This window comes from Lytechinus pictus, chromosome 7 (assembly GCF_037042905.1).
Source record: "Lytechinus pictus isolate F3 Inbred chromosome 7, Lp3.0, whole genome shotgun sequence".
NCBI lineage: Eukaryota > Metazoa > Echinodermata > Echinoidea > Temnopleuroida > Toxopneustidae > Lytechinus > Lytechinus pictus.
Window position 1 is genome coordinate 33241869 of NC_087251.1, and position 72089 is coordinate 33313957.

The 72089-nt window shown below is 35.7% G+C and overlaps 3 protein-coding genes across 4 annotated transcripts; 2 read left to right on the forward strand and 1 right to left on the reverse strand.

The window, feature by feature from the left end:
- Nucleotides 1–10090: 10090 nt before the first annotated feature.
- On the forward strand, nt 10091–40475 carry LOC129265814 (calcium permeable stress-gated cation channel 1-like). Its single transcript, XM_064101438.1, has 13 exons — nt 10091–10325; nt 10775–10857; nt 15757–15798; nt 27943–28045; nt 30360–30397; nt 31415–31606; nt 32281–32392; nt 33747–33820; nt 34329–34409; nt 35735–35846; nt 38573–38706; nt 39463–39582; nt 40400–40475. Exons 1-13 carry the CDS (start codon nt 10203–10205, stop codon nt 40473–40475), a joined length of 1290 nt encoding a protein of 429 aa, XP_063957508.1. The 5' UTR covers nt 10091–10202.
- A 7916-nt stretch (nt 40476–48391) lies between these two features.
- On the reverse strand, nt 48392–49093 carry LOC135154651 (uncharacterized). Its single transcript, XM_064101476.1, has one exon. It carries the CDS (start codon nt 49091–49093, stop codon nt 48392–48394), a length of 702 nt encoding a protein of 233 aa, XP_063957546.1.
- Nucleotides 49094–51594: 2501 nt separating this feature from the next.
- LOC129265251 (CSC1-like protein 2) lies at nt 51595–70654 on the forward strand. 2 transcript variants are annotated; one of them, XM_064101439.1, is made up of 9 exons: nt 51595–51684; nt 52576–52772; nt 52988–53047; nt 53828–53990; nt 54642–54747; nt 56231–56398; nt 61278–61444; nt 63262–63318; nt 69357–70654. In XM_064101439.1, the coding sequence occupies exons 1-9, from the start codon at nt 51634–51636 to the stop codon at nt 69417–69419; spliced, it is 1032 nt and encodes a 343-aa protein (XP_063957509.1). In that variant the 5' UTR covers nt 51595–51633; the 3' UTR covers nt 69420–70654. The 2 variants fall into 2 exon arrangements, with proteins under 2 accessions (XP_063957509.1, XP_063957510.1); XM_064101440.1 differs by lacking the exon at nt 63262–63318.
- Nucleotides 70655–72089: the final 1435 nt, after the last annotated feature.

The window sequence follows — 72089 nt, forward strand, 5'->3', positions numbered from 1 at the left end:
TCTGAAACGGCTAAATGTCTGAAAAATGTTGGAACAGTATGATGTAAAATGTGATGATTATATTACATATAGATACATTTGTCATGAATGTTTTGAAAAGGATGGAAACTAAGTTTTAATTTCTTCCATTTTGAAAATGTTATTCAAGAAACACAAAAGAAATGAAGATCTTAAATACTCCCACAACATATTGTACAGACAAAATTGAAACACCAGCAGGCACTGTATGAAAAGAAGGAAAGTGACATAGTATCTGTATGGGAGGCGCAGGGGTCCAAATTCCTAGTATTGATGTTGTAGAGTCATTCAGTCATGAGCATTAACAATTACTTGGTGTGCCACAATGAATCCTATTTTCAAATCAACAATGTAAATGTATATATCAGTAACTGCTGAACCAGGGCAGGCAAGGCTTCCCTGCTTTAGGAAAGGTCACATGTAGTTTTGAAGTGGGAAGCCCCATGTATACATGTACGTGCATAACGCTCAGTTGGATTGGATTCGTTTCATTTTCAATATTAAGTTGGAGAGGTGGAGTCGGGATTGTGATAAACCTATAGTCTTTCCGAGGGGGGGAAGTTGGTCTACATGTATGTGCCGCGCCAAAGTCGAAAATGGGGGCTCTGGAATTAAAAATTGGTCTATGGAACGGCTCTTGGATCTACGATTGCTAAATATACAATGCTTCGGAACTGACTTAATAATACGGGGGTCTCCGGAACTCATTAGATCGTAGGCGCAATTGGTAGCTGCTATGGGAAAAGACGCACGTGTGTCTTGCTAGTTTCATAAACATGTAGACTAGCGCTAGCTATTTTTGGTGCTTCGGATGCCTGGTGCTACATGTAGCTGATCGAGCTCGCCGCTCCGATCGGCTGAGTAGTTAGTTCATAATTGGCGTGCATTTGAACGAGAAATTAAAAATGTGAGGGTCTCTGGAACGGGGAAATATAGCAATTTCTATGGTTTTCTGAATTGTTGATGCTATGGAATGGAATTTTAGGCTGAAAATGGGGTCTCAGCCACGACACATAAGTATCATACATCTAAATTGAGTACCCCCCCCCCCCGGGCATTCTACCTCTTGCAGCATATGACTGTTTTCACAAAATATTGGTAAACTTTAAAATTCAATAACTTCCGTATTTGTTATCCGATTTTGATGAAATTTTCAGCATTTTGCTCTGAATTTTACTCTATTTATTTAGATATAAATATTTTCAGTCCAGACCATTTCTTCAAACAAAAAAGAACATTTGAATAAACAGAGAAAAATAAAACAAGCCTATTTGTATTGCTGAAAATGTCATCAAAAATGAGTTTTCAACGTGTCACTTGTTTTTATCACCACCACCACCACTGTCATTATCATTACCGTATCATCATGGTTATGATCATAATTATCATAACCAATGTAGCGACATGTATTGTCATAATGATCATCATCAACATCAGATTCATCATCAACCATCATTATCGTCATCATCATCTTCGTCAGCAGTTTGAATGATGAGAAAATTATTTGTAAAATTACAGTGTACAATGGATGATGCATTAGAATATTTGTCTTGATTAATTACTTAGCTACGTACTATTATGTATATATGTACCTGTGTATTTGTGAAAAATATGAATCTGAACTGGAATATAATTTACTTACAGTACATGTAGTAGGCCCATGCTGATCTTTCAGTATACATGTACATGAAATTTGTACCACACACAAACATGTATGTGGAGTAATAATGAGATTCATCTGACAAACCATTATTCCAAAATAGAACTGTTGAAGTACATGTACTGAAAGTCTGAGACCTGTCTGATCGATCTACCAGTAGGCTTAATAATTCCTGGTGTAAAATTGCAATGTATACATGTACATGTTATGTATAGTGTGCAGACAGTATATGCATACCTACAGTGTAATGCACAGTCAGTATACGAGATGTACGTCTATCCATTGTGAGAAGGGGCATGTATTACAGTATGTAAAGCTGAATGTACATACATGTACTACATGTTAAAATGTAGTGAAGAAAAAAATGATATGCATGCATACATGGGTTACACTTTGTAATTCCGAAGGTTCGTAATTCCGAAGGTTCTTTATTCCGAAGGTTTGTAATTCCGAAACACGTAAATTGCCTATACCTTGATGTTCGTTAATCCGAAAACGTAAAAGGGTTCGTTAATCCGAACATTTGTGGCGTTATTACGAAAGTTCGTTATTCCGAAGGTTCGATAATCCGAAAACGAAATAAGGTTCGATGTTCCGAAGGTTCGTTAATCCGAAAACGAAATAAGGTTCGTTGTTCCGAAGGTTCTTTATTCCGAAGGTTTGTAATTCCGAAACACGTAAATTGCCTATACCTTGATGTTCGTTAATCCGAAAATGTAAAAGGGTTCGTTAATCCGAACATTTGTGGCGTTATTCCGAAGGTTCGGAAATCCGAAGGTTCGTTAATCCGAAAATGAAATAAGGTTGGTTGTTCCGAAGGTTCGTTAGTCCGAAAACGAAATAAGGTTCGTTAATCATTTCGTTTTCGGACTAACGAACCTTCGGAATTACGAACCTCATTTCGTTTTTGGATTAACGAACCTTCGGAATTACGAACCTCACTTCGTTTTCGGACTAACGAACCTTCGGAATTACGAACCTCATTTCGTTTTCGGACTAACGAAACTTCGGAATTACGAACCTTCGGAAATACGAACCTTCGGAATAACGAACCTTCGGAATATCCGAACCTTCGGAATAACGAAGCTTCGGAATTACGAATGTATGCGCATACATGTACATGTATATTTTTACATAACATTGATTCATGTGTATGTAGTTTGCCTGTAATACATGTATCTTCAATTACATTTGCTTCATGTGATAATTTAGTTTTCATAAAGTCAAATTAAAAAAAAAATACATGTAGCCCTAATCCCTATGTGCCTCTTTATTTTAAATGAAAAAGCCTATCACAACCTAACCATACATGTACAAGAACGCTGTCACAAAACGTGCTGATCATTTCTGTGACAGATCAATGCTTATAGTTTTCAAACCATGCAATTTACACAAAAAATGAAATTATATGGTACACATCAAAACACAGAACCAAGGAACACTAAAATATCCAATAATCATGATCAAGAATAAAAAAAATAACAACTTTATACCGAAAAAATGATGACAAAGTGGCAAACTTTGTATTATAGTGCATGATTCTTATCTAATGGCAATGCTGATGTTGAATCATTGAATCATGTATTGAATACTCTTTTCTTGTATCACTGAAATTAAACAGTTGATTAAACTAGTGTTAATCTGTTCTTATCATCAGTCTCATGCCTCATCTAGACTCACATAATCCTTTATTAAATTATACAACTCACAAGAATGTTCTGTAATCTGATTGGTCCCAATCTGGTCACATGATATTCAGCGAATTGCACTATTGCATCCAAAATGCACTATCCTGCACTCTGACGTCATACCAAATACACTATCCTACAATCTGACGTCAGAGTGCAGGATAGTGCGAGTCCTGGAATTATCTAGAATTTATATCAAATATAACATTCGGGGCAACTCAGTAACGTGGGTGAGGAGGGGTTGTATAGAACAAACAATGCACGCATTCTTGTCCATAGAGGACCTAAAATGGATATACCGCACTCGGTCCTGCGGACCTCGGTGCGGTATATCCATTGGCTGTTTTCGCACACTGATCATTATTTGGCCGTGCATGCACGCGCTTACGTGCATTATTTGTGTACTGTCTGAACTGTTATATCACTGTTATAAAGGCAGTGTTCACTGGCATGCACATGATACATCTTTGTATAAAATTTGTGACTGAACTGTGAATACTTCTCTTTATTCCTGCCTGGATTTGATATGAAAACAAAACTGAGCAAGGAGCAATCACATATTTGTTTCAGAAATGTTTAAAAAAAAAATGTTTCTTCTTATCCTTAAATAGATATCACATGAATGTTTGCTCTGATGTTATTATAGATTTTACTTTTCAAATTCTTCAAAGTCTCCTGAAAAATGTTATTGTTGTTTCCCAATTTCTGTTTTGTTTTTGTTTTGTTTCTTATTTGGGGGTACAGTAGGGTGTTGTGTTGTTTTTATGAAAATTCAGATTTTTGTGCTCCAAATTCGAAACCCCCACACATTCATGTTCTTATTTACGTATTAAGCATGTCCCTTTCCTAATAAAAAAATAAAGAATGATAGGTTTTGAAAGAAAAATCATGGTAAAGCTCAAGTTTTCATGTTTTTTTTTAATTCAATTTCAGAAATTTGATTGTAGAAGATAGGCATTCTGAACAATTTTATGAGTGCTTTTATAAGAGTGTAATATATCAATGTCCTTTGTGATATTGACACGATTATTCACAGATCTATATAGAGTATAGTACACTACTGTATCCCATTCTGTGCACAGATGTTTTTTATCAATTTTTTAAGGGTTTGAGGTAAGAAGTAGAAATCTAAAGTTGTTAAACATATACTGCACTCTTATCTTGTCATTGCATAATTTTTCTATATTGAGCATTGCTTTTTCTGTTACTGTGTGTGTGTGTGTGATTATTGAATAGAATGGCTGTGTTCTCTAACTAACCTATATTTTGAGTCAAAAGTTTGTAAGGAAAGGACCTAGATTTAAAGGGATACCCCATGCTGAAGTTATTTATATTTAAATAAATAGAGTAAAATTTGCAGAGTAAAATGCTGAAAATTTCATCAAAATCGGATAACAAATAACGAACTTATTGAAATTTAAAGTTAAGCAATATTTTGTGAAATCAGTTTAATATATGTATGTCATCATGAATATTCATTAGGTGGGCGGATGATGTCACATCCCCACTTTCCTTTTTCCTATGTTATTACAGGAAATCGTAATTGTTTCATTTTTTTTCATACATTTGTAAATGATGTGTAGAACTCCATTATAATGAAATAAGTTGCAGCAATAATGCACTTTCAGTTGTCAATCCAATTGTTTTAGTTCTTGGTAGAAAAAATTTGAATAAACCTAATTTCATATAATAGAATAGAAAAGAACAAGTGGGGGTATGATATCATCAGTTTGCTCATTGAATATTCATGAAGACATGTCTAGAACTGTTTTACTGGAATAATGCATCTGCCTATCTTAAAATTCAATAACTTTGTTATTTGTTATGCGATTTTAATCTAATTTTCTGCATTTTGCTCTGTGAATTTTACTCTATTTATTTTAATCACAATAAATAGAGTAAAATTCATATGAATATATTAGGCCGGGAGCATCCCTGTAAAACAAGTCTCGGCTATTGCTATATTTTGTGGAAAATTCCTACTTCTGGTGAAATTCACCCTAGTGTTCATTATCAGGGTGAATGGGAATAGTATTTTTCTCTTGTGTGAAAGCACTTTGAATTTATTGTTTTACCCTCATCATGGCAGTTGGACAAACATGACCTTTAGAAGACCATTACTCCTGGCATCCATCCATCTCCATCTTTCCTCCCAACGTTGGGTGAATCAATTGCCAAGTGTAATTGGGCGGCTTTAATTGTTTTGTGTTTAATGAATTCAGATTATCTTTTTTGTGCCACATTCATTTACACTCAAGGAAGATAGTAAATTTGAACATGGATTTGTAATGAAGCCAAGGACTTTTTAAAGTTGTCAAGATTTTTATTTGGCGCCTATACTTTGTTTTCAGATTCTCTTTTTTGTACCATATTCATCACAAGATAATTTTTGTACATTGAAACTTGTTATCTAATGAGGCCAAAAGCTTCATGTACCTGCATCTACTATAACATTGCCTACTGGTGAAGTGTTTGTATCACAATGCTCTGTGTACCGGTACTTTATGTTTGGCAGATACTCATCTACACCGTACTGTAGTATAGGTATGTACATGTATGTGAAGTAGCCAGGTGGTTTGTAAATCATGTATTAACATGAGCATAATTACAACCTTCCATCTTTTTATCATGTGTGGAATCGAGGAAAATAGCTAATTATCATCTCAATCCTCCATCATGCTACTGTACTGTAGTAAGTAGGCAAAACTGTGTTGCTGTATCTCTATGCATATAATGTATGCACATACTATAGATCCAAAATCAATTAAAATGTAGCATCAAATTAGACCGATACAACCACTTCCAGGAAGAAATTGAAAATGTTTGAAGTGCTAGATAATTAGATTTGGTGCATGTTGATACAGTGGGCTTAAAATGGATGTATACTGCATAAGAGCAGGGAAAATTAAGTTTAGGAACAATTGCATGTGAGGGGATACATGCAGTGGATAAAATGCGTACTGGTAGTTAAAGCGCTGAATATTGGAATAAGTTAAGAGGGATCAGGTTTTTAGAGAATGCATTCATGTGCTTTAAAACCCTTTAAAAAAAAATCCAAATTCCTTCCTCTTTTTGTTTTTTCTTTTCTTGTTGCTCTTGTTTTTGTCTTAATCTAATTTCTACATTTAAAGACTTTGATAAAATGTGTTGCCCACCTGTGTGTTTTGAATTATAATTCATATTTTATATATGTATATCTATATATATTTATTTTATACAATAGACCTATCATTTTAAGGCCAATAATTTTTCATCTGTTACTTAATAGCTTTAATGGATTTTTGATATTTTAAACCTTTTATATTACTTATATATTGTGCTGTAATATGTATTAATTTCCTTCTTTAATAGTTGTTCTGTTTTACTACATGTACATGTATCCATCTATGATTTGTACTTATGTAGATTTAAAATCATTAAATGCTACTGTAACTGTTTGTTGGGGACCTCTTTGAAAATCTGTTTGCTGAAAAAATTGCTATCCACACTTTGACAAGAACTAAAGTATTACAATAAATGTAAGCAGAGGAAGGCATAGATTAGGGAAATAACTACTAAAGTAACGGATGTAGTAATCTTTAGAGGCTGTATCAGGCAGATGATCAGATCGATTACAATTTCTTGAGTTTTTTAAAAAGGAACTTCAGGTTCAAGTTCTAGGCGTGGAGGCAAACTTATACCCCCATGGTGCATTTGTGAATCATATGCATACTTCTTGATCTTTATAGCGATCATTGCTCCATAGCATAGAGTCAGTCTGCAAGTACAGACCCTGATTAAAACTTTTATCAACAATTAGGTCTTCACACAAAGACTAGCACAAATAAAACTTGCTGTTTGGCAAGTCATTGCTAGTCTGCAGGCACAGACCCTTATTGAAACTTTGATCAGCAAGTGTTTCTCCACGCAAAGACTAACACATACAAAACTTGAGCGAGAGGGCCTTCAGTACACAAGGCATGAGTAGGCTGCACATTCAGACCCTTAACTCAAGTGAAGGGTTTGCACAGCAGACAAGTACAGAGAAGTGATTAATCTCATAAACTTGTTATGACAAATCACGATTATTATTGTGCTAATTGAGGTTCAAAACACAGATTGCACTAAATAATACGATTGCCAACTCAACTGATTCTCAGTCAGAAATTTCAACAATTTCTGGCTCGTTCTGTGTCCATATATATATTAGTGTGTGTGTATGTGGGGAGAGTTATTTGAACATATTGTGGTCCACTTCTCTCATCAGATCATCCCCAAGGTCTGAGGACTTACATGTATCTAAGCCACTGTATAAATTGCTACTTTCATACATGCAAATGTAAGCGACAACAACAACAAAAATCTGCCCTCTCTACCCAAATTTTCAGTGGCCTGTTACGCCAAGTCAACAATTTTTTTGTTTTGCCAAATCTGCAACACTTAACAGAACTTTATGTAGAGTATTTAGCATTTCGTCTTGCTTTTAGACTCAATAGAATAACAGAAGGTCATTGTACACGCTTGAACAGCAAAAGATGTTTATACCTCGTTACTTAGCTGAGTGCACAATTTTAATGAAGTACATGTACATGTATAGCCTCAGACTGCATTTGATGAAGTCACATAATTGAAATGAAATGTGAGCATGTTGGTCTATTTTCCTTCTAAACAACCAACACAACAAATGTACAAATGATGGAATTGAATAACAGTGTTTTATCTATTTACTTAGATGAGATCATCTTATCCCTTTCATATGGATGCCAGCTACATGTACATGTATTTTTATCCACAAAGTAGGAATATGTTGCAGCATTTGTATGGATATAATCCTGTTCATGGAGTATATGAATTTGGGTCAGTGAATTTACTGTTAGTTTTTTCCTTATTTATTTTGCATCAGTGATATTGCTATAATAAAATACCGGTCCACCTAGAGATTGTGTGAAGTATTATTTTGCGTCACTCTGTACACTGTACATAATGCCATGATGAGATACATGAAAACAACTATTTTAAGCTTCCGGTAAGTGTGCAGAGCCTCTGAGGTAGTCATAATGCATCACATTGTCTTGAAAAACCACCGGGGGGGGGGGGGGGGGGGGCGCTCAGTATATAACGCATAGTGGGTATGTGCCGCGGAGGGGACCCCCATTTTTACACTCAAATTTCCGTTCCAAGGCATAGCATTTTTGTCTTGTGAAAAAGAACAAAGAAAGCCGCATCAAAGCTTAGCACTTTCTTCTTATCGAGAAAAAGAAGAAAGAAATCCGCTCCAAAGCTTCGCATATTTTCCGTTACGACGTTCCAGCCGTATTGATCTGCTACAATGAGCCGCAATTTTGGTGAAAAGCGGCCGCAGAGTGCTGTCTGACCATCGCATCTGCGCTAGCGCGCCCGTGCCGCCGGGCTAGCTGCATGCACGTATGCCCGTTCCATAGGGATGAATACGCAATCACACGCAGGCGACCCATTCCAAGGACCCCCGTTTTCACAAACACTTGTCGTTCCGAAGCCCGTTCCGAGGACCCTCCTTTTTACAATAAGCCCGCTCGAAGGCCCCCGTTTTTTGTCTCGCCCGCGGCACATACCCACTACTTTTTTGGTCAAGTGCCCCCCCCCCCCCCTGGGAAAAACCATTAAAAATTATTCAATTGGCTATTTTTTTTGTGTGTGTTTTGATATTTATTAAAACTAGAGTCCTTTAAATCCAAGCTGAAAAACTTTCTTTTCAACCATCTAACATCTTAATTTAATTTATCCCATCATATTTCCTTATTATCTTTATTTCATCAGTACAAGTCTTGAATTTTATATTTTACTGTCCATAGGGACTGCCTCGACAGATTATTTGCTTTGTTCTTTTGCAGCTTCCCATTTCATGTTCATTTTTATGCATGTACTGTAAATAGCCTTGTACTGGCCTTTTTAAAAATCTTACTATGTATCTGTTTCTTTATGTATTTTTGTTATTTTTTATATGCTCAATGTATTTTAATGGACTTGAATAAATCAATAAATGAAATATATTTTTTGATATTGCCCTTTTTATTATGTGTTCAGAAATGTAGTGTTAGTATTCACATTTGATTGAATAGTATATTTTAATGCATTAAGAAAAAAACATACAAAAGAAGTAAATAACAATATATTACAGAAAAAGTTCATGAACATATTTCATATTTGTATAGAGTCTATAGACTATATGTATAATTTTTATTAAATACAAGAAAAGAGTATTGTAAACAATTAAATAAAACGAACTAGTAACTTGAAATTATAAACGCAGGAGGCCGTCGTCATGAGTGGGTTAAATTGCTTGATGTTGAGGTTTCAAGTTGGTAGCCTCAGATTTCATCTTGAATTAAAAATTGAGGGAAAATTGTAACTTGCATGTATTTCATTGCTCAGTTTGATTCTATAGAATGGATGTATCATGTATTACACTTGAAATGTTTGCAAAATAACAATGATAATATTCCTCTTCTATATAGTGCTTTACAATGGACCAACATGTCTTTTAATTAGTGCTTGAAAGATATACATGTACAAGTGCAGGTACATTGTGGATACACAGTTTGCACCGTTCATTGACATTTAGATGTATTTTCGAGATATAGATTTATTCACATCCTCAGTATTGAAAACCACCGACACTAAAACGGAGGAAAAAGGGAATGTGTGGTTTATGTCAGCATATACATCGCATGCTGATGAAAGCTCTCATCTTGTTATCTTCCCCTCTAGTCCCACGCATGCTAATGTGACGTACCACTTTCCTCTGGCCACGTCTTGTAAGCAGAGTGATCGAGAGGGGAGCATTCTTAGGAGAGGAGCGGAGCTGAACGTTACCCATCATGTGGGGTGTAACCAATTCCTCTGAGAACTGCAGTCTTCTGGGCAAGAACACTACGGCCATTTCCTTTCTTAAGTATGGAGGTATACCACAGAATATCGCCTACAACTGTATCTTTTATGTGGTGAGTGTGGCAGGATTTATTTGACACTCTAAATGCGAGCACTCGGATACATTGTGTGAGTTGGAATAGGGACCTACAGACTATCATCCAAAAAGAGAGAAGGAAGTGTGATGATTATGAATAAAAAATTTCTGTACTAAATCAGTGACTGAATCTATTCATAATAAAATTAAACATGACAATTCATTTAAATGGGAAGAATTATACTGGGAGAGATGGCAGTTTGGTTATCAAACAACTTTGAAAGCTGGAAGTAAATTGATTTTATTTGAATTTGAGTATATTCACAGTTTATTTGAGCAAATTGATCCAGAAATGGCTGAAATACTACCCCCTATCGTTTCCTTGCTTGACGACGGTGTCATCCATTTGAGTTCAGTTACCAGCTAACAACATAAAAACAATTATAAATCTATAATTTTTTTAATCTTCTTTTTTTTCTATGCCAGATCTTGGTGGTTTTGTTTGCTATCTTCAGAAAAGTAGCTGGGGATTATGGTCGCATTGCTCTTGTGAACCAGGGCGAGGAAAGGTAAGAAATCAAATGTAATGCCCCCCTAAACAGGGACTTTGTGATACTCAGATACTGTTTTTAAGTCTTGGTTTTGTGCTAATTATAATACTAAAATTATATTTTGTGTCTCTGTTCATGTACATTATTTTTCATCTTTCCATTGTATAGTGGTTTAAAAATCTCTCACTTTTGGTGCAAAGAAGAAAAAAAGAGATGTTGCTCATCTTATTTTTATGAAATATACGTCAGTTGTTTGTTGATACCTGTGGTGGTAAGTAATGGACAGATCTTATAATTTGTTACCATTTTAAAGAAAAAAAAACAACATTTTCTGTACTTAACCTACTGTATTTTTCCTACTTTCTTTTTGTTCCAAATTTTCAATTGTATTAAATGCATCAATTTACCTGGGCTCAAGGTTGTTTTTTTTTACTGTAGGGGCAAATAACCCTTTCAGTCCCAGTGCTTTTTACTCATGTTTGTGCCCTTTGCTGCTTGTTAAGTGCAATTGTGTTGGACATGTAAGATTAATGCTGTAGAGTGTGAGGAGACCTTTGATAACGTAGTGCCGAAAGTCTTTGATGAAGATCTCAAAATTAATGATGGATCTTCAGCCGGAGTATACGACTGATGATGACACCACGGAATGTGAACTTAACCTCTTGGCTGGTAAACAAAAGACCACTGATGGAAATCCACTCACAGATGCATCATAATCTGTTTGCTCAAGAATAGGTCCCTGTCTTACAAGGAGTTGTGATTGATCTGCTCCATTCAACTATGGAAAGCCATCAATGTCATAATTCTCTATATATAGAAAAATAGGAAATGTACACAAAGGCCCATATTCTGAATTCAGGTTTAACTTTATAAACCATGGTCTATCTCTGTGTTAAAATTATGGAAAGCCAAAAATATCAAAATTTTGTTTCTATGTTTACTGTGCTCTTCCCCAGTACTACAATGTTCAAGACAACTACCTCATTTATCCTTCCCTGTTAGATTAAGAATGATTTGAGAGTCAAATGAGCTGATACATTGAGTCTCTACTGTGAGAGATTTATGTCACAATTGGCTGTCCATAGTTAAACCACAACTTTAGACCAGAGCTTAAATTAAACCCAACATCAGAATACGGGCCAAAATGGTTTTAGAAAAGAAAACGGGCACATTGTTTTGTCAAGACAATAATGCATGCAAGAGTGTACTGTACGTACCCCTGTACTTTTATTGATAAACATTTTGAACTGATGTATGAATTCTAGATGTTGGTGTTGGTGACTTTCCATAGTTGTGATCAATCAAATAAATCGCGAAGGTTTGTGAAACAGGACTCAGCTCCCTCTCTAGTGAGGATGTTCTCAAAGATGTGCCGATGCATCTTTGGAGTTGATGCATCGGTGAAAGGAAAGGATTCACCAACGTCATTCTTGATGGGTACTGCTAATTTCTTTAGGGACCTTTATCCCATAGGTGGAGAGAAGAAAGATCATTGGAGACTCATTAAATCTGAAAGCCCAATTACAGATTAGATGAGGAGAAGATTTATTGAGTCAAGGTATATACCCATGATGGGATAGTTTAAGAGCACGCCTCTCCTCCTTCATCTTCTTCAACCAACAACCAATTTTAATCCCCCTTCCATTTCTTTGAATCTCCTTACAGTTCTAAGAAGTCTTTGGAAAGAGAGAGAGGGGGGGGGGTTATACTTATATCTCTTAAATTAACCCCAGTAATGTAAAAACATTTGAAATTTACATTATTAATTCTCTTGATCACGGTAACCATTTGCCAAATATTGTCTAAATAATTAGAGGCACAAACTACAATTTGCTTTGTAATAATTAATGTGTATCTTTATTTATATATTTATTCAGATGAAAATGTAGATGTTACTTGGTTTATTTTATAGAGAGAGAGAGAAAAAAAAACCATATTCTATCTTTGTAGTCTGTTTTATTGTTTGTCGTTCCTAGCAACCTTGTGTCTATGTATCATTGTATGAATTAAATTACGCAGTAACAAGCAAATATCCATGGTATACACCGTTTTATGTATTTTTAAAAATGTATATAGAAGAAGAAAGAGTAATGTAATGAATTCACTTTATGAAAGAGTGGGAGAGAAAGAGAAAGGGAAAGAGAGGGAGAGATATAGAGAAAGGGAGGTGATGAGAGGGAGAATGACAATAAAAATGACCCCAAGTAAAATTAATAAAAGAATTAATAAGATAAAGTATGTGTGCTCCTAAACCATCCTATCATCAGTATACCCCTTGACTCTTGTAATCATCACAATATTATTGATATTACACTTTTGGTAAGGAGTGACTGCAAGATTCACAAAAATGCAACCTCCTGAAACTATTCATTCATCACCATTCTAAATAATAAAGAGAAAAACAAAACTTAATTACTATACACGGTTAAGGTTGCTTATCTCTCATTACCATAGCTGTCACCAGATCAATTTTGAGCAACTCCTTTAAAAAGCCCACTTGGAGATGGCTATAGAATACTGACTGCTTAAATGTCTGGGCCCTACAATAACAGAGTTCCCGTGGCCATATCATATTGATTGATTTATTGCGAAGGCAGACTTCATTTACATTTTACTATGCCGGAGTGGTGGAGTGCGGGAGGGCAATTTGAAATTCGATTTCTACATGTATAGCATGCTCTCTCTTTGGCGTTCAGTCGTTCCCCCACTCTGCCTGGTCTCGTGGGTTTATCAGTGTGTGAAGTCCCCCACTGCACCAGGGTTCATCCACACTGCAGGAGATAATGGTATAAGGAAATTATAATAGACGATATGCGGCCAATATGTATGTGTTCACACAGTACATGTATATGCCTATTATATTAATGAAATAAAATCTTGATGATACACATTGCTTTATCTGGAAAAGAACAAAATGCTTAGATAAAGGCACCTTTATTTATGAGTCATTTGAAGGCCATTGTCACAAGTTGGCACAATATCTTTCCATTCATATTTGTTGGGCCAGTGCTCTCTTTAACAAATGTTTCTTTTCAATGACCTCCTTCTCAAAGAAAAGGCATCCAGAACTTCTATTTTTCAGAATGATCATTAATTTTCCAAACCAATAATCACACTTTTTCAAAGTTTGAATATATGAGACCAATTACCCTAGTAATCTATATGTTAATCATATCATGTACATACTAGTTAGTTTTATAAAGTGCGATTGTGAAAACTCCACTGCACATCATAAAGATGGCATGGAAACATTTTCTCAGTTTTGATAGTGGTGTAAATGGTGTGTCAAACTTGGTTTGGATTCAGGCAAACAGGAAACATCTCAATGCATCAGTCTGAAAATAACTGTTCAACGAATGAAAAATAGTGAATAATTGAATGTACAACACTTGAAATAGATGGTTCAAAAGAATGTGATGAAAATATCTCGAGGCATACTTGTTTTGTTCCAATTACCTTCCTTTTTTTCAGTTTGAAACTAGTTTACATTTACTCCTTATGAGATGAAGTCATTCAGCTTTTTCATATGAAATAAACCTTTGATTCATTTTTAAAATGCTATTTACCGTATTAATTTCATTGAGACTATCCTTTTATTCTATAATATTTTTGGGGTTGCATGATTTTTTATGCCTGTTTGAGAGATTTCCAAGTCAGTGTTTTGGGTTAAAGTTTATTATATCTACTAATTAAAGTATTTGGCTTTCTGTGAGTCCATCTAGTAATAATGGCTTTATATTTATCAAGCATTATGCCCAGATGAAATGTTGATGTACATGTATGCCATATGAATTTTCATGCAATGAGGATTGAATATTTTCAAATATTGAAATCGATTTCCTGTAAATATGAAATTGCACTGACCATTGAAGTGGCTGATAGTACATGTATGTATGTCATATAGAAAATGTGTCAATAATATTGCCCACAGACTTCTGCATAATACATAATAAAAAATAGTTCTTGTCGATATGAAGTATTATAAATATCATTCCAAGTCCTTCACCTACAATACTGTCCAATAAATTGTCAGAGAAAGGATTAATGTTTAAATTGATAATTAATGTTATTATACTGCATAATACATACATGTGTCCTATGTCTTGATGCTCTAAAAAAGCTTGAGGACTTTATTTACATGTATGCATTATCCATTGAAATTTTATTGAACGAAAATGCCTTTTGCCATTTTCAGGTGAAGAGGCATAACCAGGAAAACCCTTTGAGTATTGAACTATCACAGAGGTTGATATAATAAGGCACACAAATTCCCCTGAAAGATGATTGCAAGTATTATATTGAGGGAAAGGCGAGGACCTTCCCGCTGATGGAATTTACAGCAAACTGGATTTGGCGGGCAGAAAATGAGATGACCTTTGCGGAGAGCGTGTCTTTGTATATCTCATTTCCTTGCTAAGCCAAACCGTTCGCTACTTATGGCAGGTGGTTTATCGTTAGTCCACCTCATAAATGTATTGTTCTCTGATTGCTGAAGCACATGATGTCAGATGTAAAATGTCACATTGTAATATTTGAAATAATTAGTTTCAGTCATACACTGTACATACTTGTTGTTGTTAAATGTTGTTAAATTCAATTGAACATTATATACATGTAAGACATTTGTATGAATATTTGGGTTGATATTTTAATATATTTTGTTTCGGCTGTATTCTCAACAATACACATTGATGGAAATGTAAAGTTTACCCCAAAATCATTGATTTTTGTTTCTTGTCTTGAGCAATATAGTTTTTTGGTCGATACTTAATCATTAATTATAATCTTTATATTTTTTTGGTGTCCATTCATTCTTTTATGTGAATGTACATGTATATACTTGCAATTTCTAAATGTATGTTTTCCTTGTTATTCATGTTATACCTGTATGTATATTTCCCTCTTTCTCTATGACAGGAGAGTATTTTCATCACAAAATGGAACAGCAGGCTACAACATGTATGAATAAAATTCAATTCTTATTTCTGCAACCATGCTTGAACCTCTCATCTCACACTCTTACACATTTTGGTTTGATAATCTTTGGTTCCGGTCTTTCTAATATCTTCAGAGCATTTTGCATTTTAGGTGTTGGTTCATACTAATGGATTTGATTGGTGCTAATCCTATTTTCTTTCTCACTTTCTACCTGGGCAATTCCATGAAATATTTATGTCTGAACGGTTTATTTCCAAATCGTCTAATGCCAATTCATCCAATTGCCAACTCGTCTACTATCTCATTTGGTCTACCATCAGTTCGTCCACTATCCACATGGTCTAATTGCCAATTCGTCCACTCACCATTTCATCTAATAACCAGTTGGTCCAATAGCCATGTAGTCCATATGCCATTTAGTCTAATTGCACTAATTGTTAATTGTGCAAAATGAAAGAAAAAGGAAATGGATATTAGACCACCTGGTTATGAGACGAAATGTTCATTGAAAAAATGATGATTAGACAAAGTGATGATTGGACCAAATGGTTGTTAGACGAAATGTTGATGGACAAAATGGCATTAGATGAAATGAAAGTAGACATTGTGGTAAGTGGACGAGTTGGCAGTAGACGAATTGGCAATTTACCGTCCGAACCCCTACATAGTCTGCAGGCACAGGCCCTGATTTGATCAACAAGTGGGTTTTCACACAAGACTAGCACCATGCTGATTTTCAATTTGAGGGCCTTCAGTACAGTCATTGTAGGCTGTATATTCAGACCATTTAAGTCCAGTGTAGAGTTTACACAGCAGACTACCCCCTATGTGTGGGGCCTACACCGGGGGGGGGGGGGTGTTTCATTAAAACTGTTTATGAGTTGAGAGTGACTTTGAGAACGACTGGTGAAGCTTTCTTACCCGCTAAACTATCGCCAATGAACATTTTGGTGTATACCATTTACTGCAAGGAAGGATCACCAGTCGTTCTTAAAGTCGCTCTTAACTTACGAACAGCTTTATGAAACACCCACCTGAAATGCTTTGTTTCTATTTACAAGCTCATGAAAAGATGTAATGCTCTCCAATTATCTTGGCGGAAGCAGTTCACGGAGTGAAGTAAGTATAGATTAAATTGGGGGTTGGATGAAAAGGTTTAGTATTTTATGGAATTGCCCACTCAAGCATTTTTTTTATATTGACTAATGAATACATATTTATTTTCAGGTTTGCTCACATTGATTCACGAAACAGTTCATCATTGCATTTGCATCTTGAATTTGATTCTTACTATCCATTGCAAAATTCTAGTCCATGTCTTCTTTCATTTTCAAGTCAATCAAAGTTTGATTTCAAATAAAGCATAGCCAGACTTTTACACACTTGATAAATCATAATCGAAAATGATTGCATAACTTTTTGTAATCCATAAGATCTGTGATGATTTGGAAGTTAACAAGTCCTGAATTTTATGGGAAACCTTCCTATTTTTCTTGCACAATGAGTAATTAACTTACAATGGTTTTTTATGTATGCTCTATTATTTGATGGATATGAAATGATCTTTCAATTGTGACCAGCCAAAAATTTAATTTGTTTTTAGTGCTAGAAATCCTCGATTCTAAAATTATCAATTAATCTTTATTTCAAATCTATCAGTGATTCTTCTTATTACATCATGCTCACCTTTTTCTTTTTTTAAATCTTAATCAATGTCACATTATTCTATTTTGTTCGTTTGGGGCTCTCTCTTTAAATATACATTCATACATTTTCTTTTATTTTAATCAGGTGTCAATTTATGGATTATGAATAAGGCTTCATTTAGTGCATCTTGCTTGAATATGTTTAAATCTATTTCATATGTTCATCCCCGTTTTGAGCATAGAAGTTTAATGGTAAGGAAGATATGTGCCATTATTTCACATTAATTTTCATTCTTTTATATGTCTTTTCTAATTGCCTAATTTTCCATCCACTCTCATGTTTTATTTGAAATCAATAATTGATATCGGATCCACTAAAACTCATGCAAAAATGTTTCAGTTAAAAAATTCTTGTCTCACTTTTTTTAAAAAAGAATATTATTGAGTGATATCATTCAAACTTTGACTCTACTCTCTTATTGGAAACTAATCATCTAATAAATCCATTGCATCGTGCATGATGCTACATCACAGTTATTACAAATATCATCATCATAATTTCATAATCAATGTTTTCATTTTCAGCATCAATGTTCAGAATGCATTATTAACCAGTTGTAAACATGTGTAAGGCAATTATTGCGAAGAGGAGTTTAGGACCTCAAAATCTATTGCCAAATGCCATGGACCTTTCCCCCCCTATTTTTGTTTGCTCACCAAGAAAGAAGTTTAAGTTCATAAAAAGTGAAGAAAAAATGGCCCTAAACCTTAATCAGAAATAAAGCTACATGTATATTTTTGATAATATTCAGGTATTTTTTTCTCCTCTAATATCACATTGACTTTGTACACAAAATATTGTTGAGCAATGTCACTGTATAACTGAAGGAACCTTTAATGTTATCTTCTACAACCATTATCAATATCTGCGTGTTTACATAGCTCAAGTGGATGATAAGCTATATTATGCATGTGTAATGAGTAGAAATACTTGTATGAGATTAAATTTTCATATACATTAGTTCCTCTTTTATATAAAGATATACTTGAAATGAGTACTTGTTCTTGCAATAATTTTTTTTTTTATCCATTCCTGTCATCTGTCTATGGATGTTGAACATGAAATAGAGATAGGTACCTTCTTTTTCTTATTTTGAATTCTGCTTTGTTTGCAAATTTTATATATTGTTTAATTTGAAGTGGCAATAGATATATATAGTGAACAAGCACAGCAGGAATTTGGTGGAAATATAATTTCAAAAGTTTTTTATTCTCAATTTTGAATAAATGACAGAGTGCCACACCCCTTTATGACCTCTCCCCATTTCGCCTTCTTTGTCTTTCAGTTTATTTTATTTCTTTATAGTGGTAGGCTATCTTTCCATATTACAGCACAGATGGATATACAAAAATTTAAAGGGTACAATGAATCTCAAAGACCAATGACCTTCTAATTCAAGGGTCATGGATTAATTTAAGCCAAGTGTCATCTCTATATCCATCTTCATTCTTCTGCAGGAGGCACCTACCAATTCTTCCCCTATCCCCTCTTGAACATTTCGAGCCTGATCCTTTTGTCTTAATTTTGTAGGCCACTGGGCCTAGTTATGAACGTTATTATAGACCTCTTCTATGCAGGATGCATGCCCAGTGGGTTATCTAGGGGAATAGACACTGAGCAAAAGCTATGAAAATTGCGACCCTTCCAGTGTTGCCCTGGGGCAATGCTGAAAATCGTGTCTCCTTTAAAACTGTTGTGGCCACTGGCTCCTTTGCTTGTTCTTAAATATTAAACTTTCTAATTTGCTTCATTTTTTTTAAATTTCTGTTATTCTTTTTATTTTGCTTTACTCTTGATTTTCCCAATTTGATTTTCCCTTACACCACTATTAAAGTGCAGTGGTATGTATGCGACAGGACTTTAACCTTGGTAACAATTTAGTCTGCAGGCACAGAGCGTGATTGAAAATTTGATCAACAAGTGGGTTCTCACACAAGACTAGCATGTATAAAACTTGTTGAGTGAGTGGGCCTACTGTACATAAGTCGTAGGCTACACATTCAGACCATTTGAATCAAGCGATGGGTTTGCCCAGCAGACTAGTACCAATCATTGGGGCTCTATGAAAGCTTTGTATGATGAACGACCAACGTAGCAACTGGTATTGCCTTTGAGATGCAAGATTTAAAAGCTTGCCACGTACTGCTTAAAAATTGGAATTGGCCGTAATTTTAGCTCTTGCTGTCAGCGTAATATTTTTCCAAATGAAACTTTGCGGTTTATTCTTGTTTTGATCCTTCCCTGCCATGTATTATAAAGTGTGCTCTCAATTCTCTCACAATTTTGCCTTTATATGTTTCTTTGAATTGATCCACCATATCTCTGCTTGCATAATTTGTTGATGGTATTACTTTTCCATATTTCTCTCTCGACAATCTACCTGTAGATCTGTAGCTTGCAATTCTATTCTATGTCAGCGAACCCTTGATAGCATTTGCATGTGCATTTGGTCTGCTTGTATCGGGGATCATCAGTATGCAAGGGGCATGCATGAAGATACATATAACCTTACAGGGTTAGCACTTTAATAAGCAAGAAGCAAGGCACAGCATGACAATCTGCTAAGCTTAATTTTTTTTCAAATGATGTTTAAGATTGCTGGCTAAAGAATAACTTACAATGCAAAAAATGTAAAAAGGTAATGTATCTACTGCAGGCATAGTGATTTACATGTTGTAGGTTTTTATCACATGCTTAATATATACATGTAGTATTTTACTCTAAAACAATCATTTTATGTAAGTATTCCATCGGCCATGTAAAACTTACGTAATGGCTAAGCATTTTCTGTTTGAAATAAGCAATAATGGAATTGAATTCCAATTTCATATCTACTGTAGAAAGCAAAACGTGAGAAAAGATGGAAGACACAGGAAAATATACATAACAAGACCCTCTTCATGTGACATTTTGTCATTTTCCCCCTTCCGTTGTCTTATTAAATGTATTATTGTTTCAGATTTGTCAAATCCAGTGCTATCAAAATTGTTATGGATCAGTATCTATCCTAGGATAAAGCTCTCAAGGAGTGGCATATACTATAATTAAAAATTGGATTTGGTGCCCCGAGAGGACCACACACACCAAGATGTTAAATCTACACCCCAAAGATTGAACATAACACCAAATAGTGCAAAAGTAGCAACCAGAGGTGTGGTAATAGCACCCATTGGTGTCGAACTAACACTGTAATTTTAGCACTGGAGTAAAATGACTAATGTGGTCCTCTGTGTACACAAATCAATACAGAACACTTTTTGCTGTACACCTTAAAGATTGAATACAATAACACCAAAAAGTATAGATGTAACCACCAAAGGTGTTATAATAACACTCATGGGTGTTGAACTAACACTGTAAATTTAACACTGGAATAAGATGACTGGTGTGGTCCTTATATAAATCAACACCACAGTTTTTTGCTGTACTCTTATTATTGATTCCAGAAATCGGCCTGCTCTTTACTTGATTTACATATGTACACTTTATAGATAGCAGATTATGCAATCTTTAGCTTACGGTATACCATAGTTGACGTTGATATATACAGTATTGATCACAGCTTTTGTAATACATTGTCCTGGTGAGCATAATATGTGTAACACAAAGATTAGCAATCATATGCGCATTTAATTCAAAATACTGACCAGGTAACCAATCAGCAGTGTCTGTATTTGATATTCATTGCTAAGGTTTGTGTTACGGGTCCCTGATCTTAAAATGGTGTACAAATAGCAAATAGGCATGAGTGTGATGGTGCGACATTTCGCATGAGGTGAAAGAAAGAAAGATGCTCTATAATGAGGTGTTAGCTGAGTCGAATAGAGTATCTTTCACCGAATGTGAAATGTCGCACTATTGCACAAATAAGAATATTTGCTATTTGTGTTGTAAAATGCCTCGGAAGGGAAAAATATGAACAATAATGAAAATAAGAGAATTTTTTTTTTTAAAGTCCCTCAAACGTGCATTGGATCTGCAATGACTATGCGCATATAGCCAGTAAACCCTGTGCATCTGCATTTACTATAAAAAGCGCATGCAATGCGTCGAATCCTATTTTTTATAGTGACATCACCCTTTCTTGACCCGTGCAAAGGTACATTATGGACGGTACATTTTGGATGGTACGTGTTCAATGGTGCAAATGTTTAACATTCAGCCTCCCATTTGCTTGCGTACAACAAGCTAAGTAAGCGTTGTACATACAATACATAATAAATCAGCGAGATAGCCTCACTGCTATAACCTTGTTTACAAATTGTTTATGTTCATCAAATCATGGAGGCATATGAAAGTTGATAGGATTACTAGTTATCAGAGACATGGTGAGGGAGATGTAGGATTTCCGAACTAAGCTATTCATTCAAAATTGCATTTTTGTTGGCCATACATGTAGGTAATAACTCTATGAAGCCATATGTGGCACTGTTCTTCTGATTGTAAAGCCTTTGGTAAATACATTTATCTGAGTAAACATGCAAGCGTAACTAAGTATATTTGTTTTGATTTATATATTGATACTACAGTTTTATTGATATGATAGTGTAGTTTAATGATATAAGCAGAAACTATGATTTTAGTGATATAATTGATAGGTCTCATTGTTTATCTTTGTTGTAAAAAGTTTATTACAATAAAATTCATATGGAACCTAATTAGGGTATTTCAAGAATTTGAACCATGCAAAACGAAAAAATGGGTCGTAAATTTCAATGCTTTCAAGAGCCAAGATTATGTTGAATTGTCTATTTTTTCACAAATTTTCACCATCATGCATGTTCACATGTAATTGTATTGTGTTTAATAAAAGGGTCGGCTCTTTTATAATTAAAGAAAATGACATGGGTTATCAAACCACTCTTCAGTATATACATACGCAAAAGACGCAAAAGACATTGAAAGCCATATGTTTATCATGTACATCTTTTCCAGCAGCAACATTCTATCGCACCCTGTTCCGGTGAATCTAGAAAAGAAACCCTAGATTATGCCTGTGCGTGGGCCGATCGACCACTCTGAATTCACACACCTTAAGATATGATTCTATTGCTTGTAAGGTCGGTTAGAAACCAGTATATGGGGTAGGGCTGTTTTGCAGCCATTGCAGGGAAGGTACTTCACCCTGCGGGGGTTCGCTGGGACATGTAGACCAATTGGTGTGATCGATCGTTTGCTTAATTCCCCGGGTGTGGAATTAATATCCGTTTTTGTGTGCTCATCGGGTGATGCAGAAAGCAAGATACTTTAATCACCCCGCCGAGTCATCCTGGATCTGATTTCTGTTAAATATATATATTTTTTGTAAAGAATGGAGAAAGCAACAAATTTTAATCACCCCGGCGAGCCATACTGGCTCTGATGTCAGTAAAATGCATATATTTTTATAAAATGGAGAGAGTTAGATGTAATGCGTAAGATGGGGATAAGTGTCACTCTGGGATGTAATATTAATTATCGATCTGCATGTGTGGAGAAATTAATTGTGGATATTTTATGCACTTGCATCCGTCCATGTTATAAAGTGTATCATTTGTGCAAACATAGGCCTACTTTTGCTCAGCTGGTCAAATAAGTGGAGGTGGCTTTGTAGATTTCATTGAAAAAAATAGATTACATCAGAAATTATTTCATACACTGCATTTCAACAGGCTGTCAGTATTCTGTAAAATGATGATTTATAGTCACAACAATAATTTCAGAAGGATATTATATAGATGAATTAGGATGAGCTGTTTATATTGGTTTGTAATGTATCCTTTTATGGTCTTATATTTGCATGTTCGAGGTCAAATTCACCTACAGGTATGAATGAGAGTAGTTTGATGATATCATGGCCCGTATTCTGAAGTCGGGTTTAACTTACACTCAGGTTTAAAGTTGTGGTTTAAGTATGGATAGCCAATTGTTACATAAATCACTAATGGTAGAGATATCATATTTCAGCTCATTTGGCTCTCAAATCATTCATAATTGTCTAGGAAGTATAAATAGATGATTGTCTTCACCACCCATGAATCAGGAAAGAGCAAAGTAAACAAAAGAAACATACAACTTAATAAAAATTTTGACACATTTGGCTTCCCATAATTTTAGCACAGAGTTAGACCATGGTCTAAGTTAAACCTGACTTCAGAATACGGGCCATGACATGTGCACAGTACACATGCTTGCATACATAGATGCAACTCTCTATACTCCACACACAGTGAAAATATATTCATCATATTTTATTGATCTGTTGGTAATTATCACCGCTACAATCACTCTGTTGTGGGATTATTGAATGGCTTTACCAAGTGCAGGTGGATTTGAAAAGATGGTACACGTAACTGGAAAATACAACCTGGGTCTTTATTTTTCATGCAGTTAATGGTATTACTAGAAATCTGAATCACAAGATAGTAAATTAAGCCTTTTGAATTGAGTCGATATATATCTTTTTCATTGTCTTAGATTGATTAACCCAATTACACATGATTAGACTCACCAAAAAATCTTTGTTAGCATATAAATTATTAATCATATTCAAATATAATTACATTGATTACCTGTATATGTGGAAATTATGAAAGATGTTTGGGAATTCCATTGACAGGCAAGAAAGATAAATATCAAAATTGGCAGCTACTGTACCCTGTGCATGTTCATTTTGAAATTTGTTACTTGATGATTTGCTACTGAAATTATTTTTAAAACAAAAATAGAGATCTTTAGATGATATGAACTGAGCAACTATTCAATTAGGTGTGCTTATGTTCATGTGATCTAATGTGAAGAAATTAAACATTCTGCTGTATGCGGTTTACTGTATAGTGAGTAATTTTTCTGGCACTCAAACAAAAGGTTAATGGTTTTAATCTTATCTTGGCCCAAAGGTCTGTCATTAATGAGTCGAATTATGAAAGGTAAACAAAACATCTGACAACATTTTGTAGATTTACTTTACGTGGAAGATTTGGAAATTGATGATCTGGGAAGAATTTCACAAAGAGTTTTGCCAGTGGTTTTCATTCACTAATGTGCTCTCGACCAATCAGATGCAAGGATTTCCAATAGCTTATAACGTCTGTCAGTGGAAATCAATAAAAAAAAATCATGAAATGCTCCCCTGTACTCTAGCTACTTGCCTTGACTGTTCCATGCAGAAAGGTATTGGCATATATGTAATTTTGCATTCAAGCTGTCATAATGAGAATTCATAATACAACCACTCGACCATTTCAAACAGAATCAATTTTGTAGTTTATTTTCAATAATGAAGCAGCCATATACTAGTGATTACATGCTCATTGTGTTGTAGCCAGCGCTGGTTTCCTGTCAAATTTATCAATTCTGTCTCTCCCTTTTCACAGCTTGTTCAGCAGTATTAATTAGATGAATTCACCTGCGATAGTGTGCACGTCACTACAGTTTACATGTTGTAATGAGGTGAAGTTACAATGGAGTCCAATACATGTACAGTACATGGTAGAGCTGTGTAGGAGTGGTCCATATGACTGAGATTTTAATTTCAAAGTGCTGTGATTTTTAGATCATTTTAATATTTTCCATGAAGGAGGTAATAGTAATTGAAAATTTTGCAAATGTTATGCTACGGTCGCAAATACTGTACCCTTACCCACACCGTACTAATGATTTTTATACATGTATAGCAATATGGTTTGTACTGTGTTCGTTAAGATATATGTGACCGTAGCATTAGACAGAGAGTGAATTAATGTCCAGCTATTGGGAATTTACTAAACTGTACAAAAGACAAAAGTATGCAAACAGTTATAGTTAATGATTTTTTTTTTTTTTATTTGTCCAACTCTTTGGTAAATAAATGATACAACCTGTACATGAAAAAGTGCTGAAGAATTGCAGAATTTCACATTTCAAGTAATGCTTTGTAGATGATTTGACTCTCCTAATCATTTTTTTGAAATTACATCAGAGGTGCAAAACATGGACTTGAAATGTTTAACTATCCAGTATTATATACTGTCAAATGAAAATAGCATGAGATACATAGACATGGAGCCGCAGTTAAAAAAAACCAAATGTACACAAATGTCTATTTCTACATGTATGCGAGTAGTAAACCTAGCCGGGAGCCATTAACAGATGCGTGAGAAGAGGGTTCTAATTTGCTCTGAAGCCTTAATTGGATCAATGGGTTGTTGAGGGTGTATGGCCTTAGCGCCTTCCATTAGCTATGTATTCTGTTGCATATAGGATGCGGCAATGGATCATGGCTGCGAATAGGGGTTTTTATGGCGGCACCTGCTGTCTTGACGTTTAATTTGCATTTTAAATTAAAGAATTAGATCGCGATAATTCCTTGGGGTGTTAGATTACATGTAGAGTCTGGCTGCGGAAGGGTGCTTATCATGTACATGTATGTAGGCAACTACTTGTATGTTGTGAAGTGCTTGATTTTGAAAAATTATAGAAGCAATTTATATGACTGATATGTATTCTTCTGCTGAATGGCAGAGATCAAGTAAAAAAAAATGAAATGCTCAAAAGAATCCTCAGAATTCCCCATTCACTATTAAAGGGTGATAGCTTTTCCAATGTTGCATATCTATTATAGGCAATCATTGTGAAAAATAGCCCCCCCCCCCCCAATTTTTTTTTTACATTTATGCCTTCAGTTATTTGACTAATGTCTCAGGATTAGCACATAAAGTATTTGTCTCAAGAAGGTAACTTGCCTGCATGTATTATGAAACGCATGACCTCTTGATGACTAAAATTCTATGATGTAATCTTTCCCTAGATGATAATAAAAGATTATTTCATTGGTATAGAGAAAGAATGTGCGAATCATACCTAATTTTTCTATACAAATTGAATAATCTATTTTTGATTAATTAACAGATTAATATCAAAATGCAAAAAGAGCTCATGTCATAATGATTTCTTGCATCAAACATTCATTCAATGTTGGGTTTATATTTCATTTACATGTAGAAAATCATACGTTTGATTTTATACATGTTTGTCACATTTTTTTAATCTGTCAAAATAAGATACACTTTCACTTTCTAATCATTTATCCATGATTTATGGCATATATGCTTTCTCATTATGTCAACAAAGAAGTACATTCAATCTCATGTGATCTCATTGTTCATGAATCATAAACATCGTATTCTTGTCTAATTTCCTGTTAGAAGTGAACTTCAGATCCCATTAAATTTAGATACATGTTTAATAGTTATGTTACTTGCAATATTCTGAAACAGCTCACCTTTCAAATGGTACCTCATCAAAATTCAAGGAATTGATGAGACTTAATGAATAAATCATCTTCAAAATCATATATTTTCAGCCAATTTTAAGTATACTAGTGCTTTTATCATATATTTTATTTTTCACTTCTGTTTGCTTGAATATTTAATGCAATTTCATATCTTAAGTAGATGAAGAATAGATTTTGCTTGACATAAACCATACTCAACCATGTACATTATAACCAATACTACCTAATGCAATATTTAACTGTGCCCCGTCTTCTAAAGAGTCACGATTGATCTGATCAATCGCAACTATGGACAGCCAGCAATGTCAACATGTATTATACATGTTTGTTCAAAATATGTATATTCATGCATTCACTGTTTTCTTGAAAATTCATTGTGCTTCTCTTTGTTTACAAAGGACATTGTGCCAATCTCCTACAGAAAAAATTAAAGTCATGATTGATTGGATCAATCGTAACTCTTTGTATTAAAAGACGGGGCTTTGCTTTTTCACTGACCCTTGTCTGGGTTATTACATGCATAAGGCTCAGTGTGTTCAGTTGCTGTAAATTTGCATTTTAAGATTGAAATTTTACTACACTAACTTTATTTGCTCTATTTTATTTCTATAATGATAATGCTGTATGACGGAAATTAAGATTATTCTCTGTGCTTAAATACTATCAGTATGATAATCCTCATTGCATTCTCATGCCATAGACATATCAGCAAAACCAATTTCAGACTGATCAAATTCATTATTTTCATTGATGAGATCTTTAGCAATCGTGACATTGGTCGATTTGGAGACAGCTGTGTTGTTGCTGCTATTGTAATATTGGGCAGACTGAAGAATACTTAATAATTTCATATGAAATCTTGAGATGATCTTCATTGTATTAAAGTGTATCTTTGGCCTTGCTTGCAGTGACATTTAAAAAAAATGTTAATATCTGGTAATTGCATGGGGAAACTGAAAGTTAATAAAATCTACCTTGCCTTCTATGTGTACTTGTACATCTACTGTACCTGTAACTTTACTACTGCTCGTAAATTGTGAAAACTATCATCTTTCATGCCCTGTGCAATTAATCACAGTGCAAAATAACTATTTTTTCAGCTCTCAGTGAAAATTGCCTTTTTCCAGAAGAGAAACGCATAATTTTAATAACATGTATTTTCAATATATTGAAAGAGCTTTATGATCTCCTTATTTTTCATTCAGATGGACAAGCATGTTCTATGGGGATCATAGCTCCCAGGGGAAGTCTAAGAATGTCAACGCTGACGATGGGGTAGCAGACCATCCACCTCATTCTCGCGCGTCGGTGAGTAGCAAATATCAAATATATAAATTGGATGGTGCAGAATGGATTACCAAGAATACTCCAAGAGTTAGGGTATATTGCATGAATTGTTGATGAGGGGAATATTGCATGAATCATAGATGGGTGCAATATTGGCGCTAATGAGTGGAATATTTCTGGAATTCCATGAGAAAAACCATCCAATATATTGTTATAATCTTTAATGATCATTCTTCGTAAGATTGTGCAATAGAGCATATTTTATGCACAGCAAGTTTTGCACATAAGACCATGTTGAATTTGACAGTCTTTGGCGCATCATGCGAAGCGCTCAGAAATTGAAATGAAAGTGGAACACTACTGAGTCATACTTTGAAGTGATATGTTTTTTATTGTTATTTATTATTAATGGGATAATTCTGTATGAAAAAATCATGAAAGTTGGGTTTCTTTTTTATTGAGATAAAGAAAGATAGGATGCTGATAAACAAATTAATTCTTTGAGAAAGGGGGCAATGTAAAAACCATCAATTTGCTAGTCAATTTAGCTCCGAATCTCAAGATTGCTCATGCAATTACATCAATGCGCAAATGAAATTTACAATAGGTTCTGATAATTATCTTCGAATACACCCCAAGATTTTAAACACGAGTCTGACTTTTGTAAAAATATCTTCTATTCGCTATTTTTCATTCCCCTATTAGTTGATATTTACTATATCCGGAATCTATGTTAAAAGTTGTAAGCAATATGGTATGAGGCCAAATTTAACTCAATGGGAGACTGAGCCCACATAAATCTGTGCGGGCTGGAGTTAATGGAAAACTTACTATAGCAAAATCATTAATGAACTACCTTGGGTCTGCATCACATTGTATGCAACCTATATGTCTGAATATGGGTCTTGGTCTGCATCACAGTGTATACATGCATATGTACAAATCCTATGGGTTTTGGTTTGCGGCAGTTCTTTGCTCAACTGAACGTAAAGCCCTTCCCTCCACATGAAACATGAACAGACATTATTTACATTTCCTGACACACTTTCATTTCCGTCGAGCAAAGATACTTCAAGGGAAAGATCAGACACTTCGGCAAGTTTTTGAAACGCTCGCATAATGCTCATGGGGTAGGGCGCCCACTAGCATTGAGTAAGTAAGCATTCGCACATTGGTACGCTGCTGTGTATAAAACACGGGGAAAATGAGAGAGGGGATTTTGGAGAGGGCTCAAGGGCAGTGTACGGGAATAATTCCACCTTTTATTACCCAGAAAACTCAGAAATATATCCATCTTTAATTCAAGAAAAGAAAATTGAATAAAAAAAATTATAAAAAACCATTTCTCTCATGTTTTGTACACGACCAGATTGCAATACGCAAAGGTCAGAAAAGGTTGTTACTTACTCAACGCTGTAGGGCGCTCTTCCCGAGCATTTCATTGCGCGCTCTATGTAGTGTCCGATCTTCCTCTTGTAGTATCTTTGCTTCAAAGAGCTGGGACCCTGTAACATAAACCTTGGCGATTGATCGTTTGACTGATTTTTACAATTTATTCCATTGGTTATGGTGTATGATTAGTCGTGAAAACGAGCCCCTCAATTAATTGCTAAGGCTTATGTCACTGGGACCAGACCGCCATTGCTCTTGTATACCCCAAGTCCATGTGCTATCTCATTCATACAGGCACGGTGTAATCTAGTCAAATGATGGCCTCCCGAATTTCCACACCTCGCATCTACATCCTCTCCAATCTATTACCCCTGGGCATGGACATGGCATCCTGGGAATGAAAACCGTAAAAGTAACATCAGAGAATGACCGAAATACTAAATGTCATTTTCATCCATCTTCCAAGAAGCTTGCATGAATTAACACCCACAAGTGGATTAAAGATGCATATACTGTCTTTAATTCTGTAGCCATGATGCGAAATCTGTCTTTATTGAGTGGGGAGGGGGCCGTTAGAAATACATGTGGGTCAATGATGTTAACTGAGCTGCCAACTGTTGCGTTTTTGCCCAGAATTATTATGCTTTTTTCAACAAATTTTGCATTATTATTTTTAAATGTAAATTATTTCTTTAAAAAAATATGTACAAATTTTCTTGAGTGAAATAGAGCCAGTTTCCATATTTGTATACAACCATTGCTGCATGTTGGAAACAAAACCAATGTCATACTAGAATCTATCTGAATAGAGCCTAGAGGTAATAAATCTGTAAACATACATACCCCAAAAATTCTTACAATGCAGTGTAACACTGATTTGTCTTACTTATATTGAGTTTATTAATATTCCTCATACTTTCATATTTGTTTGATTTCTATACAGGGATTATGTGACTGGATCCCAGCCATATTTAGAATCAAGTAAGTGTATTTGGAACACATTTTAACCCATTCCCCCAGGTATTTTTTTCCTGATCGGGGTGGTGTGAAAGCACAAATAAACAATTTATAACTGAGAATATATTATCGGTTTGAATCATGCTGCCTTTAATATCACATATGTTGCCAAAATTCTGCTTGTTTTCTTACCCCAGTTTATAAAAGAATATCTAGAGCATTGTTTCCTGTTATTGGTTGTTTATATGAAGGTATGAAATGTGGTGGTGGGGGGGGGGGCGGGGGTTCAGGGCAATAAGGGCTGACTCTCGGGAGAAATAGGAGAGGAGGTATATAGGAGCTGAGGCATAATAATTAAGGCTCACTTTATAGAAATAGAAGTATGAAAATAAATTGTAGGGTAAATATGTAAGAATATAAATCCAGATGCTTTGAATACTTTGATCATAATGTGATGCTATCTTGTAAATCTTTTTTGGTCATACACATGTACCTTGTCTTATACTGTGTGATCATATACGTGTCCTGTATTATAAAGAGTTACAATTGATTCAATCATTTGCAACTATGGAAAGCTATTGTCCTGACAATTACTTGTATAAAGTGTGCTCCTCCTTGTCTCCATGCACATTAACTTTGTTTTTATGATGAATTTCCATAATAGTGATGATAAGATCAGTCGCAAATCTTTGTAAGACAGGGCCCTGTAGTTCTAGTGGGTTTTTCATAAAGCTGTTCATAAGTTAAGAGTGACTTTGAGAACGACTGGTGATCCTTTCTTGTGGTAAATGATGTTCACCATTATATGTTTATTGGTGTTTATTTAGCATGTAAGAAAGGATCACCAGTCGTTCTAAAGTCACTCTTAACTTGCGAACAGCTTTATGACACAGTCACCTGATTTCCAGTCTAAAACCTCCAACCAGGAAAGGATATTTCCAGAAATCACATCTCCAGGCTTCCCTTGTTCCTTGACCATTTTCTCAAGCTTTTTACCTTTTCACTTGGACATCATCCCTTGTCTTCTCACTCCCGTCTCAGGGATGCAGATATCAGGAGCAACTCCGGGACGGATGCGGTCCAGTACCTCCAGTTCCAACGCTACCTGATCATCCTGATGATCATCATCACCTTCCTCAGTCTAGTGGTCATCCTCCCTATCAACTTCAGTGGCAGCCAGGAGCTTGGAACAAACAACTTTGGTCGCACCACCATCACCAATATCCCTAACAAGTATGTCCATATACAAATAGTGCACATCACTGGGGGCATACGATTAGTAAGAATTACACACACGAGGTACCTGTGAACAGTTCTAACATGCTCAAGGCAAAGCCAAGGGCGTTGGGACTGTTGTAGAGGTAACAAGTGTGTGTAATTATCCAATAAAATCCATTACCAGTCAATGGAAGTAGTAGTCATTAGTACCAGTGATTAGCAAAAAGTATCACTTATGCATAAATTAGCACAATTTATTATTTTGTAAAAAAATAACCATACAGCCATGCATATTACATCCCACACTACCATTTTTCCAAATTTTTACAGTGCTTGCATGATCCCAAGGGGGTGATTTACCCCCCCCCCCCCCCAACCACAGAATCCGAAATAAGCCCGGCCTGGTTAGCAAGGCAAGCAGTTATTTGAGAGAACATTCATGGAGTGGAGTATGCTCTTGAAGATCTTTGCTGGAATGCCTCCAGGGTATGGAGAAAGTGCTTGGATAAAGTGCTTACAATGTGTTTGGGCATTCTATAATTCGATGACTGGGGTTATATCTGTGAATTGCTATTTACGACCAATGTATTACACCATATGTAATAGCAGATTATTATTTTTCTTGTTTGACCAAAAGTTTACATGATCTTAATATGACTCTGCTTGAAAATTCGTTCCTTGTCTTCCAGAGATAGCAAGTTATGGGCGCACACCATCTTCTGCATGCTGTATTTCTTGATAGTGATTCTCTTCATGCGTCACTTCTCCATGCATCTGCCCTACAGGTCAGAGACAGACACGGTAAGTACACATCTTGAGATCATTGACCATCCCAGAGGCTAGGCTGGAAAGGAATTTCTCAAGTGTTTTCAAGGCTCTACAGTTGTTCTTGCTAAGAGCAATATCACATAAAAATTTGGGCTTAGCCCTCGGGATTGTTTCATGAAAAATTGTATCATTGAATTTCACATGTTGGTCAACATATCCTTCATTCATTTTTTTTGTCTCCACTCTGTAGTGTGCTAGAGGCAACGTATTTAGCGTTGTTGCTTGAAAGGAATTTCTCAAGTGTTTTCAAGGCTTCACAATTGTATTTGCTAAGATATATATTATATATTAAAATATCTGCAGAATCGTAGTCTCCAGTTCCATGTTGGGTAGCATAACCTTAAATTTGTTGTTGTCTCCATCACATAGTTTGCTGTAGGCACCATATTTGTTGCTTGAAAAGAATTTCTAAAGTGCTATTAAGGATTTTAAATAGTTTTGGGTTACAACATTGCTAGCCTAAGATTTACTTTACTGTATTTTGCTTTCAATTTTTTTCTTGAAATTTTGTTTAGTGGTTTTAGAAATATGTTTCAGTGTCCTGAAGTATGCTAGAGGTTGCTGCTTGAAGTTATAGGCCTATCTGAAATGTTCTCATAGATTCACAATTGCTCTCACTGGTAGCAGTTTCATGTAAAATTATCGCTCACTGTGAATTTATATTAATATTCTGCAAAATGTTCAAATTCACTATTATGTCTCTGCCTTGAAAGATGTTAGGGACGTCATGTTTTGGGGTTATTCTGGTAAGGTCTGAAGTGTTAATTTACTTCACAATTGTTTATCATGTGAAACAGTGTTACTATAAATTGTAAACCAAAGTTTGGCAACAGTTATTTTTCTTTTTTATGCCTCCGCTCTGAATTATGTATCATGTATTTTTCTTATTTGGAGAGTACTGTCCAAAATAATCCTTTACAATTCTGTTAAACATTGTTTTTGGTGGGTTTTTTTTCTTCATATAAATCTGTCAAATCATAATAATACTTTAATAATTGGGTGTACAACTCTGGATTTGATGACATCATGTGCGATGGATATTACTTTTCAGCACTGTATAATGCAGTGTAGAGGTGTTGTGGCTCAGTGGGTAAGTCTCTTTTACTTTGAATTAAAGGTCCGTGGTTCAAGCACTCACGTTGGCAAGGCATGGAACAAGATTTGCCACTCTCCACTCAGGTTTAGTAAATGGGTACCTGGTAGGAAGGAATTCTCTTAAATGCATGAGTGCCTGATCAGGGTAACCTGGCTAAAGTTGAGGTAATAGTTCAGAGTGCTCACTAATGATATATTAGAATATTACATATCATTTTAAATTGTTTTTCAGGTGTCTTGTACTCTTTTAGTGTCCGGTATACCCCTAGAGAGGACAGATCCTGCACTTATCAAACAACATTTCCAGTAAGTATTTAATTTCATATCCTTATTTTGAATATATGGTACATGACCAAAACGATACACTCTAGTTTAAATACGGCAGGGCTTGGCCCTTTGCCATACAGGTTCTATTATTATTCAAAGTTAATGGAGAGTACAGTTAAAGGACCTTTCGGCAAAAGGTTTAATAATTGGTAGCCAAAAGCAGAAGTTCAGTCTTTCAGCATTTTCTCTGTACTCTATACTTTGAAACAAATTGGGACTACACAAATAACATTTCACATTTTGCATTTGTTGAATCTTTTATCTACAATGACAGAGAGGTCTATACTTAATAATGATGATGATGATATAAAATTTTGCATTAATACAGTGCTCTCTAGTTAGAATAATAATTATAATGTGTGTTTAATATTATCATTAGTTGCCTTAGGTTAGGCCAGCTTGGGGTAAATCCAGGCTATGTACATAATACTGCACTCGTTTTTTTTTCTCCGTTGCTTTGACTATTCACTGTATTTTTTTCTGACAGGGAGGCCTATCCTGATGTAGTTGTTACAGATGTACAGTTTGCTTATGACATAGCAAGACTCAAGAGGCTTGATACACAGAGGTAATCAGTTCAGATATTTAGTTCATCCTCAGTCGGGCGTGTATGCGAAGGGAGGGGGGGTCAGGTGGTTCAACTCCCTTCTCCTTTTGCTTTGACAGTTTTGTGGGTTTTTTTTAACATAATATACATGTATGTATGCGAAAATACCATCTGGAATATGCACCAGAACACACTATTCCACATTAAAAAACAAGAAAATCTTGACACTCTTTTACCTTACAGGTGGTTTTCAGTCAACCCTCACAACCCCCCCCCCCCCTTGAAAAAATATGTTTGCCCTACATCATAATATATAGACTTGGATGGAAGATGACTTGTTTCCATAAACCTTGCTTTGCAGAGTTGATCACTGTGTTATTTTTCATTTTCATGGATGCAATTATTGGCAGGAATAATTATTCAAACATTAATGACCTATTGCTTGCCACTGTGATCAAGATTTTTTCTTTAAATACTGATAACGAAGCCTGTAAAACATAATTTTCATTTAAATGATAAGTGGATTATGCTCAGCATTACAAATTATCACATGAAATTGACATAACCCTTAGGTTAAATTTGATTCACCTTTGTGAATTCTGACCATATTGTATATCTTGATAGTCAATTTCACAAAGATATACCCGTAACAAATCATGGTTTGTCAAAGTACATCTTTAAATTTAGACAGTTTTTTGATTGAGTGCAACTGTACTCTACAAAGGGGACTATACTCAAGGGAAACGAAAGAAGTAATCATTCATATAAGCAATATGGATGGAATTGTTGATTTGTATTTTGGCAAGTAAATGGTCCTCAAAGCTATACAGTTGTTTACATGTAAATGATAGTCTTCTGATCACTTGTTGTTGAGAGTTTGAATATTTTGAGGAAAACACATATTGCTTATTTTCTGAAAATGTGAATGAAAAGTATCTCTTAATTGAATGATCGTAAGCCTTTATTTAGGAGTAAAGGCCTATTTAGTTATCAAATCGTACCCAATGGTATGACTGCTGTGACATCATTATGACTAGATATTAAATTTTGCTTTTATTTTAATAAGGATGATGGCATAGTTACTGATTTGAACATAGGTATACTTACAATGATTTCAAACATTACACAGTAAGAGATTCCATGCCTCAATGTTAGCATCAAATTCTACTACTTTTTATTCCAAAATTGGGATCGTAGAGTAATCGTAAGGTGTGCGGTATCCTTCAGGTGCTATTAAAAGTCAGTTACCTAGGCATGGAAGGTATGTATCACTCAGCACAAGAAAGGTTTGCCAGTTATGTTTAAACTCTGTCAATTTTTGTTGTATATTGATTTGATCCTTGCAGACGAGATGCTCATCTAAACAGGCTTCATTGTGAGAGGATATACCAGAGGACCACCCAGCGCCCCACCCTCAGACCTGGGACCTGTGGACAGCTGGGATGTGGAGGGCCAAAGGTATTTGTTTGTTCTTAAGTGATACCTTTTGAGAAATTATTCATTAATTATAGTGATGGATGAGGAGCCCACAAAAGTGGTCTTTTTGTAAACTTCCTTTTGGTAAATGTATCTTCACCCATAAAATACTAACTAAGTTTTACTATGGCAAGGAAATAATATAGGAATTTAAGAGTACCATTTCTGTCTGAGTTGAGTTAAAAGGTATTGTAGTACAACCGGTGAATATGGGTACATTACTGTAGTTCATAAGCGATTTCCTTTTTCGGGTTTGTTTCTCCAAATTCCTTTCTTTTCCTCTTTGATTTTTCTCAACTATTTTTTCTCTCATTTGTTTTATCTTTCTCTACCTCTGTTATTCTTTCTTTCTCTAACTCTTAATCTGTTTTTTTTTCTGGTTTGTTTCTTAACATCAATTAAGTGTACTACTATAATTAGCAGTATAGGGAAGTTGGCTCTTTTGTCCAGACACAAGAGCAGATATAGGCATCATATTTTGCTCCAGGTTTCCCCAACACAAATACATCAAATAGCACCATTTTGTGTTTTGTATAATTGTCTGACCTGACTTCCAAACAATTTATTGAATATTGCTTGCAAAGTACTTGAAATTACCATCTTTTCTGGACAAGGGACACATCTGGTCGTAGGACACCTGGGCCTTGTCTTACAAAGAGTTACGATTGATCTGATCAACTTCAACTATATGGAAATCCATCAATGTCATCATTTTTCTACAGGAAATTTGCACAATGTACTTTGTGAACAAAGATAAGCTCACCGAATTGTCAAGAAAACGATGAATGTTTGAATATACATCATATCTAGGAATTAATTTGAATAAACTTGCATTTTAGATGTTGTTGTCGCTGGCTTTCCATTTAGCCTGAGCCATATCGATTATTTTGAAAACCGGCGTTCGACAGCTTTAATTCGACCAAACATCGATGCATCCAATTTTGAAGGCAGGGAAAATCGAGCCAATTATTTTTGCTCCGGCGCGGCCGTCGATGCACGCACTGCGACGGTATGCGCTTGGAGGGTAAGTGTTGCACAAGCAAATGACAGAGCAAAGTTTGTTTGTTCCATGATCACGAACACAAAAAAGGGAAAAAATATCTTAAACAATGATATTTGCAGATGACAACATATAAGTTTAAAATGAAACAATATTAAAGACATGAATCACGCAGAATCGATCCAAATGATTTTCCGTCAACTAGCATTCGCAGTCCAGACACGCACACACTCACTCTCATGAAACGACAGGCGTGCTTGCCGGCAAAACAAGTGCTCTACCAGCGGAGAGCACTGCCGCTGGTAGAGCACTGTAACTCGCCTGAGATGTAGTTGGATCCAAAATGAGCTCCTAATTGATGGGCATAATATATCATACCTAATTTTCTCTGGATGGTCATTTGAATTGGTATTCAATGCTGATATAACGATTGTGAGAAAAGATTATGGAATATGAGTTATGACGATGTTCGAGAATTAATCCTGATTTGATTGATAATCCATTTTTGATTTTAGACACAAGTGAAGAGCATGCGGGGATCGAAATAAAAACAAATGTCTCGGATCAACTCTAAATTTATATAAATTATTATTGGATGTTAAATACTTGTAATTACGATTTTTTTTAATTTTATGGCCATACTAAAAATATTGACAATGTCAGCAACGTATGTTATGTTCATATGGAAGTACCGGTATTAATACTGTCATTATCTTTATTTTTATTCCATCTTTATATCTAGAAGTCTCAGAGAAAAGAAGCACAATGCGCATGCGCTTTCGATGACGTATGACATATTTTCCATTCATGGATTCAGAGCCCAAAGTTGGGCACAAAAGCGCTTCAAATTGATGGAAAAAAATATCAAACGTAATTTTCTCTGTTTTGTGATGTAACATTTTATTATATGGTGATATTACGATCATGAGAAGAGTTTATGCATATTGACAATGTTCGAGAATCAATCCTGACATGATAATTTTTTATGTAGACAAGTGCACTCACTCACGTTGATCGTAATGTGCTGTCCGTCATTAAAAATTGAAATGAAATACAAATGTTTCACATCAAGCTCTAGATTCATGTTAATGATTATCATATGCAAATTATTGTGAAAATATTATGATTAAATAATGTTCTATGGTCATGATATTAATATTGTTCATGAAAGCAAGGTTTATTTTACGTTGATCCCGTCATTTTTCTGGTTTGATTAAAGCACAGTACTGCGCATGCGCGATCGATGGCAATGACTCCATTTATGAATTCATTGTGCATAAATTATCTCAGCACGCACAGACGAGTAAGACTCAAACTCTGAATGAAATAAACTTCAAACTAATGGTGAATAGGCATCACAATTACACAATTGGTTTCATTTTGGGGGGAATATAATCAAGTAAGTAGTAGTTAAGTTAGACCGTACTGTTTATTTTGATGATTGTGTGAACCAAACGAAACGGCCTGCAGACGTTTACTTTGATCTTTTTTCTTTCTTTTTTTTCGATGCACCAATTTTGCAAAATCTGCACTGGCGCTTGATGACATCGATCAAACACCGATTTTAAAATCGATTCGACTCAGGCTTACTTTCCATAGTTGTGGTTGATCGGATCAATTGCAATTCTTTGTAAGACGGGGCCCCGGTTATATGCGTCTCAAACCATATTTTGTAATGCATCCCAATGATCCTTCTCCTTGTCTGTAGGTAGATGCCATTGAGTACTATGGCAACGAGGAGGAGGCCCTCACTGTTACTGTTGCAGAGGAGAAGAGAAAGGCTCTGAAGAGCAACCTTGGTATGGCCTTTGTGTCAGTGCACAGCGAGACTATGGCTACAAAGTAAGTTTCATAGGATCTGTTAAGAACATCACACACTTTTTGAGTATGGATATAGTAAAATTGCTGGTTTTCTGATTTATAAAATGCAAATATTCTGTGTTTTTTGGTGACATATGTGTACAGATCATTTGATCAGCAATGGATGACTGAATGAATGATTGAAGAAATTATTGAATGAAGTATTAAGTGCTTGCAGGTATGAATGAGTGGATGATAATAATATATAGTATTTATGAGGCACCAATTATCTAGCTGGCTATTCAAAAGCACACTATATACTACTCCAGCTTTAGCTCCAGCTGCTAAAGGTGCTTGGTGCATTCAAGGAATTAATCCTGCTGGGTACCCTGTCACCTCACCCGGGTTGAGTGCAGCACAATGTGGATCAAATTCTTGCTGAAGGAAATTATGCCATGGCTGGGATTCAAATCTAGGACCTTTTGTTTCAAAGTCCGGAGACTAATGGATGGGTGGATAGATGAATGGATGAATAATTTCATTTTTTAATAAGGTCATGCATTCATACCCATAAAATGAATAAGTTTCTATGTAAATGAGGGAATTATCTAATAAATACATGCACAAATAAATAATGAATGGAATCAATATATGAATGTGTAAATACATATTTCATTAGATAATTGATTGAATGTGTAAATAAATGAACAGATAAGAAAATGAATGTATTGATAAATTGATGAATAAATGAATAAGAATATATGAATAATGAACAAATATTGATTTGTTGTTATTCAGGATTGTGACTGATTATGCAACCCTAAAGACTGGTCCACCTACAGTATCCAGTGTTAGCAGACAGTTACATTCTACTGTATGGGAAGTAGACTTCGCTCCCAAACCTGATGACATCATCTGGTGAGATATTCTAATTCATTTGTAGACCCATCCAAGATTGTGAAATTCCTTTTTTATGTTGGACATCCCCCCCCCCTTTTTTTTTTTGCTGTTGTGATTTCCTTTTTTTTGGTTGTACAAGGATGGCAGCTTTGATATAAATTAGCTTCTCAATTTCATAAAACTTGTTATTTGAAAGAATACTGAAAGTTTATGACAGGTTTTGCTCTGCATCTAACTAATTAAACCCAATCAGTAGCTTTTAACAGTAGCTTGTTACCTTCTATAAAAACATGATGATCTTTTACAAATGTGTGCTTAGATAACCCAGGAGGAGTTTTAAATTGCATAGTAGTTCAAATTCTTGTGTGAACTTTGATTCTTACAATCAGTATGACTTTCGATTGAATATTAGTTTAGCAGCTGACTGAGTTGACCAATTCTTAGGCAGGTTAAAGAAAACAAACAAAAAAACAACTGGTCTTTTCAAACATGTAATCATGCTCTTGCTTTCAGTATTGTTTGACTTCTTCATATATTTTTTAAAACCCCCTGTCTAATAAAAGTTGACATTTTTGTAATGTAGTTGAACAAATTTCTACTTCAACTTCGATTTTTTTTTTAATACTTTAAATACTCCAATAAGGTTAGCATAATTCAATAATAGTGTAAAATGATAAATTCTATGATCATCTCGTCAAAATTAACCCTTTCCCTCATCATTCCCTGTCTTACACACATGGGAACTTAGCAATTTAGTATTCTTTTGATTAATTCTTCAGAAAGGTTTAATGTTGACATTTTGAGTATATATTTCCCTTTTTTTTAATTTTTACAGGGAAAATCTGTCCATCAGTCCATATGTATGGTGGCTCAGTGTCATCTTAATCAACATTGGTAAGTTTGTTGTTTAATTGAATACTTCATTAGGCATGCCAACACCATCCTATGTTTCATATACAGTGCATCCTAGGAAAAACATAAACCCATTTTCAGAGATAAATATGAATATTAAAACTTTCTTAATTACAAATGAGATGCTAAAAATGAGAGTGAAATCTCTTCTCCGGTTTGAAACCAAATGCATCGTAAATCGTTCACTTATTATGGGTACAAGCAATATAAACTGAGGTATGTCAGAAATAATTTGCTCCAAAACTTAATCAACTCTTTAAGAAGAGTTGAAGAAACTTAGCAAATGTTATGTTCTTGTGTTGTGGTTCTTAAAGGGATACATAATAATGAGATAATAGCACAGCGATGTAGAGTAGTGTCTGCCATTTAATGTTACGCCATCTTGCTGTCTCTCGCGCATGCGTACAAGGCTGCACATGAAGCTTGCGTCGTTAGTCTTCAGTTCATACATCACATTCCTCCCCTTTTAATTGGGAGCATATCCTGCTTCATTTCAACTGGCTAATGTAATACATTCACTACCCATGTATAACAATAGATACAACAAGTAACACTGTATAACTTGTAACCAGATAACAGTAATACTAAACTAGGCATGCTAGGCTAAACTTCGCCATAATACTTTGCTTACTCAACAATTAACCATAATCAATTAAACATACATGGCTATTTCAAACTAACCTCTTTGAATATACTTCATCCTAAATCTCACTTTATAAAGAAATAGCTACAGGTGGCATTTTACTTCATTGGGTTATCTGTTAATTGTTCACTAGCATAAACTGTGTGACTCTTATCACATGAATCAAATAATAATGTAATCCTTAAGACTATATCATATACTAAACCTTATCAATAAGTTTGCATAAATGTGTTTGCATCAATGAATAATGTCTCGTGAATGACTCCAAATACAATTTTCACGACTCATATAACGGCTAAAATCTAAATCTCAGACTAGTTTACTATATACAATGCGAGTTATGTGCTTTTCATATTTCTCCAATAAACAAACTTTCAAGATTACAACACTTGTGATTGTCATTATTTTCCTCCATATCAAATTTAAAGGTAACACTTTTTCTCTACCTATAGAACTTCATTCTTCTCTCCACCCTCTATTTTTTTTTTTTAATCATTCAACTATCAAATTGAATTACCAATTTATAACATACCTCTTTCCTTTTCTTTACAAATTAGTATCAATACCAACTAGAAGCCTTCTAACGTGGCTATAAGTGTTTATCCTAACTGTATGTCCAACAACTATTTACAATCAGGTTAACAGCTTTTTTCCTTTTTTTTTTTTTAGCTGCTATTGTGTATAGCTTTAATGATATACAATGAAATCTCTTAACTTTGAGGGTGTCTTTGACTTCCGGTTGGACATTCGTCTTTCTGACATAACTTTAGAATTTGGCATGTTTGGCATGACAGCTCCATCAGAATCACTTAGTGACTCTGTTTGGACCTGCTGTGACATGGCTGTAGTATCAGCGATACTCTGTTCAGTGTTTGAAATTAAGGATTCGCTAGTACTAGGTGCCATATTGGGATTTTCTGTTGTCTGGCTTGGATACTGCGTCTGTTGAATCAGAATCTCTGGTTGTAGATTGGTGTTCTGATCAGGCATTTCTTCCTTGTCATGATCATTTCCATGCGATAGAGTGTAAAGTCTAATGTGATCCACATGGCGGCGTACCTCTCTACCATCCTGTAACTCTATCACGTACATGACTTCATTGAGTGTTTCGGTTACTATTCCTCTGAGCCAAGTTGGTCCGGCTGCAAAGTTCTTCACCAGAACAGTATCATTCAACTTGAACTGTCTCATCTTTGAGCGCTTGTCTGCCGCCTGTTTCATTGCAGATTGCTGCTTCTGAACCGACTTGTGCAGGTTCGGACGGACATGATCCATTCTACTTCTGATCCTCCTTTTGAACATTAGCTCACTTGGTGTTTTCATGGTAGTTCCTTGTGGAGTTATCCGATAGGTCATTAGGAATACTTGGATGCGCATCTCCAATGATGTTCCACTGGTTTTCTTAACTCCACTTTTCAAGGTTTGCACAGCCCTTTCAGCAAGGCCATTGCTGGAAGGGTGTTTTGGGGCTGTTTGCACATGTTCTACATTGTTGTTGAACAGGAAGTTCGAAAAGTCTTCAGAGACAAACTGGGTGCCGTTGTCACTTACGACTGTTTCTGGAATACCATACGTTGCAAACAGGCGTCGCATGGCAGTGACTGTAGCAGCTGCAGTGGCGTGTGCTACTCTAATAGCTTCAATCTACTTGGTGTATGCGTCAACAACAATCAGCACGTTCTGGTTATCGATGTAGGCGTAATCGATGTGGATCCTACTCCAGGGTCGTTCTGGGAACTCCCATGGGTGGATAGGGGCAGGTGGTGGGCTTCGCTGGTGCTCCTGACAAGTTGTACAGATCTTCACCTTCTCTTCCAACATTTTGTCGATGCCTGGCCACCATACAAAGGATCGTGCAAGTGCTTTCATCTTGACTATGCCTGGATGAGTCCCATGAAGTTCATCTAGGATCCTTTGTCTCATCTGCTTGTTGTCTGGAATGACCACTCTATGCCCCCATAATATGATGTCATCCTCAATCGAGAGTTCCTCCTTCTTCTGCGCAAAGGCTTTGAGCTCTAGTGGAACGTTCTTGGGGTTTGGCCATCCATTCATCACATAGGCTGTTACTCTTGCGAGAACAGGATCCCTTTTGGTGATTCTTCTGACTTCATCGGCCTCAACTGGTCTTGTGTCAATATCCAGCATGTTGATTTGAACTGGCGGCTGCTCATCCAGCTCTGCAAGACTCTGATGCGACCACACTGTTTGATCATCTGCCAAGGGTAGGCGTGAAAGGGCGTCTGCATTCTGGTGCTGTTTACCTTCCTTGTATATGATGTCATAGTCGTAGGCTGAGAGGATCATGTGCCCTGGCTAACCGTGCAGAGGCCATGGGGCTTGCAGGTTTGGTGTCACCGAATATGCCTAACAGCGGCTTGTGGTCTGTGATGATTGTAAATCGTCTTCCGTACAGGTACTTGTGAAATTTCTTTACACCGAAAATGACAGAGAGTCCTTCTTTTTCATATTGGGCGTAATTTGCTTCACTTCTGGTGAGCGTGCGTGATGCAAATGAAATGGGCTGCTCTAGACCGTCTGTTCCTACATGGCTGAGGACTACACCTAGACCATAGGGGCTTGCATCACATTGCAACAACAAAGGCTTACTGGGGTCGTAGTGTGTCAACACTGTGTCACTCTGAACCAGTTCCTTTGACTTCTAGTCGATTTGACACTTTCCTAACCTAGAAATGTTCTTTCCGATGAAGTTTTTTTCTTGATTCGTGTTCCTATGGGGTCCTAGAACAAATTCAGCTTGGTTGCCCAAAGTTGCCGTTTGGGCAATTTTGCTAATTTGCATAAATCCAAAATGGCCGCCACATGCCCTCTTAAAAAACTAACTTTTGAACCCCTTGCCCTAAAATGATGAGGAAGAACTTCTTTATGGGTTAAGGTGTGTGTAGAATCTCTTTCTGCTTATCTATTTTGCAATATAAGGTCATTTTCAGGTCAAATTCAAGATGGCCGCCAGATGACGCCATCATAAATATTAACTTTTGAATCCTTTGCCCCAGAATCATGAATAATAACTTTATTCGTGAGTCATTTGGCATGTTGATTAAATTTTTGATGTAATTTTGCAATAAAGGATAATCTTCAGATCAAATCCAAGATGGCCGCCAAATGCCATCTTGAAAAGTTACTTACCGAGGCTTATAGTGTAAGAGCTTATGTAAGGGGATTTCAGTAAGAATACTCATTTCTTTTTATTAATTCTCAATTTTTAGTTCAAGGGGAAGCCAGATCTGAGATGTTGTCAGACGTTCGAAATTAACTGCTCATCTTAGAATGAATCCTCGTTAGGTTTGGGCTATGATCAATATCGCGTGTACTTCTATTTCTTTTAATGTCCATCCATACTTTTGTACTGAAGAGGCTTTAAAGTCTTTTTTTAATTTAAAATTATTTTCTCCATATTTTTCCTAAATCAAAGTGTCCAATGATAGGTAGGCATCAGTTCGTCTAGGGTCGCTGGGGTTTACATTTTCGATAGTGGCTGTAGAGCTCCGCTCTATAGAGTGGCTGTCTCTAAAGCAAATTTGTACAGATGAAGGAGGATGACGCTGAGACAGGTTCAAATAGTGATGCTGCCCTAGCCTTCCTCCTTGATCTTTGGCCTGCCAATGTAGCATTATGATTATTTTCTGACGTCTTGACCCCTGTACTTAGTAGCTCTCCATAGATGACGACTATCATCTACATCTTCAAAAGTGTTAGTGTTTATGCCGGCCAAGTTTAATGTCACGTTTGCAGGTGTGTTTATAACGGAGGTGTGATCTATCTGGGGACCAATCACATAGCTCATCTTACATTGGTGAATCCCTTCTAGAATTTGCCAAAGTTTCAGTCGGCGAACATGCCCCCAACCACTTGAGGCACCTTTCACTAAGGAGCGAGAATAAGCTGGTGATGCCAGCATGCACGTACGCTGAAGGGCCTTATATTTTTCACTCTGTCCTGCCATTTCATGTGCGGGATACGTCCGAGGCAGCTGACATGGAAGGTGTTTAGCCGCTTTTTTTTTTATCGGCGTACGTTTTCGAGGACTTATTTCCGTTCAGGAGCTTGGCCATGGCTGTGACAGATATTCCCATCCTGGTGCTTGTCTCCTTGTCCAGTGAAAAAGAACTAGAGACAGATAGTCAATCCAAGGTAGGTGAGGAGTCCACCACAACCAGACAAGTGCGTGCTGTTGATAGAGATATCTGGAGGATAGTCAGTGTCTTGAGTCTATCAGGATTTCTGTCTTACAGGCTGATGGGTGATCCAAACTCCTTACATGCACAGGACAGGTGGCTGTATTACTAGGTCTTGTAGACCTACTCCCGCTTCTTTATGAAAGGTTGAAGAGTTTCCCATCTGCTCTGGTACGGATATACATGTAGATGCCTTCTGTGCATCCGTGAAATGCATACTGAGGAAGCATGAAGAAGATCCCAAATGAGAGTCAGGGCCAGGCGCAGCATAATTGCTTCACGCCACTGCTCACAGGAACTGAGGGAAGCTACCAGATGTTTCAGCATTGTAGCAAACTGTGCTCATGGAATGATGTGACCATGGATCAGTCTTGGGGGTTTATCTTCTACAGGAGGCTAAAACGTGCACTCGTGCTGACCAAGTCAAAGGTTTTTGTCAGGACGAAAAGTCCAATGATTATTATAAAGGAAGGTAATAAGTTAACCAATTATCTAAAAATACGGAGAAATCACTTTTTGATTAAAAAATAGTACTTTGAAGTCCTTTCAATAGAAAAATATGGCTGGACATAAAAAAATGATGAGAATTCCCGAAATGGTTCATAGCCAAAACCTTGAATGGTTTCATTCTAAGGTGAGCGATTAATGCCGAAATATATCAACCATCTGACCATCTGAGACCTGACTTGACCACTAAAAATGGAGAAATTAAAAGAAATGAATCATTCTTACTGAAATACCCTTACATGAGCTCCCACACATAATAGTAACCCTCTTTAGGATAGCGGGTACTTTTTGGGGAGAGTACTTCTTCAAGGTTCAAAGTTCGATAGTCTCGGGAAGTAGTTTTTTTTAATATGGCGTTTAGCGGCCATCTTTTTTTTTAATCTGAATGATCCTATATTTATTACCAGAAATGGAATCAACATATCAAATAACTCACGAAAAGAGGTATTATTCATGATTCGTGGACAAAGGGTTCAGAAGTTATTTTTTCAAAATGGCGTCATCTTGCCGCCATCTTGGATTTGAACCGAAGATGACATTATATTACAAAATAGATAGCAGAAAGAGATTCTACACACCCCAAAACCCCTAAACAGAGGTATTACTCGTCAATCTGGGGCAAGGGTATCAAAAGTCAATTTTTCAAGATGGCATCTGGCGGCCATCTTGGATTTGACCTGAAGATGACCTTATATTGCACAAATGATAAAGAAATCGATTCTACACCCCCCTAAACCCATAAAAAGAGTATTTACTCATCACTTTGGGGCAAGGGGTTCAAAAGTTAAGTCTTTAAGATGGCATCTGGCGGCCATTTTGGATTTATGCAAATTAGCAAAATTGCCCAAACGGCAACTTTGGGCAACCAAGCTGAATTTGTTCTAGGACCCCATAAGAACACGATTCAAGAAAAAAACTTCATCGGAAAGAACATTTCTAGGTTGGTGTATTGAGCCTATGGGACTGTCAAATCGACTATTCTGGAAGGCTCTTTCTTGGTCTCCTCCCCACTTCAGGTTTGGATCTGCTTTGTTCTGGTCTCCCCGCTTCTTTGGCACTGAAGCATACTCTGCCTTCAACAGCGTTATTAGTGGGGCGATCTCTTTGGTCAAATTTGGTATAAACTTCCGATAGTAGCCCAGAAGTCCTAGGTATGCCTGTAGTTGACTCTGGTTCTGTGGTCTTGGAGTCTTCTTTATGGCTTCTATCTTGTCCGGGAGTGGGCTAACTCCATGTTGATCCAGCTTGTGGCCAAGGAACTCCACCGAGTCCATCATGAACTCACACTTTTCCCTTTTCAGTCGAAGTCCATTACTCTCTAGGCAATGCAGTACAGCTTGCAAGTTGGCAATGTGTTCTTCATCTGTCTTCCCGCTAACTATAATATCATCTAGGTACGGGCGACACATTGGTATGTCAGCTAAGAGTGACTCCATTGCTCTTTGGAAGAGCGCAGGGGCTGTGGCTATACCAAAGGGTAACCTAGTGTACTGAAAAAGTCCTCTGTGTGTATTTACTGTGGTGTACTTCCTTGCTTGTTCATCAAGTTCTATCTGGTGGTATGCATGTGAAAGGTCCAGCTTGCTGAACTGTTGACCTCCACCTAAGTCCTGGAGCATATCCTGGAGCGACGGAATTGGGTACCGTTCCACCCTTAGAACTTTATTTGCTGTCAACTTATAGTTGCCACATATGCGGACTTTACCATTTGGTTTCTTCACCACTACGATAGGACATGCGTAATCAGCAAACTTCACCGGCTCAATCACGCCTTGGTCCTGTAGCTCATCGATGGCTTCGTCAATTTTCTGGCGCATTGCATATGGGACTGGTGCAGCTTTGTAGAACCTGGCTTTATCTCCATCATCTTGAGGATGCACCTTTGCCTGGTAGCCTTCAAGTTTACCAACTTTTGAACAGTCAAACACTTGCTTGTGCTTCACTAACATGTCTTGTAAGGTAGCTTGTATCTTATGCACGGTTTCTGGATTGTTGGAAACATGTGTTTGAAGGTTGAGGCGATTCTGTAGGAATCTGTAGATTCCTTCTGGTGCGGCTTTGCATCCAGTCTCGGCCCAGTAACGCAACACCTTTCTCAACTACAAGAAGTGTCAACTTCTTTGGTGGTTGGCTGGCATCAAACTTGACTTCTACCATTGCCTCACCAATGATTGGTACTGATGACTCTGTGTATGTTTTCAAGGAAACATTTGTTTGCTTCACATCAGCTCGATGTCCCAGTTTATGGAAATCCTGCTGCGACATCATCGTCCAGGGGCTTCCTGTGTCTATTTCTAAGTTAACTTGGATCCCATTTAGGCTTAGACTAGTCTGGAACGGTTCACTGTACTTTGCCATCTTATTTACCATTCCACCCCTAAGGTGTCTGAGTTCTCCACCAGGCATGTTTTCTGTCAGTTCTGCACCTTCCTCACCATTCAAGTGGTTTGCAGATTTCTTTCTAGATCTGTATTGCTTGATCTTCTCACACTGGCTGCGGGTGTGACCCACTTGAGAACACTGATAGCATTTCTCATCCTTAAATCTACATGCTGACTGGCCATGATCACCTGAACCACATCTCCAACATCTTGAGGCAGGCTTTTCCTGTTTCTTTTGGCTTTTCCTGCACTTCCTGCTTCTGTCTTTGATGTGTATTTTTACGCGATGAGGACACAAATGGTTTACGCTGGCTTCTGCCCTGCATCTTCTGAACTGTAGGTGACTGGGTCCCTTTACTCAATACCTTAAGCTTTTCAACATCTCTGTCTGCTACCTCCATAGCTGTGGCGGTCTGAAGTGCATGTTGTAAGGTTAGGGATGACTCACTTAACAGCTTGCGTTGAATTGCGATATCCCGGCAACCCACTACTAAGCGGTCCCTAATCATGTTATCTAATTCTTTGAAATTACAGCCTTCGCTTAATTGGCGCAAATTTGCCACAAATTGCGGTATGGACTCATCTTGCTTTTGCACACAAGTGTAAAACCTATAGCGCTGAACAATTTCGGTAGGCTTTGGTACGAAGTGTGACGTAAGCGTGTTTTTGCATACTGTGTATGTTTGATCTATTGGTTTACTCGGCTGCAAGAGAGCTCTGAGAATGTGATAGCTCTTGCTACCAAGATTGGTCAGAAATATCGCCCTTCTTTTCCCATCTTCCTGTATATTGTTAGCATCAAACCATGCTTCTAGGAGTTCAAGCCATTCGTCAAAATTGTACCCATCACTCAGTTTGGGCACACTACCTATATGTTGGCTTGCCATAATTTTGTTTCATATGTTGTAAAAAATCCAGCTGTTAACTTGATTGTGACTACACAATAGGTAGCTGTAACACCAAGTATATCTAGACTTATTGATCATAAAATATGATTTTGATCTTGCTATTGCGCGTAAGCAAAGCTTATTTTCTTAGTACATAATGCCTACAAAGCATTAATGTATACCTGAAACAAAGCTAGAACGACATATATAGTCCAACGATTGACAATACTATATCACTACACACAACTGGTATATGTGGGACTACTCCCGTGTCGTGGGGCTGCAGTTATTCAATTGCATAGCAAATATAGGCACTGGGTCCTGGTCCTAATTGCTAAGTCTTAGACTATAATCGATCAACACTTTGGGCCTAAGTTAGTCCTACAACTGATTAGACCTAGTCCTGTTTTCTTAGACTTGGACCTTGTTTGGTCCTATAACTCAGAGACCCGGTCCTACTTTAGACCTGCTTATAAGATTATACCTGGTCCTGCTTTTTAGACCTGGAACTTCTTGTTGGTCCTAAATTTCATAGGCCTGGTCCTACTTGCATAGTCTTAGACCAGTAACTGGACCAAAATATGACTACGGCATAAACTCAGCTTAAGTTTATTGTTATTTACTGTATAAACCTCAGACCTCAATTCAGTCTTGGACTTGGTCCTGTTGGTTCTAGACCTAGATCTATAATTGCTATTTTAATGACCTAAATCTAAATACTACCTAATTGAACCAGTGTAACAACTCACCAGGGCATGTACGGTACTTTGTTACATTAAACCAGATCTATGTTTCGACTAATTCTTTAGTCCAACACGTTGCAATTACAACCATATAATGTATTTTTGGACCTGGACTAATTTGTCTTAATCTTACCTTTAGTCTTAGATTAAGCTACAGTTCATAATGAATAAACGCTGTGTTTATAATTATTCATAATAAGTCCATCAAAAAGTCTTAAAGTCTTTGATGTTTTGTTTCTGTTTCATTCATTACATATGCAGCTTGGCTTGATTTTGTATTGAGTCTTCTTGGCACGACAACTTTGTCCTGGCTTGCAGACTCAAAACTTGCTTGGCTGGACTTGACTAATGAATGCAACACCGTCTGGGCTGAAACGGGCAAAAGAGGTCTCGGCTGGGTCCTCGGCTTGGTCCTTGGGCTCTGTTGGCTGTTGCTAATTGCTGCTGGGCCTGGGCTGGGCTGCTTTGGAGACTTCTGGCTTGAAGTTGGCTCCAATTTGCTATGACTATGTCAATAGTCAAATGTAGAATCTAACAAGTAACATCTAGGGCTATGCATAATTTACAGCAATTGTCAATGTTATGCATATGCTATGGGCTGTAGACACTACATAACTCGGTCTCAATATAGGCTGGCATGAGCGGTGTGAGGCTTCTGCAAAGCGTCCATTTCAACAAGCCACATTCATCCGCCATCCAAATTACGGCTAGGCTGCGATTGTCTAATCACACTATGCTTGCTTGCACTGCAGTGTATCAATGACAATGACAATGTCCATGACAATATCCGCGGCCAATTTCCAAAAGCTATCCGGAATGCATGTCACTAACTGGAAAACAAGTCCAATCTATACTCTCATTTTTATCCCTGCATCCTCGTCGCCAAATTGTTATGTTCTTGTGTTGTGGTTCTTAAAGGGATACATAATAATGAGATAATAGCACAGCGATGTAGAGTAGTGTCTGCCATTTAATGTTACGCCATCTTGCTGTCTCTCGCGCATGCGTACAAGGCTGCACATGAAGCTTGCGTCGTTAGTCTTCAGTTCATACATCACAGCAAAGAATACAAAATAAATGCTAATGAGGCACCCCCTTTCTTACACCAAACTGTTGTATCCTTTAAAAAAAATTCTTCTGATGATTTAAATGGAATAGCATATATCATTTTAAAAATGGAAGGTCCGGGAAATCATTTTGGATAAAATTAATGTCAGGGAATCCAGGTTCCGTTTGTTCTGAGACTCACTGTTTATTGTTTACATTATAATACTGGGATATCAACTGACAAAGATTCAAGGGTGATGTGGAGTATGGAACAACATACATGAAATAGTGTATTTAAAAAAAAATGTATTTCCAGCAACACAAAAGGGAATACTACCTGGATGTACTGATTATTTTTCTACAAGGTTTCAGAATCACTTTACAGTTTTTATAAAAAGCAATTATGAATGACTTTATAAGTACTAATTTCAAATTTATATTTGGTTGTTGTAAATGTATTTTGGAAAAATCATGCGTGAGTAACTTTGTAATAGTCTTCCCATTTCTTAAATTTACACTGAAATTGTAATACTGAAATGTGCTTGTCATTAGGTGATCTTTGAAGGTTTGCATGGTAGTACAGGTAATGTGGGAGAGGTTAACGGTTCACCATGTGATTAGTCCTGAAAAGGCCTGTTGGATGGTAATTTGATAGAAATGAACATTGAAAACGCTCATTATTGTTATTGTTTTGCTTTCTATTCAGCTCTATTTGTGTTGCTTTTCTTCCTGACTACACCGTCTGTCATTATGACCACTCTGGATAGTACAAACTACAAAGATGCTATAGCTGAGGCAAAGGTAGATATTCAAATTTACTTTAAATTTCATTTCAATTTATTTGTTAATGATAAGCATTAGATACATATTTATACAACTCATACAAAGATTCATTTGATTGGTTTAAAGCCATTTAATATTTGGTCCATTTTGTGCTGCATGCAAATTTTTTAATTTTATTTTACCATTGCACGGTTGAACTCTCTCCCTTAGTGTGTACCACTAAGCATGTGTGTGTATGTACATTTTGTATGTGTGTGTGTTTGCGCACATCGAAGTTAGCACATCAACAAGGCTGACTGCGCTCTCAGATTCATGAATTAAAGCGCGTCCCAAAAGAACGAAAACATTTAACTGCTTTCATACACGGGGAAAATAATCATGTTTTCAGAGAAAATGAAATACACAGGGAAAAATAATCATGTTTTCAGAGAAAATGAAATGTCAGACAAAGGCAAAATATATTTGAATTCCATCTGCTTTTGTATTTTTTCTTCTATATTGTCAAATAACACAATCTATAAGTCTATGAGTCGTTGTATAAACCAAATGATGCATGTTTTCATTCGTCCATTATGCGACCTATCCACTCTCGTTGAGGCTGTGTTTGCACCATTGCACTCAGCCTAACAGCTTTGTGCAATGGATTGAACAGAGCCTCAACTCGCATAAGGATAGATCGCTTAATGAACTCATGTGCATGCATCATTTGTATAACATATTTCCTCCACTGGCTTATTGTGGACATGTACTATGTACATATGGAATAAAAAACAGTACCATAAACTGAATACCAGTTCACTAGTGTTTGTGATGTTAGTTGACCTGCCAAACTTTCTTTGTAATAATTCTCAATCTTAACCTATTCTCAAGCAAGTTTATTACTAGCAATCTTTTTTTCTTTGACAACAGTCTCCATTCTTGTCTCAATTCTTGCCGACCCTCCTTCTGTGGACGTTCGCTGCCCTCCTGCCTCTGCTAGTAGTCTACTCCAGCTACTACTTTGAGTTCCATTGGACACGTACTAAACTCAACCATACAATCATGAGGAAAACATTCATCTTTCTCCTCCTCATGATCCTTATACTGCCCTCTCTTGGTCTTGCCAGGTAATGCTTTTCTATCTGACTTTACTTTGTGTGTAAATGTGAGTGTAATTTGATTAAATATTTGATGGATGGCTTGTTCACAGGCTGAGAAATTGGAAGTAAATACTAATGACAGATAATTTCAAAAGAATATGCCTCGCTCCAATCCAGAGCATAATGCATTATTATGAGTAATCATGAAATTGATGTTCTTTTCTTGTTATCATTTGTCTCAGTGCTCAGGCTCTGTTTGAATACAGTCTGAAGAGTGTGGCTGAGATCAAAATGAGATGGGGGTAAGTTGCACATGTTATTCCTAAAGCTGTTACGCATGAATTCACAAATGAACTTTAAGGTGCTAAATCAGACTCTCAGGCCCGTATTCTGAACTCAGGTTTAAATTAAACCCTGGTTTAAAGAATATGGGCCTCTGTGTTCTTAATTTCCATCAACTAAAATTGAAACCAGCATTCAATGTAGAGTTTCTTACTTTCATAATACCAAAATGCAACATTTTATAAAGTGCTTGATACTAACAAGATATGTGGAGCAGTTGGACTGTTTCTAAGGTGTCAAGTGTGTAATCAAATGACTGAGCAAAATGATGTGTATTATACACATCTTAAAATAGTGATAAGGATCCTTGTTATTTGAAGACCATTCTCTGAAAATAATGGCCTTTTAATTGAACTAATCAATACTACCAGTCATTAGCAAATTTTCATGTTCGCTAAAATAACAGACTGGTCACATGATATATTTCAGCCTATCATTTGATTAGGATCCAAATCACCATTTGATAAAAGTAACGTTAGAATCGGCTAAACATGAAAATACGGAAAACTAAGAACAATCCAAAACATCTTTATAAAACGACTTTGTTCTACTTTGATTGCTATGATAATGACAATATATTTCTTGCTGAGTTAAAAATTAATGATGAATAGAATGATGCGTTTGCTTGTGAACTATCTGAAGATGAATTTGCATGGAAGATGGATTGACAAATGAATCATTTCAAAGTCACATTTTTCCTTCAACATGTGGTCCTCTTTTTTTTTATTCACAACCCTTAGATGCATATTTCTTCCTGAGAATGGAGCCTTCTTTGTAAATTTCATCATCACGTCGGCCTTCATCGGCACCGCCCTCGAACTTATCCGCTTCCCAGAACTCTTCTACTATGGCATCAACATGCTGTGGACACGGTCCGAGGCAGAAAAGAGTACAAAACGAAGTGTGAGTTTGTTACTGGTCAAAAAATATCAGAATTCTAGTGATAAAATATGAGAAAAGCTATGTTTGGTAGATATATAAGTGATTTGATTATAGCAAATTGTCTCTCAAAACTCACTAATTTCAGCAGATGTGTAGTAATTAGCTTAATTGGATGAGCCTTGCTTATGAATGATTTATCAGAAATATGGGGCAATATAAATGCTGTGGATCATCATCAAAAGATTGAATATTTCCTATTTCTAACCTTAGATACACAAAACCTGTAGAGGGGCTAAATGAACGGTGACACAACATTTGCTCCTGCGACAAGTGCTGTGGGAATTATTTCATCAAAGAAGTAGGGTTAGGGTTGCAATAGGGTTTTATGTTAGGTTTAGGGTAGGGTATAGTGTTAAATCCCAGGCTGAAGTTAGTCATTTGGTGAATGTGTCGAGTTTATAGTGGAACAATTGTCGCCAGAGCAATTGTCATTGGACCAAATAAACTACATTTTCCATTAAATGGTACCATTATATAATACCAAACAATTTTTTATCAGAGTTTGATGGAAAGTCTTTGTACAAAATGAAATCGGTTGTAGTTGCAATATATCGAACACTACTATTCACATCATGAATGCGAGTAATTTCATGTTGTATTTTGTCTTTGCAGAGAGTGGCGTATGAGTTTCAATATGGAGTCCAGTATGCCTGGATCCTAACAACTTTTACTGTTGTACTGGTATACAGTATAACATGCCCTCTTATTGCCCCATTTGGTAAGTTGTATAACAGATTTCTAATTAAACATAAAATGTCTGCCAGTTCTAGCTGAATTGATGATGAAGTGTTTATGAAAATTAATAAAATAATTCTATCCCTTTTTGTTTTGCATTTAGCTGAATTGCAATCTGGTCTGATTCAAACTTGTTCGATGATCATTTGGGTACCATTTCACTTTGTTCTATTAAATTTGTTCATGGCTATTATTTCTGAAATTCATTTGGTCAATTAGCCATGTACACCTATTTATCATCTCATTGATTTTCACTATGGCTAATCTCATTTAGTCCGATACCCACTTAATCCAAGAGGTATTGTCCAATACCTCTTAATCTTAATGAGTGCATGACCTAATAATTGACAACATAGTCATGAGAGGAAATAGGTAGTACCAGGTAGGTAGAATTGGCCATTAGAAGATTGTTATCATCAGACAAAATAATAATAATCAGCCCAAGTGATACTAGAACAAATGGCTATTGACTAAAGTGATAGTACACCAAATTGAAGTTCTCGTAGTGATGTTAGATAATTGTGGTATTATACCTACTGATAACACCCCAAGTGGCTATAAACTGTTTTATCTGGTATGGTCGGGGGTCCTAAAGCTACGCACCACTCCATTGCGCATGCAATTTCAGTGGCAAAATAAATGCGCACTCTAGCTCTGTGTGTGGAACTGTGACTGCAGAGTGACGAACGATTCCTATTCAATTTTTCTACAGAGGCTGCAATAAATCATTGAATGCAGAGAAAACCAACAAATGTTTGGAATTTTAGAGTTATATTCACTTTAATTTCATATTTTCCTATAATAATATGGACATATTTTAGAAATTGAGACACAGGAAATACTATTTCTTTGCATGATAAATCGAGTGCGTAGCTTTAGGACCCCTTCTACATTGGGCGGCGAAATCAAGAGGTGTTCGGAAAACACTGCAGGATTTTGGTATTAGTGAGTTTTGTGATATTATCTTCTTGGTTAAGAATCTTTAGAATATTTATTACAAATTAGTGAAAGATAATTTGTTCAAATATTAAAATTGGCATAGTTTTTATCATAATAACGATATGGAGGTAATATTTTCAGATTTTTGTAGTTTGCCGTGATTGATCACTTTTAAAACTTATAGGTGAATCATTTATGATGTGAGTTTGAACACATTTACTTGTACATTTGATTGACATTGATGTATTTTTTTTAAATCAGATTGTTGAATGCTTATTCTTATTTTAAAAATGTGAGAAAATCACACTCCCTTGACTGGGATTTGAACCTGGGAACCTGGATTGCATGACAAATGATCTATGATTATTTGAAATCCTACCAATTATGATACCATATATCATATCATATTATTATTCTTAAAAGTCTATGAAATAGCATAAAAAAGATATGACAATAAATGATAAAAGTGCATTTTTGCCAACATTATTACATATCTATGTACTTTTTATGAATATAATTCATTGCAGGTTTGATTTACTTTGTGCTGAAGCATCTAGTGGATAGATATAATATCTATTTTGCCTACATTCCATCAAGAATACATCAAGGTATCCATCAAAGTGCCATTAACTTTGTGGTCATTGCTGGGATGCTCTTACAGCTATCCGTGCTCTTCTTTTCTGTTCTTAGACTTGGTAAGTATCCATTGAGTTATGCTAGAAAGTAGGATAGAATGTATAAATGGATAGATAGCAATTACCAAATACCAATTTGCTGTACATTGATGATTATCATGAAAGTGATCACGATGATGATGATAGTGGTACGGTGGTGGTGGCGGTGATGATGATGACGATGATGATGATGATGATGATGATGATGATGATGATGATGATGACGATGATGATGATGATGGTGGTGGTGGTGTGACAATGATGATGAAGAAAGATCATCATAATGGTGACAATGATGATAGTTATACGGTTGTGAAGGTGATTATTCTAGTGATACAGTGGGATGATGATGATTGTTTTTATTGCAAATGCTCGTATTATGAATTAGGCAAAAGTTAAATGAATCTAGGCTCTTGTTCTCCTTTAGCTATACAATGCAACAACCACACTCCTAGCACTCCACAGATAGTATATATCCCCTGAGAAACTAGCGAAAACCTTACCATTGTGGAATCATGCTCATACTTCCCCCTTCCTCCAACCATCTCCATGTGACTGGATCTATTTCTAACCGAGACGATAATGTCATGTGCAAATGTTTGAGAACTTTGCATTTAAATGAATGTTCGCATGCACCATGCCCTGCAGTGCTAGTGAAGTCAATATTTGGCAGACGAAACTGATACGTCGATGGCTATGGCTGGAGGCATGAGAAAAGACAGACACGCTTGTACTAACACTGCCAAGGCATTTGTACCATGGGAAATTCAAGCCATTTTCTATTTAGAAATACCTTGCCTTAAGATTTTTTCCGGATCTGGTGTTTGTGAAATGCAACCTTGTTTCTATTTGCCTTTGATATTTAACATTGCTCTTTGAATTTTACTTCAAACATATGTGGGCATTTTCACCACAGATGGACACAGAGGCAAAAAAAATCAAGTTGATATTCATGTCAAATGCTTTAAGTTTTTTAATAAAACAAGACCTGAAGTTTCTGAGACAAAATTTTTTTCCGACTCTGGCAGCCATTTTTTATTTCAAAATGGCTGCAAAAGTATGGATACAAATTAGTGTTGAAAATAGTATATTGATACATATTTTGTTTTGACAGATTTTTAAAGAACAGGTTTGATCATGATGTTTTCGCCTGTGATTTAGCTTGCTATTATAACACTTTTTAAAATCCCACAGAAAGAAACACCAGTAATTCATTCATCTGATAAAAAAACATTGATGAAGTATGTGATATCATGGTATGTAATGTCAGTTACCGAAAACATGAACTTTTTTTCTAATTTCCTGGAAAAGAGGATATATTATATGAAACTTGGTAGATTTCCTCTCTAGGTAACACTCCTCCTTTCTACACCAAAATTAAAGATTACCAATTAACAATGAAGCCATAGTGTACCATTAAATATATGTAATGTCAGTTACCAAGTGGAAAATGTAATGTCAGTTACCGAGATGTAATGTCAGTTACCATGATAAAACGTTGGTTACCAATATTGAAATGCAAATATGTGGTCAATTTTATGGTGAAGAAATATTGTATACTTGTTATTTAAGTCTTTCACTTTAAAAGTCACACCAGAAGGAGCTTGCTATTGACTTTTAAAAGGTATAGTTCACGAGGAATACTATATGAAATTATGAAGGAAGTTGCATTCCCATCGTGCAAAAAAAAATTACTATGAAATTGTTTTGTACATGCACTTACCAAGTACCTAATTGTTTGTATCAGACAATTTTTTGTTTGGTTTTCGGGGGGGGGGGTAGGGGTACTTTTCCCAACCTTTAAGCTTAACATTGTGATGAAGGGGATTTCCAGGGTCCCTTTTTTAGTTTCTAGGATTCTTTTGAGCATTGCCTCGCTAAAAGTAAATTCCTGGTTTTTATACCTGTTAGTAGTGTGGATGTGTGATACCATTTTGTTTTTGGTTTACAAGTATAGATGAAAAGTGAAATTTGACAGTTCTGATCAATGTTGCATGGATCTACTAAAACTGTGGTGTTTTTTCTAATTTACAAATAGTTCAGTTTCAGGTTAGAAGCTGGAGTTTATTTTTTGTTGACAGCTTATAAAAGAAATAAGCAAAGAAAATGATTAAACAAATTATGAAGAGAATTGAAATCCGACAGATATGAACAAGCATTGCTTGCACTGACCAGAATAGAAATCAATAAAACTACATGGCTGCATGAGATTCGGGGGAGGGGTACATGTAGCCTAGGGGAGGAGACCCTTATTCATTTTGCCTTTTTTTAGGGGAGGGGGAGGTTTGAGAAGGGAAAGGTTTGAAAAGTCAATATAAAACTGATGAATATATTATGGGTGTATAGTCAGAAAAATCCATGTGTACAGTCAATGCAATATTAAATTACTATAGGAAAACATGTAGCTGCTATGACCCCACCCCCCCCCCCCCCCCCCCGAGTAAGTAAAACATACATTTCTTATCTTTTGATAATTAAAAATGTAAAGTATTATGAAACTTTTATGATTTTAAAAAGCCTTACATATAAGTACCAAGAAAATTATGCCTTTGAAAATCATATAGCACTGGTAAATGTTAATGTGTATTGTCAGTTACCAACAAGTAATGATAAAAATGTTCAAATCAAAGAAAGGAATTAAGAAAAAAAAAAGTTTTTTCATTGAAATGTTCCTTAAAACTCGGGTATACTTCCACATCAAGCTCACTTTCATGTGAAGCCCTGCACAGAAGATACAATGCAATGATTCCACACATTTGACTTCCATGTGTTATCTCTATGGCAAATTAAGTGTAATGTCAGTTACCCTAATGTCAGTTACCAGCATGGTTGTGGAAAAATTATCATAGTCCCCAAAAGACAAAAACGAATTGTTTAATATTTTGACACATCTTAACCTAGTAACGGAGGTATATTTACATATTCAAATTATTACTCTATCTACTCAGGGACATGAGATATTTCAATTTTAATGAACACCCTGAAATTGCATGTCCTTTTGCGTAATGTCAGTTACCGACACATTTTTGCTTGCTGATGCGTAAAAAAATGTGGTTACATAGGAAAACTTAGTATCAGAGTATACAGCAAGGTTCACTTTATTAACTCTATCAAAAGCAAACTCCCATCATTTGTTGTTTTAAGGCCACCGCACACCTTACGACCCGACCAGTCGCCGACTGGCTTGCGACTGGGTGAGGGGAGATGTGACGTCACAACTCTTGTCAGCTTCGAGTCGCAGACCGGTCAGAGACAAGTCGCAAGGAAAATCGGAAGGATTTGACATGTCGAATCCTTATGACTGGATCGCAAGCTCAATCCAACTTCCAGCCAATCACACAGCAGAGTTGCACGATGCGTATTATGATAAACAACGCGCATACGCAGTAGTAAGCGCAATTTCTCAGGTGCTATGCCAAAAAGCAAAAAGCGCATGTGTGAGTCGCAGATCGGATCGCAAGGTGTGCGGTGTCGAGGCTTATGACTGCCTTGCGATTCATCTCCTCTCTCTCAGTCGCAAGCCAGTCGCCGACCAGTCGGGTCGTAAGGTGTGCGGTGGCCTTTAGAGATACACACAATGAAAGGTGTGAAAACATTGTGCCATGTAATGTCAGTTACCGTGAAAATGCCCATGTATGGTATGGTAGCTGAAAGGAAACAAAATCATAAGGTCCTCTGCATATGCAAGTAACAATTCATGTTTGACACTATGAATTTTGAATATTAGCATGCAAACTATTTTATCCTAGTACTTGAAAAAATATTGAATAAAATAATTTAAAATAGTTTTCCATCTGATTGGAGTAGATATGAATATTGCCATTTACCCATAAATATTAAGGAGATAAACTTGGTTGAGGAAGTGATTTTAAAAGAAATAAAATAGTTTTACAGCTTATAGAAAATGTTTTATATTCTTAAGTCTAAATGGGGCAAAGCATGTTTTTTTTGGGGTTTGCAGAATTCAATATTTTTTATACTTAATGAAATTAAAACCCAAGACACATGGATAGATCCTGGTTCACTCAAGTGTTTGCTCATGTAGCCATGATATCTGTCAGTCAAGCAAATGTGATAATTGGGGGGTGTTTCACAAATAGTGAAGTATGACTTAAAGTCATGCTTATATGTGGACATGCACATGATTTGTAACACGCAGTCTTATTTATTAATATGCAGTATGATTTGACCAATAAGGTGATGCCTTTTATCATACTACATGCAAATGGGAAGGAATTTAGGTGCAACTTAAAGTCACACTGAACTCCTTGTGAAACACCCTCCTGGTGTAATAAAGCCCAGAAAATAAGCTAAAGCAACATGTTTGTGTTTAACCGCCCTTTCACACGGTAAAAAAAATCCTAATTTGAATGATGATTCCAGTGAAAAATAAGGCTAATGACGAATTTTAAACACATGTGAAACCAAACTAGAACATGATTAAAATCACGAACACCTGCAATCATCATTACAATGATGATTCAAGATTCACATATGAAAAGGTCCTAAGTGAATAGGATATAAAGTATAAATGCTGTTGAAGCAAGAACCATGTGGAACCATCACATTCTTCTAAAAAGTTATGCAAACACTTTGTCGAGAGTTCTGCTGACAAACCTATTACATTATTTTCTCTGACTCATGACATCAGAATGAAATCATGTTGACATTATATAAGATTGGCCATCATCATAGTGAAAACATTTTGATGTGTGATTTTATTTGTCTTTCAACTTTGTTCAAGACTTGGAAGTGTATAATGCATTTTAACAGCATAAGTAGAATGATTTCTCATTTCATATCTGGAGGATGTTGAACTTTATTGAAGAATTTGACTGATGTCTTGCTGATCCTTTATTAATCTCATTGTTTATATTCATGTCTCTTTTCTTACTTACAGGTTCAGTGGATCCTCGATCTATCCTATTATTTGTATTCCTAGTCTTGACCATAGGACTGTACATCGCCAAGGTTTGTTTCAACATCTGGATGGGTTACGTACCTCCAGCTTACGATGAATTCAGCAACGAGGAAGAACCGGTTCAAGAGAAAGAGGTTGAACACAAGGTAAGATAGACCAATTTTTTATTTTCTCTGTTCGGTAGCAAAATTATGTTTCTGAGACGTTCGCTCCTGTTTCATTTGCTCCAGGGAAATATCCACACATTAGGCAAGTATAAATTCTAGTATATAATCTCTAATCCTATTCCTGACATCATTCTGATTTATTACAACCCTAATCCTAACTCTATATCTTGAGAGAAATTTAATAGCAAAAGTAAGGTTCCTTAATATTTGCTTCTTTTGCAATTTCTCCTATGAAAAATCCACACATTAGGGGCAATTCTATAAAATATGTACTTTCAACCCCACGTATGTGAGGCCTTCATGAAATTTTCTGTCTCTGATTTCTGGTTCTTATGATAGTCTGTAATGCTCTCAGATGATCATGACTTGGTCAGTTTATTAAAACTGGAGAAAAATGGGGGTCGGATCTACAAAAAGGTTGACTATATTTACGGAATAGCCCCTAGGCAAACATAATCTAGTCTTAATGCCAACCCAAACCCTTATCCTACTCCTCACATCATTCTGATTCAAACTCCTATTACAATCCTAATGTAATCCTATATCTATTAGAATTTAGTGGAGGAGCAATAGTTGTAGGATCAACCACAGTTTAAATACTGATATTTTTTTTTTTTTTTAATGTGCTCTCCTGGGGCCCATAGCATATAACTTTTGCCGTAAAAAACAAAAACTCTGGCAAATAAAATTATGCCATTGAAACTTATACATTAAAAAACTCAGGCCAAAAAATTGTCAGAGTTTTTATGGCAAAAGTTTTATGCAACCGATCCCTTGTAGGCAATTTTTAATTCATGTGCATTAATCCTGTTGTGAAGAGACATGCCAGGCAAGGCATCATACATGAAGTATTACATTTGTGACTGTTTAACTTACAGATACATTTTACCCTTTCAAAGAAATTTTTTTTTCTTTACTTCCTTTTGCTATCACAGAGCACAGTTTTCTCTTATTGAAATCATGCTTGTTCTATATATTTCATGTTGTTTTCTGTGTATTGATTTATACATATTTTATTTTTCTGTTTCTTCTCCTGGGAAGGCTGAGTGTTTCAGTAAATAAGAATTTATCAAACAAACACTGGAGGAAAAAGGAGTATGAAAGAAACCATAAACATATATTTGTCTATTAGATTGCTAAGTATCTATATGCCTGTTTGCATTCCAATGTTTTTATTATAATTTTTGTTGCGATAAACTTTCGCTATAATCAGAGACTTATGCTCACTTTGAACTAATATTTTATAATCTAATTCGGCCTTCAACAGTACTGAGTTAAGAGAGAAATTCAATGCAAGAGTAAACATTTTTTTTATAAATACTGTACGAGTTTTATGTCCTTTTATCTCCCAGACATGAATTGTATCTTATTGTACTCACAGTAATTTCTTAGCACAAGTTGAAAAGTTTGTAGATGAATAATAGAATCTTCAGCTATGAAGTAAAGAAAAAGCAGACACTAGTAATTAGGTAAAAGAAACAAGTTATTTTTTTTGTCTATATATATGTTAATCTTATATTTTGTTGTTATTTTCCATTAAGTCAGTAATTTCAAAAATGAAGAAAAGTGAAAAGGTGTAGGCCTTCATGTATGCCTTTTAATTTAAGGGACAGACTTATGTCATGTTTTACGACTTTTTAATCTGTAGCATCTTGTAATTATAGAGGAGAAAATTGTCATAGTGTAAGATCAAGATATTAGAATATTAAAATCTTGTCCAAAGTTATATCAAGAACTCTCAGATGGTAACGTCTTAAATGAATTTCTTGACTTGTAATCCATTTGTTTGGGAACAGTACCTTCATCCGTCTTACTCATTTGGTAACGATGATGACTTATCTCATCTCGACAAGGTAGGAATCACAAAACAATTTTACTAGATGTTGGTTGGAGTGGTCATAACCAGTGTTGGTTTGCCAGGATTACTAAATAAACTGGTTGATTTACTAACCTTAATATATTAACTAATATTAACCATGGGTTTGGGGGACTACAAGTTAAAGGCATATGACGTTTGGAAATATAGCTCCTGGACCCTATTGAATAAAAATTACCATTATGGTAAAATTGCCATGCAATTGTAACTGGAATCTTTGACAGGTTTTAGATGCAGTGGTGCTCCAAAGTTAGTGATTCCCACCAGAAAATGAACATATTTGAAGTGTTCAAGTTCTGCCATGTTTTAGTTTTAGTCGGGTGAGGAATATTACATTCAATAAAGTTTTTTTCTTTGGGCTCGCCGAACATTGTAGACAGTGATGTTGTCTTCATACAGCATGTAGGAGTGCCTTTTGTGGTTGGGTTCATTAATTTTTGTGCACAACTTTATGTCAAGTTCATATATTAATCTTCATATATGTATAATGACCTTAGTTTATGGGATTGCATATCACCCAGCTTAAAGCCCAAGGTGGTTTGAAATCATAGTTATTTGCAGATTTTATACATAGATTTTGCTTAATTCAGCGTGTATATTAAGAGAACGTCCGATAATGAACATTCTCTTTTGCCAGAGGGTACTATATTTATGCTTGTTACCAGGGTCACTGTATTAATGAGCCAACTCTTGTATATTTTAATTAACATGAAGAGTTGACTCGTTAATTAAAAATAGTGGGCTCATTTATGCTGTAACCTAAGTAACAATTGTCAATTTAGCACACTGATAAATGCACACATTCAATATTCAAGGGCGTTTCCTGAATATACATGTACACCCTGAATTAAAACTAATCAGTGCATGAAATTTGCACAAACCATGATTTCAAACAACGGATATAAAACCACTGTGAATTCAGGCCTATGAGTTGCAAGATAGTCTTTCCTGTAACAAAATAATGTGAAAAGATGTTCAGGCTTCAAAAGTCAAATTTTCGAAAATCAAATGATCTGAACGATTATCTTACCAATTATCAAAATATGAAGTCATGAAATTCAATTAGAAATAATTTCCTGAAGAGCAATGTTTCGGAGTGCTGAGAGGTGCAAAAGTTTCAATCGTGCGCAATGTATCTCATGCTTGACTGAACCTCAATATACTTAATCTGAATTTCTTTTAGTCTGTCCCTTATACTCTTTACCATTGAATCATGAAGTTCTCTTGAACTACGTGACAAGTTATATACCATTTTAAAGCTTAGGATATGTTTTTACTTATTATTATAGGAACGATCCAAAATGCTTTGCAAACACTCAATCAAGGAAAGTGATCGAGATATGCAGCGTAAAGTAGTTGCCAATGACTTGTGTACAGAAGGTCCATCTCAGCAGTTTTATTTGTGTTAGTGATAAAAGATTTACTAAGACTCTGTGCCTGTAGTCTAGTCTTGAGCTGGGTGGTGATGTATGGTACTAATTAATGATTCATATGTCTGTGTAATATTTAACCAACTGTTATTTATTTTCATCTTCAAGTGGTATTTTTAGTTGTATTTTCATGCACAATGAAGTGAACGATTAAAAAGCTGTTTATCATTGAAATGTGAAGCACAGAGGAATGGCATAAGGAAACTCAGTGCTTTTTTGTGACAAACTTGAATTAGCTCACAATTGTCTTCAAATTAATCGTGATAAAGTGGATTTGCCTTTCCAATGATATGAATTTTATAATTACCTTCATAGGGTTCATTTCATCCTTGGCACAGGCATCAGCCCTCATGGCCATATGATCTAATTTGGGCAATACAGATCTCTTTTGAGGCCAATCCATATTATCCAATTAATAATATTTAGTGGTGTGATGAAGGTCATGTGAGCAACATTATGCTATGTAATGAGTTTTATGGTCAAGCTAATAAATTATGTGATGTGTGATGGTGGTGTTCAAGCTAGTATGGATAACATATACATGTCTGTAACTGACAGTCTCAGTTTAAGTAGAGGTATTTTTACATAACTAACGTTCTGTGTTATTTCATTCACTGTCCATTTATTATTATTATTATACAATTAACTTAAAAATGAAATTAGACTTCTTGAATAAGATGAAGTCTTAAGTACCTTCGGGTTTTTTTTGTTCTTACTAACTAAATTACACATTTCAGTCTTGGTTGTAAGGTTTCAATCAGCATGTGTCACATACTAAAAGATGGAATATCTAAAAAGTGAAAAATATAGATGTATATTTTCATTAGGTATTTTTTTATATTTATATTTCTCTATTTATTTTCATTTATTTATTGATTTACTTATTTATGTATTTATTCATTTGCTTATTATTTTTTCTTTATTTATTCAATATTTATTTTCTATCTGTTTATTCATTTATCATTATTATTAATACATTTTTTAATTCTTAAATTGTTTTGGGTGTTTAGGAGATTCATCTGCATCCTCCAAGCTTTATTTGACACTTTACTTTATAATAATGATCAATGGAATATGTGTGCGTCATTGTATATGTACATGTAGTACACATGAAAGTGCATGCATGAGCAGAAGAGCAGTTTGATATCTGAGCAGCGCCATCTGAAGTTTAAAATTTGCCAGTCTGTTTGTGTGGGCACTTCAATTCATTAAAATAATAGTCTGTGTTTCTAATTTAAGTGTTTTGTTGGACAGGTTTATAATGTCTAAGGATTAAATACTTTGATGAAATATACATTACAGTAGGGTTCACATTCAACATGCATGACTAAGTCTTGAGATGATAAAAGACCTAATAATAATAATCAAGGCAATTGGAATGTTGAACCACAATTATCAATGACCTACATGTACAAGGGTTCACAGGAGAGAGAGAGAAAAAAAATATTGCGTTTCATACACAGTTATGTGGAAGACACTTTTTTCATGTGAGAATTTGACTAACATCATACATTCTGTACATAATTTTCATAGACAAAAGATATAGAGGGAAAGTACAGAATATATTAGATAGAGGTAACCTTGGCAGAAAGTCCGTGCTTTAAAATGTCTGACCTCCAATTCTCATTAGAGTCTGAGTGTATTTCAATTGGAGACAATCAGCTAATTTACATCCTAACAACGTGGCATGAGCACCTCGTAATGAAACTTGACATCAGCGTGGTGGTGGTCTGATGCATGTTTGTCACATAGCTTAAATTAACCATGGACCGTTTTCCGCTCCTTATTCGTCGCTATTTTTGTCGAAAGAGGGGCCGTGTGTTCAGGACAACATAATGCAACCATTTTAGCATAGATTAAAGGAGGATGTATTATGGTGGAAAAGACATGGTGTTTCTCATTACCGGGGGGGGGGGGGGGGAGGGATTGTTGCCACCCCCTCCCCAATGGAATCATTTCATCAAAGATTAAAGATGGATATATTATATATATATATGTGGAGTAGACCAAGTCCTCATTACCAAGGGTGGGAGAAGGATTGCCCCCGCCCCCACCTCCATGCCTAGATAAAATGTATTATGTACTTCAAATATTGATTACCAGTATGCAATAAAACCCAAATTAGAATGCTTCTTTTTGTTGCTAAAACTAATGTTTGCTGGGTGACTTTAATCAATTTTATATTTTAGCATAGATTAATATTTCATGCTTTCATGTTGAAATCATCATGAGTCATTCAGTTCTCATTTCTACAATTTAGTTGCCAATTTGAGGCTGCTCACTGGCAGGGTATCCCTCTCCCCAAGCCATATATGCTGAATGATTCATTTCCCTGTGTCACCCAGTCTACATGAATCTTGGTACACATTAGGTTGTATTTCATTATTTCACAGTAGAATGATATTGATTTCAGGCTGTTGCACATGATGCTCCTAAATGAATTTGTATTTGTTTTTTAATTAGATCCCAATCTTATATAGACCATTCATTTGAATATTTTGCTTTTTGTCTCACCTGCATAGCAGAGTGAGACTATAGGCGCCGCTTTTCCGACGGCGACGGCGGCGGCGGCGTCAACACCAAATCTTAACCTGAGGTTAAGTTTTTGAAATGACAGCATAACTTAGAAAGTATATGGACCTAGTTCATGAAACTTGGCCATAAGGTTAATCAAGTATTACTGAACATCCTGCCTGAGTTTCATGTCACATGACCAAGGTCAAAGGTCATTTAGGGTCAATGAACTTGGACCATGTTGGGGGAATCAACATCAAAATCTTAACCTAAGGTTAAGTTTTTGAAATGTCATCATAACTTAGAAAATATATGGACCTAGTTCATGAAACTTATACATAAGGTTAATCAAGTATCACTGAACATCCTGCATGAGTTTCACGTCACATGACCAAGGTCAAAGGTCATTTAGGGTCAATGAACTTTGGCCGAATTGGGGGTATCTGTTGAATTACCATCATAACTTTGAAAGTTTATGGATCTGATTCATGAAACTTGGACATAATAGTAATCAAGTATTACTGAACATCCTGTGCAAGTTTCAGGTCACATGATCAAGGTCAAAGGTCATTTAGGGTCAATGAACTTTGGCCAAATTGGGGTATTTGTTGAATTACAGCCATAAATTTGAAAGTGTGTTGGTCTAGTTCATAAAACTTGGACATAATAGTAATCAAGTATCACTGAACATCCTGTGCGAGTTTCAGGTCACATGATCAAGGTCAAAGGTCATGTAAGGTCAAAGAACTTTGGCCACGTTGGGGGTATTTGTTGAATTGCCATCATATCTCTATAAGTGTATTGGTCTAGTTCATAAAACGTGGAAATAAGAGTAACCAAGTATCACTGAACATCTTGTGCGAGTTATAGTAGTTTTCAAAATCAGCACTGCTGCTATATTGAATCGCGTGATGCAGGTGAGACGGCCAGAGGCATTCCACTTGTTTACAATCTTGTGGACTACATGTATGTTAAATTTTATAATAGAGATAATGGGAGAGAGAGAGTGAGAAAGATACACACACAAATACAAGAATGCTAGCTGAAAAACAGGACCTCATTGTTTGTATTTTCCTGAAAAATTGAGTGAAATTTTACTTGTTTTCATTACTTTTGGCATTGACGTCAGGATCACTCATTTTGGAGTGAATTTAGATGGAACCTATGAATGGTTCACACGAGTTTCACCTGTTAAAAAGAGTGAAATCCAACCAACAACAAGTGCAATTCTCTCGTTATCTGGTGAATTTTATTCACTCTCCAAGGAGTGAACTATTCACTCAATTTAGAGCGTATTTGCGATGTTTAAGCGGAGAATGCGATTCAGTATATGGGCTCACCATCTCCGCAACTCATTCTCAGAAGTGATGTAAAATTGAATCAAATCCTTTTTAGGCCAAAAAAAGTAATCTTCCACCAAGAATCCTTCCTCACCATGACTCACTCGGCAAAGTGATGGCAGACATTAACCACATTTTATGCATAATGGTCCATTAGACTGTAGAAGGGATAAGAATGAGATTGCATCTGAAATGTCATTGACAAATGGAAGCCCACAACATCTGAACATTTCAATAGATAGTGGTATAAACTGTCAGCCATGCATACTGCGGTTTCCTTCCAGTTTATTTCTTAGCACGTTTTAAATTTTCTTGAAGTATATTGAATAAGATTGGTGTTTGAGAATGTTGAATGAGGGATTTTTTATGCCCTCATATTCTTAATGATTTACAGTATTTATATAATTTGAATAATAAATTTAAATAATCCTACTAATATCATGCAATTTAGATGCCTTAATAAAAGTCAGTGCTGCTGTATGTGGCGTCTTTCAGCAGAAATGTCATTCAAATTCATTTCTTATCCTCCGTTTTCAGCATATATGGAGAGTGATGTAAGATCCCGCATACATTAATGTCACTAACATACCATGGATCTGACTTTTTATCAGCTATACATGTATCTGAAATACTGGGTTGATACATGTCTTACATTTATATTGCACTTGTGTTTTAACATTAAGTTCTTGAATTACTTGTCACTTTATTTACTGCTAACTTCACTCATGCAGCCAGATGAACCTAGCAGTACAATTCCAGATGAGTTGCAGGCAAGTGGGATGCTTGTTCTTTAAACTTGTTTTCTCTTGATTAATCTCTCTTTGATTCAATTGCAACCATATTTAGCATGGACTTTGTAATAATTATCATTCACAACTTTATGTGTATCACCAGGATGCAAATGTTGATTTCTGCTAGTCCGTCTTGCACTTGCCAAGATGTGTGTATCAATTATAATACATGTGCTTCTTACAATTTTTCTTTCTCTTCACTAGCTAAGCTTGCAGATTTGTGAAGTAGTTTGATTTTGAAATTATAGATTTCTAGGTTGAATTTGTTTGACACAAGAAGAGGAAAAAACAATGTAAGTATGGAGGATGATGGAATATAATTGACATGGTAAAAAAAATCCAGATATGTATAGAAAAATATGAACCAAAAGGAGGTTTCTAGAATTTCATTATGTTACTGCAAAATTGGTTTCAAAGTTAGTTTTTTTTTTTCGAAATCTCATAAGAAAGAGATTCTCCTGCCTATAATGTGTCCAGGAACATCCAGGATAGTTTTCCATAGATTTTTTTTTCTTCAGCCTGTTAAAAAGAACGCTGAAAATTTTTAACATTATAAATGAAATGTACATATAGCTTAAATGTACTTTTCACACCATTTGAAACTAAAAAGAAATATGAAGTAACCATATGAAAGTTGAGGTAGATACAGAAATATGATGATATTTCAGATCAGCAGATGTCCATGTAGAAAGATGAACCAGTTATGATATTGGGCTTATGCATTATTTACTAAAAATTATCAAAGTTTAACATAAAAGACCTCATAATAGAAAAAAAAATGGAGGAAGAAATAGATTGGGTATAAATTAAAAAAACATAAAGAACAAGAAGTTTTATTTGACCTTTTCTTCACATTTGCAGAGAAAGGGTCATCTTATCTCATCCTTCAAAAACATGAGAAAATTGACCAAATATTTGCTCCTCTGCCTGAATACACCAGAATATATAACTAACCTCATGTGTTCCTCTTCTTAACCCCCCCCCCCCCCCTCCCCGTTGGCTATTACCCAACATTGCATCTCATTTGGTCATTGGATGCAAGGATCTCACCAAATTACTTTGATATTGGTAACTTGCATCAAAGAATACCATGGATCACTTGACTTGCTTCGGCTGATGTGAAATGGCTGGAGTAACTCCATCCTCCGGGGTGATCCTCCCCCGGGATACATTCCCTCCTCAAGCAGCCATGACACTTAAGCTGTTCAGTCACAGTGGATCGTTTTCCTGAGTGTGTGAAAGAAAGAAAGAAAAAAAAAGAGAGATCTGTGCTTACCCTTAAAGGTGTATCAAGACTAGCATAGAACACCCACTGGGGCATCAGCTGAGTTTCTGCTCCAAAATGTAACAAATAGCCCTACAGGTAAACATTTTGAAGGTTATTTGATCCCCACAAACTTTTATCTCGACCAGCAATTTCATATATTATTTATAATTAATTATTTTTTACTGATAAAGCGAAATGGAATTGGCCCTCAAAAAAAATAATAATGCTGTAACTTGCAAAGGAACGACAAAGCCCTTCAATTCTTCTTAGGTTACATGAATCCCTTGAATTCTTCTTTGGTTACATTTGGACATAAAAAAATATCCTCTACAGAAAATCCCATTTGTTTTAACCCCCTGAATCTGAACTATTATGTAACTTTCATGATATTTGGATGCATAGAAAACTTCCTAAGATTTCAGGTATTACAATTTTCCAGATAACATTCAATGCAATGTAAGACTCATATTGTCTCAATGTTACCCTTATATTGAATAGAAATTATGTTAAATGTGAGGGTAACATTGAGACAATATGAGTCTTACATTGATTATGTACTATTATGTTAAATAGGTTGCATTATCTGGTAATCCTTAGGCAAGTATGGATGTCATGTTGAGCTTTATTTCTTTCTTTGAATTATGTATTTACTTTTCTTTTAAAGAAACTAACTAAGAAAATAAAATTACAATTAATCTTTGCGTAGCTCCTTTACCATTTCTTTTTCTAGCTTCTTTTTACTTAGGTTTTTACAAGAAAATGTGTGCATTTGATCCCATTTATCTTCTGGCATTTATAAGCTTCCTTATTTTGATATTTTGATTGGTTAATATTTATTCTACATGAGATTTCTGCATGGCTTTTTATCTTAAGCTAAGAAAACAAAATGATAAACGTTAATAAAAATCAAAGTGTTTCCAATATAATGTGTTTCTTCTGCATTAGCATACTCATGGTACACTTTAAAAATCAATCACTATGTATTGTCACTAAATCTATGCTTGCATCTATTTTTATATGTGAATTATTTATCATACATTTATTTTCTTACTGAATATCAAATTATAATATTCTTTTGTATGGATTATTCTTTGTAGCTTTTTGTCCGTAATAATGTAACCATTATATAAGTAAAACAATAATATTTGACTATCTTTGCAATTATTCATACACTTAAGCTACATAGTATGCATGGATTTGATATTTTTCCCACTTTACTTATTGATTGCATCAGGTTTATAATGGCTAGTAAGTTTTAAAAAAATGTTATTTGTCGATTAGGGATTAATGAAAATCAATACTCCCAAAGGCAGTGCAATGAAAACAATTACAAAAGATTGCTTTATACGATGTACTTTTTATTCAGAATGAAAGTTGTAACTTATTTTATGCTTATAAAAGGCATG

What these genes read in the sequence shown, in the direction of transcription:
- LOC129265814 (XM_064101438.1), top strand. Translation starts at nt 10,203, where the DNA reads ATGTGGGGTGTAACCAATTCCTCTGAGAACTGCAGTCTTCTGGGCAAG. An exon ending in CTTATCAAACAACATTTCCA is followed by an intron (nt 33,821 to 34,328) that starts GTAAGTATTTAA and finishes TTTTTCTGACAG; the next exon opens with GGAGGCCTATCCTGATGTAG. An exon ending in AGCGAGACTATGGCTACAAA is followed by an intron (nt 38,707 to 39,462) that starts GTAAGTTTCATA and finishes GTTGTTATTCAG; the next exon opens with GATTGTGACTGATTATGCAA.
- LOC135154651 (XM_064101476.1), bottom strand. Translation starts at nt 49,093, where the DNA reads ATGGCAAGCCAACATATAGGTAGTGTGCCCAAACTGAGTGATGGGTAC.
- LOC129265251 (XM_064101439.1), top strand. Translation starts at nt 51,634, where the DNA reads ATGACCACTCTGGATAGTACAAACTACAAAGATGCTATAGCTGAGGCA. An exon ending in AGAAAGAGGTTGAACACAAG is followed by an intron (nt 61,445 to 63,261) that starts GTAAGATAGACC and finishes GTTTGGGAACAG; the next exon opens with TACCTTCATCCGTCTTACTC. An exon ending in ACTTATCTCATCTCGACAAG is followed by an intron (nt 63,319 to 69,356) that starts GTAGGAATCACA and finishes TCACTCATGCAG; the next exon opens with CCAGATGAACCTAGCAGTAC.